This window comes from Salvelinus sp. IW2-2015, linkage group LG15 (assembly GCF_002910315.2).
Source record: "Salvelinus sp. IW2-2015 linkage group LG15, ASM291031v2, whole genome shotgun sequence".
Taxonomy (NCBI): Eukaryota; Metazoa; Chordata; class Actinopteri; order Salmoniformes; family Salmonidae; genus Salvelinus; species Salvelinus sp. IW2-2015.
This window is the reverse complement of record NC_036855.1, coordinates 6868192-6929310: the sequence shown is the minus strand read 5'-3', so window position 1 is coordinate 6929310 and position 61119 is coordinate 6868192. Positions and strand designations below refer to the sequence as shown.

Here is a 61119-nt window from a genome sequence, read left to right as displayed (position 1 = left end):
CTCAGCAAGGAAGAAGCCACTGCTCCAAAACCACCATAAAAAAAACAGACTACGGTTTGCAACTGCACATGGGAAAAAAGATCGTACTTTTTGGAGAAATGTCCTCTGGTCTGATGAAACAAAAATAGAACTGTTTGGCCATCATGACCATCGTTATGCTTGGAGGAAAAAGGGGGAGGCTTGCAAGCAGAAGAACAGCATCCCACCCGTGAAGCACGGGGGTGGCAGCATCATGTTGTGGGTGTGCTTTGCTGCAGGAGGGACTGGTGCACCTCACAAAATACATGGCATCATGAGAAAGGAAAATGATGTGGATATATTGAAGCAACATCTCAAGACATCAGTCAGGAAGTTAAAGCTTGGTCGCAAATGGGTGTTCCAAATGGACAATGACCCCAAGCATACTTCCAAAGTTGTGGCAAAATGGCTTAAGGACAACAAAGTCAAGGTATTAGAGTGGCCATCACAAAGCCCTGACCTCAACCCTATAGAAAATTTGTGGGCAGAACTGAAAAAGCGTGACTGACTCAGTTAAACCAGCTCTGTCAGGAGAATTGGGTCAAAATTCACCCAACGTATTGTGGAAGGCTACCCAAAACGTTTGACCCAAGTTCAACAATTTAAAGGCAATGCTACCAAATACTAATTGAGTGTATGTAAACTTCTGACCCACTGGGAATGTGATGAAAGAAATAAAATCTGAAATAAATTATTCTCTTTACTATTATTCTGACATTTCACATTCTTAAAATAAAGTGGTGATCCTAACTGACCTAAAACAGGGAATTTATACTGAGATTGAATGTCAGGAATTGTGAAAAACTGAGTTTAAATGTATTTGGCTAAGGTGTATGTAAAATTCCGACTTCAACTGTACCACCAGCCCAAAGCATTGCGACCATTTCCGTGTGTGTGTGTGTGTGTGTGTGCGTGCTGCCCCCAGGCCTTGGGGAGTGTCTGCTGTCCTTGGCCAGAGGCCTGATGGAGGACTATAGAGATGGAGGAGCCATAGACCTCATCCAACAGGCCATCCAGTACCTCTTCAGGTTAGACACTTCACTCAGCGTTCCCAGGAGCCCAGAGAGGCAGCTCATTTGAAAAGGATTACTGGAACTCACCATCGGCGATCAGAGAGAATTGGAATTAATTGGGTCCATAATAAAATTACACTGTGGTATCAAAGGGCACTTTGCTCATGAGAATGACTTGGGCTACCAGTATTACATTTGATAAATGCCTTGTTGCTTTCATGTAATGTGAGGACTTTAAACCTACATCGTTTCTCAAGTTGCTCATGAAACAAAAGTCAAGGGCCTCAACACATGATTTGTTTTTCACTATTAAAAATGATTTTCCACTGAAAATGTATACAAAAACACACTTGACTGTACTTAACATCCCCTTTGCCTGTGTCTGTCCACTCCCAGGGCTGTAGAGCTGCGGCCAGACCTGTCCTGTCTGTGGAAGTTACTGGGAGACGCCTGCACCTCAGTCAGCACTGTGGCCCCCAACAGGGCCCGCGTTGTGGTGCCAGGACCCCTGGCCGGGTTACAACCCCCAGACCAGGGCCACCTTCTCAACCAGGGACACACCCTCCGAGTGGGGGAGAGGTGAGGCGCCAACAGCGGCTAGTCACTAGTGTTCTGATAGAAGCCATGTGATTTGAATACACAGGACACCGCTATCTCAAGGCTAATGGATACTGGGTAGGAGGATCCCTCTCTGGTGTCATGATTTTTAGGTTTGGTCTGCACTGTAAGATGAATCAGGAATCATGTCTTTGTGTACAGATGCTATGGGCGTGCTCTGAAGCTGATGCCTGAGAGCTCCAGCCTGTGGTATGACCTGGGTCTCAACTACTACCACCAGGCCTGTCTGCCCCCCTGCCTTCAGGAGATGGAGCACAACACCCTGCTACTGCTGCTGGAGAAGGCCCTGCAGGTACAAAACTCACCTGGCTGGATGGATGGCAGGATGGGGCAGAACACTCAATTGTCTGGGGAGGAAGAGTTGAAAGAGATGTATTCAGCCCAATTCTTGGGAGTTAAACACCAACACGTTTCGTAGTTAACATACAATATCAATGTAATACACTCTTTCTCTTCTCCTCAGTGTGTGAAGAAGGCCATCATGTTGAACAGTAGTAACCATAGCTACTGGAATGCCCTGGGAGTGGTCGCCATGAGCAAAGGTAGAAAGATGTAGCCTGGGTACCAGTCTGTTTCTGCTATCATTACACTCCTTGGCACAAAACAATGTAGATGTTACTGTAATTGGCTGAACCCAAGTGTTTTACTTTTGTCTGGTTGATGGGAGCCTTCATTGGTGGTGGAGCTATGGGATGTTGCCATGTCTTTAGGTCTGTTTATAACATAAGAATGGCTGTTTACACTTCCTTTTCAGGACTTGAGAACTATGCCCTTGCCCAACACAGCTTCATTAAGTCAGTGCAAGTGGAACCCAATGTAAGTACAACACATCACACAGTATTGGGTACTCACTTTTCATTGAATCATCTCTTATGTCTTAGTCTGGGCACCAGTCTGTTTAGCTGCTATCATTCCACTCATTGCCACTCCTTGTCATGCTGAACAGACTGGCCTTTCTGCCATCTTCAAATATGAACATTCTATCATTAATGAGCTTGAGTAGAACAGAGGAATTGAGAAACGATCATCCAATCACAACGATTAGGCACATATTGCAACTCTATCACTTTTTTCCTCCACAGAACATGTTGGTATAGTTTTTTGTTTCTCCAGACCAGTCTGTCAAAAGCTGCTAGCTCTTGTCAAAATTCTCTTAAGTAAATACATCCTGCAATTCCGACCACAAAACGTCTCGGCTCTGATTTTAAGGCTCAATACAACAACTTTGTTAGAATTTTAATTATATCTTCCAGAGTCCAGATGTTGTCATGGAATTATTTGTTATGTTTAACAACCAATCAGCAACTCTGCCATAAATCGAGCTGCATATTGAACGTTGAGATTGCTGAAAGGCCAGTCTCTTTAAACATACTGGTCCCCAGTGCAGTTATGTGTGTCTTTTTAAAAATAAATGTCCTCCCAATCTAGAATGTTGTTGCTTGGACAAACCTGGGTGCTTTGTATCTGAAGAAAGCCAGTGTTGAGGTATGTGTCCTCTAGACCGTGTAAATTCCTATGTCTATGTTCTGTCTGTATTACTGTCAGGTTCATTGTATTAGGAATGTCTCATTTCTGGTAAATGAACTTGATTGTGATTCTATCTACTGATGTTTATTGAAAGCATCAACTTCCATAGTGTGTGTTATTTTATTATTCACTTCATTCCCCTGTTAGTTAACAATCCTGCTCCATTGCTTTCCCAGCTCTCCCATGAAGCCTTTAAGATCGCCCAGTCTTTGGAACCACTGTATGTCAACTGCTGGATTGGACAGGTATCTTGTGACATGCCTACAAGGCACCAGAGACCGTAACCATGCAAGCCAGTGTTGCTCAATGTTAAACAGACATGTTATACAGACATGTTATACAGACATGTTATACAGACATGTTATACAGACATGTTCTAACCTCCTATCCCTTTCTTTTTCTCCTCTTGTCGATCACTTTGCTCCCCATATCCCGTTTTCGACTTCTTTGTACCAGGCCCTTATTGCAGAGATGGTGGGCAGTTATGATACCATGGACCTGTTCAGACACACCACAGAGCTCAGTACACACGTATGCCAATTCATTCCTCCATTTAGGCTACTGTTGGTGGTCCTCAGCTGAGACCTATTGGAATGATGTTGTAGCATCTCATTGTCTGCTATTCTGTTATCCTGTCTTGTTTTATTCTCTCGCTCTTGTGCTCTCTACACTCTCTCTCCTTTCACTCTCAATCTGTTTCTCTCCCAACCCCCCCCCCCTCACACACACATACACACCTAGACGGAGGGGGTAAAGGGCTATGCTTACTGGGTTTGTGCCACTCTGCTGGATAAGAGTAACAGGGACTCTGAGCTCTATCGCTACAACATCGTCCAGATGAACGCGGTGTCTGCCGCTCAGGTGGCTTTGAGCAAGTACACAGGTGTGTGGTTGAGTCATCAATCAAGCTTTCTTACAATGGCCTTCTTATGCCATAATTGGCAAAACTTGAGATTGTTGTACCTTGTATCTTCAGTCTTTGATTGTCAAATTTAGAAATTAGCTAGCTCTAAGAGCCTAAAGGGAAATGGTTAATTTCTTTGTTTTGTCAGAGCGGATCCAGACAGACCCTGATGCCTTCGTCATGCTGGGTTTCCTCAACGAGCACCTGCAGCTGAAGAAACAGGCAGTGCTGGCTTACCAGAGGTGTGTCTGTCTGGAAATGGATTGTGTGTGTCTGTGTTAGTGCGCCTCTACTTGCTATTTAAATGCCAGGTTAAATAGAAAATGTATCTCTTCTTCCTCTTCTCCTCAGAGCTGTGGAGTTGCTGCAGGCGACGCCTTCCGTGGAGTTACTGGCCTTCTCCCTGGGAAGCTATGGCCGGGCCCTCTGGTACCACAACACTTTGTCCTCATACAGATGTTCCGAAATGATTGAAAGATCTCAAAAAACAGGTTTCGTAGTGTAAGTGTGGTGTTTCTACCCCTCAGCAACACAGGCCAATGGGAGGAGGCGGTGCACGTTTACTCTTCCACATCTCTAGAGGTGCTCCACGACTTGGCTGGCCTGGCGCTGGCCTTTATGCTGTCTCTTATACACATCTAGATGTGTATAAGAGACAGCTCCACGACTTGGCTGGCCTGGCGCTGGCCTACTGCAGAGCAGGACTCATCCCAGAGAGCATCAGTGGTGAGTGGCTCACTGCTCATTCAGTGTCGGGGGGGGGGGGGGGGGTGTATTTTTATATGTTTGGATGCCTTTCAACATTGCCCTGTCTCTTAGCCTATGAGAAGGCTCTGATGGTGGCCTCTACTGAGAAAGAGAAGGCCTACATTCTGACTTCTCTGGCTCTGCTGCAGCACAGACTGGGGAACATGGACTCTGCTAAAACACTGCTCTTCAAATGGTCAGTTCCTCCTGACGCACCACTGCTTCAACACTTCTCCCTTCACACACTGAATGAAGACCTAAATGACTAAACCTACGGTGTGTGTGTGTCTCTCTGTGTGTTTCTGTCTCTTTGCGTCTGTGTGTGGTGTCCGTAGCTCCATGCTGAAGGAACCTGTGCCAGAGTCTCTGCTGTGCCTGTGTGCTCTGGGGCTGGTCCATGGGGACAGCACCCTGGCCAGCGCGGCCCTCACTGAGCTGCTGAAGCAGGGCAGGGCCACTGGGGCTGCCGTGGAGCAACGCTGCCTGCTCACCTGCACCCTGCTGGCCCTGCAGGGCAACTACAGCGCTGTGCAGCGAGAGGCCTCCAGGGCCGTCCACAGGTACACCTCAACACCACTGGGTGTAGTCAATAGTCCAAAGGAAAACATTTTGCAACGAAAACTAGTTTCTTATTGGACCAAATACTAGGTAGGTCCAGGTAGTTACCTCCACGTTTCAGCCCGCTTGGATCCATTTGGTTCCTAGTGTATGCAACCCAAGTCTCAATATTGACCCCTAATCCCGGCCTGTACTACAGACCTATTCCATCCCCCTTCCCTTGAGTAGCATCAAGGTCCCTTTTCTTATACAGGACCAGTCAAGTTTGGACACACCTACTCATTCAAGGGTTTTTCTTTATTTTGACTATTTTCTACATTGAAATAACACATATGGAATCACGTAGTAACCATAAAAGTGTGAAACAAATCAAAATATATTTGAGATTCTTCAAAGTAGCCACCCTTTGCCTTGATGACAGCTTTGTGCACTCTTGGCATTCTCTCAACCAACTTCACCTGGAATGCTTTTCCAACAGTCTTGAAGCAGTTCCCACATATGCTGATCGCTTGTTGGCTGCTTTTCCTTAACTCTAAGGTCCAACTCATCCCAAACCATCTCAATTGGGTTGAGGTCGGGTGATTGTGGAGGCCAGGTCATCTGATGCAGCACTCCATCACTCTCCTTCTTAATCAAATAGCCCTTACACAGCCTGAAGGTGTGTTTTGGGTCATTGTCCTGTTAAAAAACAAATGATAGTCCCACTAAGTGCAAACCAGATGGGATGGCGTATTACTGCAGAATGCTGTGGTAGCCATGCTGGTTAAGTGTGCCTTGAATTCTAAATAAATCACAGACACTGTCACCAGCAAAGTACCATCACATCACCTCCTCCTCCATGCTTCACGGTGGGCACCACACATGCGGAGATCATCCGTTCACCTACTCTGCGTCTCACAAAGACACGGATGTTGGAACCAAAAATCTCAAATTTGGACTCATTAGACCAAAGGACAGATTTCCACCGGTCTAATGCCCATTGCTCGTGTTTCTTGGCCCTAGCAAGTCTCTTCTTATTATTGGTGTCCTTTAGTAGTGGTTTCTTTGCAGAAATGTCAAGTTCTGATTCACGCAGTCTCCTCTGAACAGTTGATGTTGAGATGTCTGTTACTTGAACTCTGTAACAGACACATGCTTGCCAAATAGGGCTATCTTCTGTATACCACCCCTAACTTGTCACAACACAACTGATTGGGTCAAACGCATTAAGAAGGAAAGAAATTCCACAAATTAACTTTGAACAAGGCACACCTGTTAATTGAAATGCATTCCAGGTGACTAACTCATGAAGCTGGTTGAGAGAATGCCAAGAGTGTGCAAAGCTGTCATGAAGGCAAAGGGTGGCTACTTTGAAGAATCTCAAATATAAAATATATTTTGATTTGTTTCACACTTTTATGGTTACTACGTGATTCCATATGTGTTATTTCATCGTTTTGATGTCTTCACTATTATTCTGCAATGTAGAAAATAGTAAAAATAAAGAAAAACCCTTGAATGAGTAGGTGTCTCCAAAATTTTGACTGGTCCTGTAGTTTAGGATTAAAGAAAGCGCTAGAATCTCTTCCATGTGAGTAGGGATGTAGATACAGATAGTAACACGCTTTCTTGTTGTGTTGGTGCAGTAACCCTGGCAACCCTTCCTTGTGGGCCCTGCTTTCCAGACTGGTGCCACAGTATTACCCCAGGAAGGCCAAGGTATGTCATCTATCTATCTCTATCTTTATCTGTCACTTTCACTCTATCACTCAGCTTGTGTTGTGTGTTCCAGGGAGGTGCAGTGGCAGGCCACGTGGCGTGTCTCTCCAGCATGACCCAAGGAAAGGTACGTGTGCACCCCTGTCCCCACGCCTCACCCCTACCCTTCGTCTCTACTTGACACCCCCCACATTTCACTAGTGATCTTCTAGGGAAGGTTTGGTCCCCTCCCTCTCACTGTGTCTATTTTGTCCCTGTGTGTGGGTGTGCTGCCTGCCACTACCTGTGTGTGGCTGCAGAGGGCACTGCTGTACAGTGGAGTGAACCAGCTGGCATGTGGCAGGCACTCTGGAGAAGATCGCAGCAGGAACGCTCTGAAGACCATGCAGAGGGCTGTGCTGCTCTGCCCCGGTAAGGCCATGATGATCACACACACACACACACACAGCCTTTTCCAACATTAACATCTACACACAAAGCCTCAATCCCTTTAAGACTGTATGGACACTGTGTATGGATTCCCTGATGTAACATGTTCCTCTCCCCGTCTGTCTGTCAGATGACCCGGCGGTGTGGGCGGGGCTAATGGCTGCTTGTCACACAGAGAACACAGCCTGCTCCCTCTCTGGCTCCACCCCTGGCAGACGAGGCTTGGAGCAGGTGCTCATGGCTGTGGTGTCAGAGAAAGGTAGGTCAGCACTGGTCTGAGGTGTGTGTGTGACTATGTGTACATGTGTAGCAAAGACATGTAGCATTATTTAAGTTTTGGATCGAAAGAAAGTATTTAAATGTGAGACTTTTTTTCCCTCGCTCCGTGTGTTTACCTTTTTCTTTAACCTTTTTCTCTGTGTGTGTGCAGTGCGGAATGTGGAGGAGGTGGACCAGCCTCTGGCCCAGGCTCTGGAGGGTTGGGTGCTGCAGCAGGCTGTGACAGGACTGACAAGTGGAGGCCAGCTAGAGCAGGCTGAGGCCCTCTGCTCTCAGGTACACACACCGTCAAAACCCTCACATACACACACACACACACACACACACACACACACACACACACACATGTGTTAAATACTGTTGAAGTAATATGTCTACAGGTTCTTCTGCCTCACCTAAAGCCCATTTTTGTGGGAAGCTGCTATAGACCACCAAGTGCTAACAGTCAGTTTCTGGATAATATGTGTGAAATGCTTGATAATGTATGTGATATCAACAGAGAAGTATATTTTCTGGGTGATTTTAAATATTGACTGGCACTCAAGCTACCCACTCAAGAAAAAACTGAAAACTGTAACCAGTGCCTACAACCTGGTTCAGGTTGTCAGTCAACCTACCAGGGTATTTACAAACAAATATAATAGCCATATCTAGGAAAACTACTGTTCCAAAGGCTGGGTCCAATATAATGTATAAGAGGTCATACAATAAGTTTTGTAGTGATTCATATGTTGTTGATGTAAAGAATATTTGCTGGTCTGTGGTGTGTAATGAGGAGCAACCAGACTCTGCACTTGACACATGATGAAACACATTATGAAATTGCTTATTCCAGTTACTAATAAGCATGCACCCATTTAAGAAAATGACTGTAAAAACTGTTGAATCACCTTGGATTGATGAGGAAGTGAAAAAGTATATGGTTGAGAGGGAGGAGGCAAAAGGTATGGCAATTAAGTCTGGCAGCCCAACTGATTGGCAAACGTTCTGCAAATTAGGAAAACATGTGACTAAACTAAATAAAAATAAACTATACTCTGAAACAAAGATGAATGATAGTAAAAATCTTTGGAGCACCTTAAATGAAATGTTGGGGGAAAAGCCAACTTTGCTCCATCATTCATTGAATCAGATGGCTCATTCATCACAAAGCCCACTGATATCGCCAACTACTTTAATGACTTTTTCAATGGCAAGATTAGCAAACTTAGGGATGACATGCCAGCAACAAACGCTGACACTACACATCCAAGTATATCAGACCAACTTATGAAAGACAAGAATTGTACTTTTTAATTCCGTAAAGTCAATGTGGAAGAGGTGAAAACATGATTGTTGTCTATCAACAATGACAAGCCACTGGGGTCTGACAATCTGGATGGAAAATTACTGAGGATAATAGCAGACGATATTGCCACTCCTATTTGCCACATCATCAATTTAATCCTACTAGAGAGCGTGTGCCCTCAGGCCTGGAGGGAAGCTAAAGTCATTCCGCTACCCAAGAATTGTAGAGCCCCCTTTTCTGGCTCAAATAGCTGACCAATCTGCCTGTTACCAACCCTTAGTAAACTTCTGGAAAAAATGGTGTTTGACCAGATACAATGCTATTTCACAGTAAACCAATTGACAAGACTTTCAGCATGCCTATAGAGAAGGACATTCAACAAGCACAGCACTTACACAAATGACTGATGATTGGCTGATAGAAATTGATGATCAAATGATTGTGGGGGCTGTCTTGTTAGACTTCAGTGTGGCTTTTGACATTATCGATCATAGTCTGTTGTTGAAAAAACGTATGTATTATGGCTATATTGTGGATAAAGAGTTACTTCTCTTACAGAACACAGAGGGTGTTCTTTAATGGAAGCCTCTCAGACATAATCCAGGTAGAATCAGGAATTCCCCAGGGTAGCGTTGAGTAAAGCCAGTGTGTCTATGTATGCAGATGACTCAACTCCAGCCACTTTAAAAATGGGAATTGATGGAAATTATGTAAAAATGTACCACTAGCCACTTTAAACAATGCCACTTAATATAATGTTTACATACCCTACATTACCCATCTCATATGTATATACTGTACTCTATATCATCTACTGCATCTTGCCATCTTTATGTAATACATGTACCACTAGCCACTTTAAACTATGCCACTTTATGTTTACATACCCTACAGTACTCATCTCATATGTATATACCGTACTCTATACCATCTACTGCATCTTGTCTATGCCGTTCTGTACCACCACTCATTCATATATCTTTATGTACATATTCTTTATCCCTTTACACTTGTGTGTGTATAAGGTAGTAGTTGTGGAATTGTTAGGTTAGATTACTTGTTGGTTATTACTGCATTGTCGGAACTAGAAGCACAAGCATTTCGCTACACTCGCATTAACATCTGCTAACCATGTGTATGTGACTAATAAAATTTGATTTGATTTGATTTATACACGTCAGCTACTACAGCGACTGCAACACTCAACAAAGAGCTGCAGTTAGTTTCAGAGTGGGTGGCAAGGATTAAGTTAGCCCTAAATATTTCTAAAACTAAAAGCATTGTATTTGGGACAAATCATTAACTTAATCCTAAACCTCAACTAAATCTTGCAATGAATAATGTGGAAATTGAGCAAGTTGAGATGACTAAACTGCTTGGAGTAACCCTGGATTGTAAACTGTCATGGTCAAAACATATTGATACAACAGTAGCTAAGATGGGGAGAAGTCTGTCCATAATAAAGTGTTACTCTGCCTTCTTAACAAGGCAGGTCCTACAGGCCCTGGTTTTGTCACACCTGGACTACTGTTCAGTCATGTGGTCAGGTGCCACAAATAAGGACTTAGGAAAATTGCAATTGGCTCAGAACAAGGCAGCACATCTCGCCCTTGGATGTACACAGAGAGCTAATATTAATAATATACATGTCAATCTCTCCTGGTGGAAAGTGGAGGAAAGATTGACTTCATCACTACTTGTATTTATGAGAGATATTAACATGTTGAATGCACCGAGCTGTCTGAACTACTGGCACACAGCTCGGACATCCATGCATACCCCAGAAACATGCCACAAGAGGTCTCTTCACAGTCCCCAAGTCCAGAACAGACTATGGGTAGTGCACAGTACCACATAGAGCCATGACTACATGGAACTCTATTCCACATCAAGTAACTGATGCAAGCAGTAAAATTAGATTTWAAAAAAAGATTAAAAAAACACCTTATGGAACAGCAGTACTGTGAAGCAACACAAACATAGGCGCACACACACACGATAACATATGCACTATACACACATGGAGTTAGTACTGTAGATATGTAGTAGTAGGGGCCTGAGAGCACACAGAGTGTTGTTAAATCTGTGAATGTATTGTAATGTTTTTTTAAATTGTATAAACTGCCTTCATTTTGCTGGACCCCAGGAAGAGTAGCTGTTGCCTTGGCAGGAACTAATGGGGATCAATAACAAATACAAATACACCCTGTACATGCAGCAGTCATACGTCCCCTATACGCTTGGCACTTCCAAACCACATCCGTCATACATCTCTCTGAGCTTTTGAGTCTAATTTGAAAGTGAAGGAGTTTTCATGTTTGATCTCCTGAAGGAGTTCCTCATCTCCTGCAAGTCGTTTGGAAATGCTCTTCATGGTCGACAATTCTGAAGTGTCATCCTCTAACCCCGTCTCTCCTCCCTCTCCCAGGTCCTGAGTGTGTCTCCTGAGCACCCCGCTGTAGTCCTGCTGTTGAGGCAGGTGCAGTGTGAACACCTCCTCCTGTCCAGTGCCGGTACTGCCCTGCCAGCTTCCGTCCTGGAGCAGCTCAGCAGTGCCGTCTTAGCCAATCACACCTCAGTGGCCGCCTGGCACGTGAGTCACACACACTGCTGACTGGAGGGGTTGAAGATATTGGCCTGGATGTCTGTAAAGTATTGTATGTTTTTGCGTTCTTCTTCCTTCCCTTGTCTCTCCCCTCCTCTCTCAGTGGCTGGCGGAGGTGTATCGTACCCAGGGTCTGCTGGTACAGGCAGTAATGGCCTACAGACAAAGCCTGCAGCTGGCCTCCCAGCTTGACCTTCACAGTGGGAAAATGGCATGTCTTCTGCGCCTAGCCCTGCTGGCCCTCAGCCCCTGCATGGTGAGTCTCCCTCTGGGACTAGCCCTACTGGGCATGGTGAGTCTCCGTCTGGGACTAGCCCTACTGGGCATGGTGAGTCTCCCTCTGGGACTAGCCCTACTGGGCATGGCGAGTCTCCCTCTGGGACTAGCCCTACTGGGCATGGCGAGTCTCCCTCTGGGACTAGCCCTACTTGGGCCATGCGAGTCTCCCTCTGGGACTACGCCTACTGGCATGGCGGGTCTTCCTCTGGGACTAGCCCTACTGGGCATGGCGAGTCCCCTCTGGGACTAGCCCTACTGGGCATGGCGAGTCTCCCTCTGGGACTAGCCCTACTGGGCATGGCGAGTCTCCCTCTGGGACTAGCCCTACTGGGCATGGCGAGTCTCCCTCTGGGACTAGCCCTACTGGCCTACTGAGCAGTACAATTATTTACACATCCATGACAAGTCAAGAATGCGGAGTTTGTTTGTATTCTAGTAAATTACACAAGTGATCCTTGACATGTGAACCCTTTTTCCTAAAAATGTCTGAAATGTGGTTAAACCAAGGTAGCCGGTGTATTGAATCAGTTGCTAACACAAAACACACTCGCACAGGGGCCCATCCCCCCAAATACAGAGACCAACAACAGAACACAAACAGACGGCAGGTTAGTGAGGAATGACACACACACAATGATGGAACAACTGATCAAAGCCAAGTGGAAATGCAAACAGCACCAAGGGTATTCATTGTCCCTTTCAACAGCCCCAGTGTATGTACAGCTCTAAAAGGGGAGGTTTGGGTTATGCATCAGGCCTGTGAACATAGCAGTGAGAAGTAGGGGTGCTGATGGTGCTGCAGCACCCCCTGAAAATATATATATTTTTAAAGGAAACAAATCTCCCACTAAAGTAGTTCAATGGGCCTTTACTAGGCCTGTATTAGTGGACCAATGTAGCAGTCTAGCGTAGGGAAGAAAAAAATAAACCAAACATCTTCCCGCGGCTGTGACTTTTTAAGAGGCACAGTGAACCTTGGTGAGAGAGGGGTATGAACGGTTCTCTTCCTGTGGGGTGGTAATTATCTGTCTCAGTACCTGCTGAGCCCAAATTAGATTGCAGACAAAGCCTTCCAGATTAGACAATTCCTTGATTAAACAGTGGAACATTGCATTGTCTTTTTCGTCAATGTAGTTACTGCTATAAAGCTTCAAGGGACATTCACCTTCTGCTCACCTATATGGAGGTATGAAATGTGTTTTTTTCTTTTTTTCTTGTGTGTTTCAGGCGAAAGTCCCTGGTGATGAATGGAAGGAGCTGGTTCTGGAGGCGACCACCGAGGCTCTGAAGCTGGGCCCCTCCCCTGTAGCCCTCCTTGTCCAGGCCCTACTACACTTCGCCACCAAGATGGCCGCCAGGTGGGAACCCCTGCTACACTCATCAGAGTGGCTGGCGATGTCCCAATTATCTCCTTCCTCCCAAAGTGTGGACTTATTCACTTCTTTACCAGTAGCTTCCATTCAAGTTAGGAATCAGGAATATGGTGAAAACTCCCACTAGCCAATGTCTCCACCAAGCCAATGCTTTTGGATTTATGGGAAGTAGTGAATGAGTGTACACTTCAGGATAAAGGAGATATTATTGGGATGTACCCATAATCTCCATTTCATATTCTCGCCCCTCGAACCATGACAGCAAATCTTCAATGAATGTGTTCAACAGTACAGTTGATATTCCCTGACAGCTTATTCTTGTGATACAACTTCATAACACATTCACAATAGTAAAAGCCCGTGCACATCTGCTGCAAACAACTCTCCTGTCGTCTGAGTCGGATTGCTCTGATTGTTGTTGTGGTCCAGGGAGACGAGGCGTCTGTTGGAGAGGCTGGTGTACTTCCCCTCCCAAGGTTACCCAGAGACGGTGGCGTGTGTGGCTCGCTGGTACCTCCTACGCCACCTGCATGCCAAAGACGACCTGGAGCTGATGGACGTGAGTACAGAAGGAACCAATTACAGCTAAAAGATTTCCAAGAAGTATACATGTGTGATTGGTTTAAAAAGACTAACGTAACAGTATTTCTGGTTAAAATGAGATCCCATATTTAATACAGGAGAAGGTAGWATATTTACTGTGTATTGATTGCTTGGTCTGTCGAAGCAGGGAGCACAGTTGAGGTCAGGTGTACTGTTTCAATAAGGAGCAGGCCAGCCAGGTGGGATGCACTGAGGTTGCAACAGTTAGCTAGAGACTGCCAATCAGGTAACAGAAGATCATTAGCCTAATGTCTCAGAGGATGAAGAGATGAGGTGGGTCAGGTAGTCAAAACACTAGTCTCTGAAGATTGTATCTTGAAACTTTTTGAACAGCGCGGCAGTGGTCATATCATGCATAGGGTGTGTTCGTATGCATGAGATGACCACTCTGTCCTGCTACGCTGTTCAAAGGGTATGCTGCATTTAGGTAGAAGGTAGTGGTACGCAGTGAATACATCCCTTAAAACATGTACCTGTCACAATGTTTAGTGTTCCTATTCAGCAGTTTTACTTTGTATGTCTTTAGACCCTGGTGGATGACGCCAAAGCCAGTGGAGACGGCAGACTGCTGGAGTTCCACACACGGCTCACCTCTTGCTGACTGCCCACCTCAGACTGACTACCAGGGGACAGCACATCTCCATCCACAGCCAGCTTCTCACTCTGCAAACAATGCATGACCTGAAGTCAACAATGTATCTCCTACATCTCCTTCACTGCTTGACTCTTGTGCTGTCTCTGTCTTTCACAATCATGTCAAACGTTTACAGTACTTATGGTATTTGTATGCAATAGATTAGTTTAGGCAATCAGTTCTTACTATGGGATATTGAGATTTGGGAATAACACCAACGGGAGGCGCTGAGGGTCAAAACACTAGCCTCTGAAAATGGTATCTTAACTTTTTGAGCAGCGCGGCAGGATGTAGAGGAGTGGTCATATCATGCATAAGTTATGTTGTCGCCTATGTATGATCATATGCATGAGATGACCACTCCTCTATATCCTGCCATGATGTTCAAAGGGTATTCTTTATGTAGGTAGAAGGGAAGCAAGGTAGTGGTAAGCAGTGAACACATTCCTGTCACAATGTTTTACTTCCAGGGTTTAACAGTTTAACTTCAAATCCTTAGAGGTGCATTCTGTAGCTTTAAATTCATTTCTCCAGTGGCAACTCACAGTACCAGGAACACATTCAGACAAAAAACAAATGGGTACATTTGGATGCACCAAAACCTACACCTTCAGATTCAGCACTTTTGACCATTCCAAAACATATGTATGGTCTCCCTACAGCTTCTGGTGAATGCTCACTAGTTAACCCATATTTAACTGATCAGTTACTAAATGCCTTGACTGACACTTGTGATATTGACAGACAAACAAGATAGTGTGTCAATTCTGTAGTTGGCTAATTAAGAATGTAAGCTTTGTCATCTTGTTATTGCACTATGCTGTTTATCATGTAGGAAAGTGCCTTCAGAGCATGAGCTATATTAACATATCTGSTTTTGGGTGTCGCCTTAAGACAGAAAAGATGTATCACTTAATAACATTTTTAATTTGCGCTCAAAGCCAACCCACTGGTGCGGAAGGCCACCCTTGATGTATATGCTCTAAGCCTGCCCATGAGTCAGGACTGAAGAGTAAAGAYGGTTGAAATCACATCACACGCCACTGGGTCTCAAACTCCTTAGATTCCAGTGTAGTTTGMACCGTGCATACTGAGGAAATTGAGTTTAAAACAAGGCGCTTTCTCCGAAACGCATCAACAATAAATATAATTGAAGGAAATTAAGCTGCCGTCCTGAACCTGCTTTTACTATTTTTTTGCTTCTTTATTTCATGTGAATGCTGTGTGCATTGCAACACAGCCAAATTATATCATGTAACCATTGCCATAGCTATATGTAAGAAAACGACAAACCCTATGAGGATTAAGTATTTTTACTTTGGAGCTCATGTATTTCATATGAAATGGATCAAATCAAACTTTATTTGCCACATGCGCCGAATACAACAAGTGTAGACTTTACCGTGAAATGCTTACTTACAAGCTCTTAACCAACAGTGCAGTTCAAGAAGAAGACAATATTACATAGTGAAAATATACATAGTGATACTGCAGTAATAAAAGGCCAATATACAGTACCAGTCAAGTTTGGACACACCTACTCATTGAAAGGTTTTTCTTTATTTGTACTATTTTCTACATTGTAGAATAATAGTGAAGACATCAGAACTATGAAATAACATATATGGAATCATGTAGTAACCAAAAAATTGTTATATATTTTACATTCTTCAAAGTAGCCACCCTTTGCCTTGATGACAGCTTTGTGCACTCTTGGCATTCTCTCAACCAGCTTCACCTGGAATGCTTTTCAAACAGTCTTGAAGGAGTTCCCACATATGCTGAGCACTTGTTGGCTGCGTTTCCTTCACTCTGTGGTCCAACTCATTCCAAACCATCTCAATTGGGTTGAGGTCGGGTGATTTGTGGAGGCCAGGTCATCTGATGCCATCACTCTCCTTGGTCAAATAGCCCTTACACAGCCTGGAGGTGTGTTTGGGGTTCATTGTCCTGTTGAAAATCAAATTCTAGTCCCACTAAGCGCAAACTATATGGGATGGATGGTGTATCGCTGCAGAATGCTGTGGTAGCCACGCTGGTTAAGTGTGCCTTGAATTCTAAATAAATCACTGACAGTGTCACCAGCAAAGCACCTCCATGTTTCACAGTGGGAACCACACATGCAGAGATCATCCGTTCACCTACTCTGCATCTCACAAAGACATGTCGGTTGGAACTAAAAATCTCAAATTTGGACTCATCAGACCAAAGGACAGATTTCCACCTGTCTCATGTCCATTGCTCGTGTTTCTTGGCCCAAGCAAGTCTCTTCTTATTATTGGTGTCCTTAAGTAGTGGTTTCTTTGCAGAAACTCAACCATGAAGGCCTGATTCACGCAGTCTCTGCACAGTTGATGTTGAGATGTCTGTTACTTGAACTCTGTGAAGCATTTATTTGGGCTGCAATTTCTGAGGCTGGTAACTCGAATGAACTTATCCTCAGTGGCAGAGGTATCTCTGGGTCTTCCTTTCCTGTGGCGGTCCTCATGAGAGCCAGTTTCATCATAGCGCTTGATGGATTTTGCGACTGCACTTGAAGAAACTTTGAATGTTCTTGACATTTTCCAGATTGACTGACCATCAAGTCTTGAAGTAATATAGACTTATAGGGGCTATGTTCTGTATACAGGGGTGGTACACAACTGATTGGCTGAAATGCATGAAGGAAAGCAATTCCACAAATTAATTTTTAACAAGGCACACCTGTTAATTGAAATGCATTTCAAACTCATCAAGCTGGTAGAGAGTATGCCAAGAATGTACAAAGCTGTCATCAAGGCAAAGGGTGGCTACTTTGAAGAATCTCGTAAAATTGATTTTGATTTAACACTCTTCACTATTATTCTGCAATGTAGAAAATAATAAAAAATAAAGAAAAACCCTGGAATGAGTAGGTGTGTCCAAACTTTTGACTGGTACTGTACAAGAACATGCTATGTATCTTCGTTGATCCCCTCTGGCACATCATTGTGCACCAAAATAGCACACCATAATCAGCCACATGCAACATAAGCCTACATGTGGAGATAAAAGGTTTGTTCAGGAGATACATTCTGGCCACATGATGTACAGCATATATTTTACAGGAGAAAAAAATATTAGGTCCCTGAGACACGTGTATGCAATAACACACCACCGAAGACTATTAGACCATGACACATCACTGCCCTATGAAAAATTCCCCCCGTCAGGCACTGGCAGAGCAGGTGTGTTTGGTCATGAGGGTGCAGATGTTCTGTCCGCAGCCCCAGCACGGGTGCAGCGTATGTGTGTGATCTGGTGTGGTTTTCCTCCTGCACAGGGTACACACACCCCCAGCCACCGCAACCTGCATGTCTCCACCCCTTCCAGTCCCAGGCCGCTTCTGTGAAACCAACTGCATTAGCTCAGCCATGATGGTGGGGTTGGGCGCCTTGGCGATGCTAGTGACCACGACACGCTGGGGGTCAAACACACAGTCCTCCTCCATGCCGCTGGGCACGGATTGCATGCCACAGTTGGGGGGAACCCACGCGGTGTCGTACCCTGCTGCGTTCCAGCTCTTCTGCATAGGGTGGTTGTCTTTGTCGATGCGTTTCACGCGGCCAGTGTTAACACGCAGCTGCAGCACCACGCGGTCGGAGGGGGGGGCTTTTAGCGGGTAGCGCGCTGCCTTTTGCTGGTTGCGGCTCACGTACACACCGGGGCCCAACATGCCATCAGGGGACTGGCGGAAGCCATTGGTGATGATGAGCCGAGCAGTCTGGACATTGGTGCCATGGTACATAGTGTAAGCATCCCCCTTTTGAGGCTCCTGCTCCGCCCCCAGTTCCAACACCAGGGAGTTGTCATCGTACACCACGTCCCAGCCAAAAAACGTCACCGACATCCTAGAATTAAATTAATTGGATAGTCAAAAAAATATATTCTACAGGGTGTATATGGGAGCCAAATAGTACTTCAAATGAATGAAACGGTTTAAAAGGATTTGAGTTGGCTGCTAAGTGTAGGCCTACTTCCTGGCATTGGTGTAAAGTGCTTTAAAGTGGCAATATGTAACTTTTTGGGCGACCCGACCAAATTCACATAGAAACGTGAGTTATAGATCTATCATTCTACTTGAAAGCAAGTTTGTTCTATGTGCGTTATTTCAATGCTTCCCATTCTTAAGTTTTGTTTTTGCATCTTTTACTTTCGGTTTAGGACACAAGCTTCAAACCGCTGAAAATATAATATTTTTGGTTTTGAAAAATATATTTCACAGCGGTTTAGATGGTACAATGATTCTCTACACTATACTAGCTTATTTTGTCACAAACTGAAATTAGGAGAACTATTACAGCAACCAGGAAATTGCGGAGTGATTTCTGCATAGTGCAACTTTAAGTAAAAATACTTTTAAGTACTACTTAAGTAGTTGTTTGGGGTATTTTTATGTAACTATTTACATTTTTGACAATATTTATTTTTACTCCACTACATTCCTAAAGAAAATAATGTTATTTTTACTCCATACATTTTTCCTGACACCCAAAAGTACTCGTTACACTTCAAATGATTCCTTACCAGGCTGGGAAAATGGTCCAATTTACGCACTTATCAAGACAATGTCCTAGTCATCTCTACTGCCTCTGATCTGTCACTCACTAAACACAAATGTTTTGTTTGTAAATTATGACTGAGTGTTGGAGTGTGCCCCTGGCTACCCATACATTTTTAAAACAAGAAAACCGTGCCGTCTGGTTTGTTTATTGTAAGGAATGCGAAATTATTTCTATGTTTACTTTTGATAATTAGATATATTTGAGCAATTACTTTTACTTTTGATACTTAAGTATATTTAAAACCAAATACTTTTAGACGTTTAATCAAGTAGTATTTCACTGGGTGACTTTCACTTTTACTTGAGTCCTTTTCTATTAGTGTCAATATGTAACTTTTTGAGCAACCGACCAAATKCACATACACATGTGAGTCATAGATCTATAATGTTACTTGAAAACAAGTCTAAAGTGGTCGCTCTGTTATTTCTATGCTTTCCGTTCTTAAGTTTCGTTTTTGGGTCTTTGTCTTTCGGTTTTGTACACCGGCTTCAAACAGCTGAAACAGCAATATTTTTGGTTATGGAAAATATATTTCACAGCGGTTTGGATGGTACAATGATTATCTACACTATACTAGCTTATTTTGTCACATAAACTGAAATTAGCCAAACTAGAGTTTTAGCAACCAGGAAATGGCGGAGCTAATTCCGCATAGTGCAACTGTAAGGTATCTTTACTATTACTCAAGTATGACAATTGGGTATTTTTTCCAACACTGCATCCTGATCTCATCATCCCTGTCTATCCCTACAGTGGACCCTAACAGATATAGCCTACTGTAGCCTACATTTAAATTACGCTAGAATGTCATATTTATAAAGTCATATTTCATTTATGTCTTATACATTATACACAGCTGCTAAACATGAAACTGTATGGACCACAGACAATGGCATAACCATAACAGACAGAAATAAAATAAATATTAGTTTAGGTTCAGCCAAGTCCTATCAAAAAGGTTTCCAAATTAGTATTACATGTATATTAGTGTTTTTCTTACCTTACCTGTACAGCAATGCGTCGGCCATGTGAATCGTTCGGTCTGAGCAATCCTTTCGCTTTCTGTATAACAAAATTGAAAGTAGCCTAAGCTAATGAAATTACACTACGTTCTAAAAACAGCGAAAACGGGAACGTGCCACAATAATAGAGCTAGACGGCGTACAGACCACAGAATTGGGCCTATATCTTAGAACTCGTAATGCATGCGATTCTCATAGAGAATTCCTCTAGAATTAATTATTGCAACAGTTGCAAATTCAACTCGGCAACTAACAACTTGGAGGACACTTTTGGGCTGCGTATCAATAGTGGAACTATTTCCTCCCCTCCTCACCTTAATATAAGGTTATATCAAATAGTGAATAAGGTGCTGGAGTATAATATAGCAAATTCAGGGGTAGCCCTGACCGGGACTCAAACCCGGTCCAGCGACTGTCATGCCAACACCTTAACCATTTATACCAAGAGGTCCAAGCCTCTTGATAAGGTTGTTACATGTTGGGTTAAAGTTGCTACATTACCATTACCCCCTTCCTTTGGGAGAGCGTGTCTCCATGCTTCTCTATACCAAGTCCATCACATGTACACAGCTCTCCGATAGCCCCATCCACCATCCCACTTCTGACACCAATGTAGCGAATTCAAGGGGTAGCATCAACCGTGACTTGAGCCACCCTGGTCCAGCGACTATCAAGGCAGCAACTTAACTGTTACGCCAAAAGGTCCAAMCCTCTTGACGAAGTCGCTAAAGATATTCTGGATAGGGAGAGTCAGTCCCTGCAACATGACATACAGCCTTCATAGACTTCTCTATAGGCTATGCTGGCTGCTGCTGTGTAGGACATTAAGAACCTTGTCAATTATGCCATGTCCTCCCCCCTACTTCCCCCTTCCAAAGACAGAGTGAAGGATTGAAGGGTCTGAAGAGCTAGCTTCACAGCTGTATAAAGCTGAGACTGGGGTGTGATTCATGGCTGGGTTTATTGCATTTTGTCAAGGGCTTCAGAATCCCTGCAGAGGGAAGGCCTTACCAGTTAGCACATTTGGTTCCTTAGAAGTTGTGGGAACGTACGTTTTTTGTTTCCCATTGGTTCTAGGAATGAAGCCATAAGTTTCCTGACCGTTAAAACTGAACGTTTTTTAGACATTCTGAGAATAGAAGTGAAAATTTCACCATTTCTGGGAACTATACCTTTTAGGTTGCAGTTAGGTTCGCAAATGTTTTTCTATGGTTCCCATAAAGTAATTATTTTGGTTTTATTAACGTTCTGAGAACGGAAGTTATAGGTTATATGAAGATAATTAAATAACGTTCTGAGAACGTTTCAATAATTCTGCTAGCTTAGGTTAACTGTTTTGAACTCCAAGCACAGATAGAACACATGGAATTTAATTTGTTTAGGTATTAATCATGCAAACACATGTATTTTTTATTGTGGCATGGCGTCAGTGAGATTCAAAACCATTGATCTTCTGCGCTCTATCCATGGAATTAGTACACTGTCCACCAGGATGGCCTTGTTTTTTTTTTTACTCATACAAAGCTGTTCATTTTAGTCTATTCAAACAGACCCCATTGCAAAGGAAACAAGCACTCATTAAGATCAGGTGTGGCCAAGTAGTGGGTTTGGCCAACACACCTGCACACAGTTAACAAGATAGAGGACAGAGGGAGTTTTGTTGAGCTGAGAACATTATGTATATGGTTTTAAATAACATTCTTAGAACGTTACAAATGTTTTCTTGTGTTTTTTTATGGAAAGTTTACTTAATGTGCTGACAACATGACAAATAAAACCACGAGGAAACCTGCAGAAAATGTTATTCTGAAGTAATGGAATTCCCACAGAAGAATGTTGTTTCTTAACGTGAACAATTTGAGAACATTGCTTTAAATAGAACCACGAGGAAACCTGTAGGAAACGTTATAGGAAGGTTGTATGCAAAATAACCATGAGACAATCACGCTCTCACCAAGCTCTAAGAAACATATATGGTTTTCAGAATGTTATGTGCTAGCTGGGTAGAGCAAGTGCCAGCTCCTTGGAGCAATGAGCTAGAAATCGGCATCAGGAAATTGGCATAAGGACCAAACCCAGGCAGAGGTTAATCTTTTTTATGGGATTTATAGTAAAGAAATGTATTTTAACTGTAATGTACGTTCATCCAAAATAAWTCCAGCATCTGAACAGTGCACTGTGCACCCRCCAACTTTCCTTCAATTCGCAAGTGGCTGAAACCCTCACTAGAGAATGCATCCGAGCGAGCGAAACAGCGCCCCTCTGTCTTACTATATGTAGCCCATGTATCTGATGCTGTCTGGCCAAAAAAGAGTATGACATGCCATAATAAAACCACCGCGGGCCGCCAGTTGGGGATCCCTGCCCGAGAGTCTATAGACCCAGGGCTGGGTTTCTACTAAGCTAAGATATGGAATTGTTTTAAGATGGTCATACAAGGACCATTTTGCTATTTGATTTTGAATTTAAGACCCCTGTAGGTAAAAAAATATATATAAATATTGAATTTGTCTGCTATTAGCCCATAGAAACGCATTGATTAACAGATTCATACATGGTAAAACAGATAGTCAAAAATGTAATCAAAAGTAAGCCTCCCACTCCTCTTTCTATTCTGGTTAGAGCCAGTTTGCGCTGTTTTGTGAAGGGAGTAGTACACAGCGTTGTACGAGATATTCAGTTTCTTGGCAATTTTTCACTTGGAATAGCCTTCATTTCTAAGAACAAGAATAGACGGACGAGTTTCAGAAGAAAGTTCTTTGTTTCTGGACATTTTGAGCCTGTAATCGAACCCACAAATGCTGATGCTCCAGATACTCAACTAGTCTAAAGAATGCCGTTTTATTGCTTCCTTAATCAGCACAAAAGTTTTCAGCTGTGCTAACATAATTGCAAAAGGGTTTTCTAATGATCAATTATCCTTTTAAAATGATACACTTGGATTAGCTAACACAACGTGCCATTGGAACACAGGAGTGATGGTTGCTGATATGGGCCTCTTTACGCCTATGTAGATATTCCATAAAAATCTGCCGTTTCCAGCTACAATAGTCGTTTCCAACATTAAGAATGTCTACACTGTATTTCTGATCAATTTTATGTTATTTTAATGTACAAAAAATATGCTTTTCTTTCAAAAACAAGGACATTTCTAGGTGACCCCAAACTTTTGAATGGTAGTGTATGTTTTTGTGAGAAGAACAATTTTCGAGACGTCTCCTGGTCTGACAAACACAGCAGTAGCTCAGCCACCTTCCACCGCAGATACGGAAGGCCGACATCGGCGGATGCGGTGGATTGAGACGCAGCACATGCAACAAAAAAACACCAGATATTTTTAGCTTAAACAGATGGATTTTGATGGGGATTTTTTATATATTTTTGAATTTCATATGCATCGAGGGAGCATGGCAGGGGGCCTCAAGCAGAGATGTATTTATTAAATGTTTATGCTCAGCTCATGAGGCCCCTTGATGATGTGAGCAGTAGCAGTGTGTGGGTAAAATCACTGGGGAAGCCGAGCCAAGCCAGTAAAAAAGCCTTATTACAACCTGTCTTGTGATAATTGCATTGTTTGCCCTATACCACATTTTTCATACGCCACCGTGATATACAATAAGGCAGAGACAGCAAAAAGACAACAGTCACACAGGCAGAATAAATTAAACTACACAAAACCAGAAAAGTTCACAAAGCCAATATTGCATGTAACAAACAGTTACATGACTTACAGCATGGTCCAGCAAGTTATTAATGTTTTCTACAGTTTACTAAACAACTACTGATTTAGAACCACAGAGTTACCGCAAGTCAGCACAAAGACAACAGGAGCACTGCCTCCACTATTCCAGCACCATTTAAGTTAAACATTTAAACATCATCAAATCAACTAGGCTATATATACTCAGTTTAATACACTGAAAACAAACTTAAAGATACCAAAAACAATTTAGTCCAATTAATGTTAATAAATATCATGTGGCTATCCATGGTACTGATTTCTGTGTGTGTGTGTGTGTGTGTGTGTGTGTATGTCATACAATACGCGTTTCGTTTTTGTTGTCATAGGCTACCTAGCTAAATTGCTTGCTAGCCTAACTTCCTCGCATGGGCAACAATGAACCAGCTAAGTTAGCTAGCTAGTTAATGTGAGCCTACTAGTCTACATCTAGGCTACATTGAACTTCAATCGTCTCAGGACAGTGGCACAACATATGAATTTATGGATAGATCAGAATCACCATCATAACCATCGGCTTGTACAGGGAATTAAGTCAAAACCACAAGTCCAAATCCCCATCTCTATCCATGGTTTAGGAAAGGGCCGATTTAGCAAGCTAGCTACTGCAGGACAACAACACAAGCAGACCAGAAACAGACACCTTTTTATGACAATGACGTTTTGCTGCACCAGGACAATCCACAGTTGAGCTCAGCTCAACGCTGATTGGCTAATTTTTTAAAATATTTTTTATCAAGGCATGCCAAATGCTTGCTGGCATCAATCAATCAAATGCTAGGGCGGCACAATGTCATACTCTTTTGGTCCAGACAGCATCAGATACATGGGCTACACATACTGAAACAGAGGGGTGCTGTTTCCCTCTCTCTGATGATTTCTCCGGTGAGATTCTTATGAAAACCCAGAGAGACGAAAGATAAATGATTTTATAATTGTTATTTTTTTATTGGTCAAATATTTGGAGAAGCCTGGGTTCCCTTGTCATCCATGAATACACACCACTGGATGTTAGGCCTGAGGCAGTTGCCTTTTCTGCCTAATGGTAAGTCTGCCACAGAGCCTACCATCAGCCTCCAACAACTCTGTGCTTGAAGGCTCTATGGAAGGGCCTGTTACATCTTCATTTGTTAATTAAGGTTCTGGGTGTCAAGGATTTTCAGCATTTCATGAGTGTGTTTTTCTAGCAGGCCCTGCACTTGGATGGGAGGAGGCACTCCAAGTGGGCTCTCTAGGGTAATTATTCCAGTGACCATCTCAGTAACAGCCTTTCACACACACTGTTTTGATTGGCCTGCATGCCAGCACTTCATTCAGCTGCACTCAGATACTGCCTCCTCAACAGAAATTCTTTACCAGGCGTTGTCCACTGGAGAGGAGAGAGACAGCCATCTGTCCACTGCATTCACACTAACCCAAAAGTTGGTTGCAGAGCAAAGTCCCCCAAAAAACGGGATCAGTGAAAGCTGTCACCTTGGATATGCAGAGTTAGCTTCCCACAAAGGCTTTCTGTGAGTAGTGGCACAATATTCTCAATGACTCAATATAGCTGCCTCAACGGTGCGATGTTATGTCTTAACCCATAGCTTCTCAAATACAGGATGCCTCAACGATGCGATGTTGTGTCTTAACCCATAGCTTCTCAAAAACAGAATGCCTCATTACTCTCATTGATTGTTTCCTCTAGACAAAGAGGCAATGAGGAAGCCTCTAGGGTGTGTGTGTTTGTATATATCTGTGTCTGTCTGTGTGCGTGCGTGTGTGTGAGTGAGTGGTTTGAAGGGGCTGGTCTGTGCAACAGGACGTGCTCAAGCTACCAATGATCCTCACCCTGGAAGTATTTTTCTAAGTCTCTGCCTCATTCATGACCTGTTCCCAGAGCCAGGCCATGGCGGAATAGACACAGATGGATTACCTGCTTGGGCCTGATCAAATATTTTTATTTGACTGACAGTGAAATGCTTACGGGCCCTTCCCAACAGAAATAATAAAATAGAAGGTTAACACGAGGAATACCGATAGCCAAGTTATGTACAATAAATACACAGAGAGCAACGATAACTTGTCTATATACACGGGGTACCAGTACCAAGTCAATGTGCAGCAGTATGAGATAAATAAAGGAACGATATGTACATATGGGTAGTGGTAAAGTGACAAGATCTTACCATTGTAAAAAAACAAGAGGGCTTAAACATAAAATAATGATCTTGCCTATTCACTTATAATGGCTTACATTTCCCATTTCCCAAGGAGAGAGCTACTGTATATCTTATATTGCTTGGACCAAGCCTCCTTGATGTAGGGGCTTTGACCTAGTGCCTTGATGGAGTTACCAACAGGTCAATGTTTTAGGTGGAATACAGTATGTATTACTGTTATATTATGTTGCGTAGAAAAGAGCATGATACTATTTGTAATTCTGCATCTGTGAACTAAACCTGTACCATTGATGGTACATCATTCATTCATGGTTTAGGTTACCGTCTCGAGTAGGGCATCTATCAGAATAGCTCAGTCCCTCTCACTGAGGGATGCTCAGCTGYTGCTGAGACAGACAGAAACCACAGAGGCATTCAATGAAATAACCTTCAGACAAAGCTCATACACCACATCGTAGTCCCCCTCACACTGTGGAGCCAGAGGATGTTACCTTCATCTGCCGATAAACAGTAKGATTCAGTTGTTTCTCTAAAGGATTGTAAAGGTTAGTGTCCGTGTTGTGTGTGTTAAGAGGAGTTACTGTAAGAGCACTAGACAAGGCCTGCTGGGCCTCCAGGAGCTGTGATGTGGCTGTGCAGGTCAGCTGTTTCTCTGGCCCTGGGCCTGCTCCATACACACACAAACACAAAGGATGAAAACATATTCAGCAACACTTGTGAGGCAAATTAGAGTCCAGACAGACAACTGCGACTTCAAACCCGGCCCCTGCGTGACCTGTGCATGTTGTTTGTGCTGTGTGCTCTGTATAGTGACCTGCATGTGTGCATGATTAGAATGGCATAATGTGTCAATTCGCCTGTGACCTCAGGCATTTTTTGAGTCAGTGTTGTTGTCATCTTGTGCTCTTGCCTTTGCTGTTGGTGACCCACTTTCCTCCAGTTTTCAATAATTTTTATGGCCGCTCTGGACCACTCCTCTAGAGTTAATGTGCCGCAATCCCAGTGATTTACTGCCCGGCTCTACTGCCCAGAGAGTAGGGCATGCAGGGACTAGTCTGGAAAACCTGAACCTTGACAAAACAGTGACTAGTGTCTGGTTCCAATGATGGACTCTTTTGGCACAGAGCAACTACGTCACTGACTACATCACTACTTAATGTTCCAAAAAAAGCTTATTACAAAAAGCTTATTTCTCTCAATTTTTGTGCACAAATTTCTTTACATCCCTGTTTGTGAGCATTTTATCTTTTGTCAAGATAATCCATCCCCCTGACAGGTGTGATATCAAGAAGCTGATTAAACAGCATGATCATTACACAGGTGCACCTTATGCTGGGGACAATAAAAGGCCACTAAAATGTGCAGTTTTGTCACACAACACAATGCCACAGATGTCTCAAGTTTTGAGGGAGCGTGCAATTAGCATGCTGACTACAAGAATGTCCACCAGAATTTATGTCTGTAATAAAGCCCTTTTGTGGGGAAAAACTCCTTCTGACTGGCTGGGCCTGGCTCCCAAGTGGTGGACTAGGCTAAAATCCCCTTTCACTGTTTGTCCAGCACAAAAATTCAGTTTTTACTGCAGTCCTCATCCCTATAATATACTTTATATATTCAGCAAGAGAAAACKTTGATTCCTTCAGTAAAGGAAGATAAAATGAAAGGGAGATACCTTCATGCATCTTCTTGTGACGTGCTTGGTCAGGTTGAGTGTGACCTACAAGCAGTCCGGTTGTTCAGAGTCTCTCATCTTGGTGTCCATCTCTCCCAATCTCTCTCCCAGGCCTGACTTGACCTCTGACACCTCCTGTTGGATCCTGATGATCTGCTGCACCATGGCGCTCACATCACCAGACAGCTTGGCAATGCTGGCAACACACCTGAGAGTGCTGGAATGAGACAGGAAAGACAGCTGTCTTTACCATTACAATTAGGAGCACTCCCACCTGGGGCCCATATATAAACGTTGCATATGCACAAAATAGGCCCCAAAATATCCGTGCTCCAGCTTTCAAGCAAAAGTTGGAATTTATAAAAACKGAACCTGACACGAGAATGTGCAGGAATATATGATGACACGCTTATTCATAACAAAAAAACAGGTAGCTAAATATAATAACAAGATGCAATCATTTTCTGTTAGTGTGAAGAGCGAAAATCGATTTACTTCATCTTTGCATTCTAAAATAATTTGTAATAGGCATCTATTTCCTATTATGTATTCCATGTCCATGATCGTTGCAGAATAAATTCCTCACCTTTTCTGACTGTGATGGTTTCATATTAGCAAAATAGCCTATAGGCCTACAACAAGTTAAGATAGGCTACCATTCATCCCATCTCTCAWTTAATTGGACCCACTTCACAGTAGTAAATGGATAAGCTAGTTCAAGTATTCAGCTCTATTTGGACCAATCCGAAAGCAGTATAACGGTAGAACAGACGGTTCACCGTTTCCATTGACGTTTGTAGGCTATTACATCTGAATACTGTAATGTCAAATTTCTCGAGTAGACAATATTTCATTTATAAACATAATACATACTGTATATCCATTCCTAACCTTTGCAGAATAAATTCCTCACCTTTTCTGGCCATGAATAGTTCAACTTCCTGAAGTAGCCATACAACAAATTACCATGCGCATCTGTCATTGTGCCTATTAGACATTATCATTTCAAGTTTTGGCATCCGAAAAGGAGCACAGTTTATAACATACAGTAGAATTGAACAGGTGAACAGACAGGTTATCTTTTGCATTGAAGTGTGTAGGCTACCACTGTAAGTAGTGGTGTAAAGTTCTTAATTCAAAATACTTTAAGTAGTTTTTTGGGGTATCTGTACTTGACTTTACTATTTATATTTTTGCCTACTTTTACTTCACTACATTCCTAAAGAAAATAATGTACTTTTTACTCCATACATTTTCCCTAACAACCACAAGTAGTCGTTACATTAAGGATGCTTAGCAGGACAGGAAAAAGGTTCAATTCACATACTTATCAAGAGAACATTCCTGGTCAAACCTACTGCCTCTGATCTGGCGGACTCACTAAACATGCTCTCAGGTGATATTTATTTACAACAACGTTTCGACCCTTAGGTCTTCATCAGGCATCCATATCCCAGGTGGGGGTGGAAGGTTCTATATATAGGGGCAGTACTCAGTGACATCACTTCCTGAAACAGGAGGTAAAAAATGTATAACATAGTTTCACAATATTAACATTCAATAATCAAAATATATGATCATACACAGGGAATGTGATCAATATTTACAGTAATATACATACACATATTCAATTAGGATTAAAAAAACACAATTTAGACATATTGAAACATATTGAAACTCCTCATTAAGGCCAAGAGGAGACAGTGTGTTGAGCCTGTGGATCCAGAAAGATTCCCTTTGAAGAAGTTCCCTCTCAATGTCCCCTCCTCTGCAGGACATCTTGACCATTTCTATTCCAATGTATCTCAGAGAACTGATAGGATGTCCAGCTGGCCTACAACTCCAGAACCTGCGGAAAGCACCTGGATGTGTGTATGTTCTTCATCTTTTGGACTCACTAAACACACATGCTTCATTTGCAAATGATGTCTGGCTGAAAAACAAGAAAATGGTGCAGTCTGGTTTGCTTAATATAAATCATTTGAACTGATTTATACTTTTACTTTTGATACTTAAGTATATTTTAACAATTACATTTACTTTGATACTTAAGTAAATTTACTCAAGTAATATTTTTACTCAAGTAATATTTTACTGGGTGACTTTTACTTGAGTAATTTTCAATTAAGATATCTTTACTTTTACTCAAGTATGACGATTGGGTACTTTCCACCACTGACTGTAAGTAGGTCTACTTTAGAGTAGACAATGTTTCAGAATTCGCAGGCAGTGAAGCATAGCCTATTTAGGTTTGGGAAAAAGTAAATGCAAAACATTACTGAATTCAAAYGATCTGTTTACAGGTCCACAACAATGTGCAATTGTTTTTGTCTTTCAGACACATTTAGATACAGCTAATGTCACTGCAAAAGAAAACGTTCTGCCAACCCCTCCATAGACATTTGATCCAATTCGCCATGCATTGCTCTTTCCTTTAGAAAACTGCCTCAGCCTAATTCCAATACTTCCAAAGTAAACAGAAAATAAGGGCATTATTGTTACCATAAAAAGTGAATGATGGGCGTTTTTCAGGCAGAGTTATAATGCTCGTTCACGCACACAGTTTCACAACAGGTCTGATTTATAATGACAAACATGCATATGTATGGTGTGCTCCATGTTTATAAATCTCAATATATTTGTGCGTGAGCAGTCTTTTCAGAAATGGCCCACGCAGATACAGTATTTACGTCCTCGATCACGCCTTGATCCCACCGACAGAGTCATTGTGCAAAATAGTACGCAGCATCATCTGGATATGTGTGCAACCAAAGTTCAACATTCACCTTCTGCTACCATTTCTGTCAAGCCGTCTACGCACACAGTTTGAAAAAGCAGAAAAGCAAAAGCAGCATTCCATTGGAAATGAATGTACTTCTGGTGTACCAAAATGTAAACTCTGTCGGTGTGATCGAGGCATCACACCAACAGTGTTATTGCATTTTGGTACACTAGAAGTACATTCATTTCCAATGGAATGCTGCTTTTGCCTTGCAGCATTGCATTGCAGAGGCAGTTGCARTGCGTTGTGTGTGGTGCATATATTGGATTCAACGAACATATGCGTCAAACTGTGTGCGTAGACGGCTTGACAGAAATGGTAGYAGAACGTGAATGTTGAACACATCCAGATGATGCTGCATACCATTTAGCTCTATGACACTGTAGGTGTGTCCGGGCGTTGGTGTTAAATTTACACAATGGTTATAAATGAGGCCCCTGGCCTGACTATCTCTGGCAACCATGCAGAAAGTTTCATGGAGTCAACAATTAGCCCATGTCAACTAACATTTTTTAGATTGCTAAATCTAGCCAGCTGTCTAAACATGTAGTAATCATGGTCGAATTGATTTTGTTAGTCACTCTCACTCAGATATCATGTTAACAATTGCTAACATTTCTCTCCACCCTATGGCAAAATGTGTAGAATTGCATGAAATGAGTTATACAATTTCAAGATTTTCTTTCCGCCCCATGGATAATGTGTAGAATTGCATGAATCTTGCTTATAACGGAAACATTTTTTCTACGCCCCATGGCAAAATGTGTAGAAATGCAGGAAAATATCTAACACTACAAATATTTCTGTCCACTTTAAAGAAAGAGAAGAATTCCGCTTAAGGCCGCCAAAAGGCTAGGGACAATCAGAATGAGTTCATATTTTTGTGGCCCTCACCCCATGGTTTAGACAGATTAGAATGTTATACAAGCAAGGCAATTATAGTTGCCTAAATAAATACACAGTTCATATGAATAACCCAAATGTGTATTCACCATGCATGAGATAATAATCAGCAATCCGGGGGAAAACACTCCACTAGGGATATGCAAATTCATTGAATTGTTCACATAATTCTTTATGACCACAAGGCACCTTTTGAACATTGATGTAAAGCTCTACCTTGAATGAACTCACACTAGCAGATTCTTTTCAGATCCCCGTAGTGTCTGCTGTATAGCTCTATGGTTATTTAATTGATATTGTCAAGCACTTTTAACAACACAAACAGTGCTTGAGCTAAATGTATTGTGTTATCACCTAGGTTTCCCACTGTGCTGGTTATGAAGCACTTTGTGGAGAGCCGCGATGAGAGGTTTAGGGATACTTTTTTACATTTTAAGATTTTTTAGGAAATGTGTGTCATAATGGCTATATTGCAATAAACAGTCATTATTAATCTATTTGAAATACATATATTTCTCAAATTTTCTTCCGACACGTGGTGTCACTTCTTTGCAGTGGTCATCCCTCAACCAACATCAGTGCAAGCGGATTTGTTGTGCTATCTGACATAATACAATTACATTTCTCTGTCATAATGTATATTGATGATAACTCATTTTCTCACCCCACTGATCTTACATTGTTGTTTACCTGGTACTCACTCTAAGTTGTATTTGTTTACAAGAACAGCAGATAGCCTACATGAGGTGGGATAGGCCTATTGCTAGAGATCATCATGCCTCACGACTACCCATTTACATKAACAATCACTCGTTGAACCATTCAAATGTGTCAAGCTGCACTCACTCCATATCACACGGTGGCGCCCTTGCAGATAAACTCAGGGAATATTGAGCATGACAGTATGCCAGTTTGATTAACTTTATCACCTCTCTTGTTCCATGTAGAGGAGTCAATTCCTGGTTCTGGCCTATTGCTTCTCTCGCTCTTTCTTACACACATACCAATTAGGTGATCATTTATAGTTTTAATTTCAGATAGTGTCATGCCAAATATTTGGTCAAAATAAAAAACCCATTGGTATTGAACTAATTTTGCAATGTCCGCTGTGTTCATGAGGGCATTATTCTGTTTTTACCTGTTGGAGCTATCTATTTCATACACACAACTCTGTTATTACAGTAAGCCAGTTCTTCTTCCGAGCAGCACGATTGGCAACCATTCCAGAACTCATTGATGTTTATTGAATGTCATAAACATGTCTGCTTACTTATGAGGAATAAGCCACCTGAGCTTCTCTCTGACTCATCTGAGAGAAGAGAGAGAGAGACGGAGAGACGGAGAGACGGAGAGACGGAGAGACGGAGAGACGGAGAGACGGAGAGACGGAGAGACGGAGAGACGGAGAGACGGAGAGACAGAGAGAACAGAGAGACAGAGAGGACAGAGAGACAAGAGGACAGAGAGACAGAGAGACAGAGAGACAGAGAGACAGAGAGACAGAGAGACAGAGAGAACAGAGAGAGAGAGAGAGAGAGAGAGAGAGAGAGAGCACTTCTAACACTCTTTTGTCTCTGACCTATGTATACTGTAGCTAAGAAAGTAATACTAAATGTATGTTGTGTAGCAAGCTGTTAGTAGCCCATGTGCCTCACCCCCTAATAAGTTTCCCCCTCATAACTTTGTGGTGCACATGTAGCCTATAGCCTGTTTTAGAGAAATGTCATCATTGAATATTGTAAGAGCTTTCATTGTCTGCTTATATGCCCTGTTTATTTATCCAACGGTTCTGACTTGGTGTACAGAGAAAATACTGTAAGAACGGCCCATTTTCTGAATTTTGTCATCTCCTCCTCATCCTCTGCACCAGATTTGCCAGTTCTTGCTGTGAGATGTTACCACACTTTTCCACCAAGGCACTTGCAAGTTCCCGGACATTTCTGGGGGGAATGGCCCTAGCCCTCACCCTCCGATCCAATAGCTTCCAGACGTGCTCAATGGGATTGAGATCGGGGCTCTTTGCTGGCCATGGTAGAACACTGACATTCCTGTCTTGCAGGAAATCCCGCACAGAACGAGCAGTATGGCTGGTGACATTGTCATGCTGGAGGGTCATGTCAGGATGAGCCTGCAGGAAGGGTACCACATGAGGGAGGAGGATGTCGTCCCTGTAACGCACAGCTTGGAGATTGCCTGCAATGACAACAAGCTCAGTCCGATGATGCTGTGACACACTGCCCCAGACCATGACGGACCCTCCACCTCCAAATCGATCCCGCTCCAGATTACAGGCCTCAGTGTAACGCTCATTCCTTCGACGATAAACGCGAATCCGACCATCACCCCTGGTGAGACAAAACCGCAACTCGTCAGTGAAGAGCACTTTTTGCCAGTCCTATCTGGCGACGTTGTTGCCGGTGATGTCTGGTGAGGACCTGACTTACAACAGGCCTACAAGCCCTCAGTCCAGCCTCTCTCAGCCTATTGCGGACAGTCTGAGCACTGATGGAGGGAATTAATGAACAACTCGGGCAGTTGTTGTTGCCATCCTGTACCTGTCCAGCAGGTGTGATGTTCGGATGTACCGATCCTGTGCAGGTGTTTTTACACATGGTCTGCCACTGCGAGGACGATCAGCTGTCCGTCCTGTCTCCCTTTAGCGCTGTCTTAGGCGTCTCACAGTACGGACATTGAAATGTATTGCCCTGGCCACATCTGCAGTCCTCATGACTCCTTGCAGCATGCCTAAGGCATGTTCACACAGATGAGCAGGGACCCTGGGCATCTTTCTTTTGGTGTTTTTCAGAGTCAGTAGAAAGCCCTCTTCAGTGTCCTAAGTTTTCATAACTGTGACCTTAATTGCCTCCCGTCTGTAAACTGTTAGTGTCTTTTAACGACCGTTCCACAGGTGCATGTTCATTAATTGTTTATGGTCCATTGAACAAGCATGGAAAACAGTGTTTACACCGTTTACAATGAAGATCTGTGAAGTTATTTGGATTTTTACGAATTATCTTTGAAAGACAGGGTCCTGAAAAGGGGACGTTTCTTTTTTTGCTGAGTTTATATACAAATAATTTGCTCAAATATAGATTTTGGCCTTTACTACTAAAGCCCATAGAAACGCATCGAATAACACATTGATAAATGTCAAAAAGGACAGTAAAAACATTTATCATAAGAAACAATCTGGCCCTTCTTTGGACACTGTGTTAACAAACCTCCAAACGAGCTTCAACGCCATACAACAGTCCTTCCTTGGCCTCCAAATGCTCTTAAATGCTAGTAAAACGAAATGCATGCTCTTCAACCGATCGCTGCCCGCACCCACCTGCCCGACTAGCATCACTACTCTGGACGGTTCTGACTTAGAATATGTGGACAACTATAAATACCTAGGTGTCTGGCTAGACTGTAAACTCTCATTCCAGACAGATCCACAGATGATGCTATCTCTATTGCACTCCACACTGCCCATTCTCACCTGTACAAAAGGAACACCTATGTGAGAATGCTATTCATTGACTACAACTCAGTGTTCAACACCATGGTGCCCTCAAAGCTCATCACTAAGCTAAGGACCCTGGGACTAAACACCTCCCTCTGTAACTGGATCCTGGACTTTCTGATGGGCCGCCACCAGGTGGTAAGGGTAGGTAACAACACATCCGCCACGTTGATCCTCAACACGGGGGCCCCTCAGTGGTGCGTGCTCAGCCCCCTYCTGTACTCCCTGTTCCCTCATAACTGCATGGCCAGGCACGACTCCAACACCATCATTAAGTTTGCAGATGACACAACAGTGGTAGGCCTGATCACTGACATCGATGAGACCGTGTGGTGCCAGGACAACAACCTCTCCTTCAACGTGATCAAGACAAAGGAGATGATTGTGGACTACAGGAAAATGAGGACTGAGCACGCCCCCATTCTCATCGACGGGGCTGTAGTGGAGCAGGTTGAGAACTTCAAGTTCCTTGATGTCCACATCTCCAACAAAGAATCATGGTCCAAACACACCAAGGCAGTCATGAAGAGGGCACGACAAAGCCTATTCCCCCTCAGGAGACTGAAAAGATTTGGCATGGGTCCTCAGATCCTCAAAAACGTATTCAGCTGCACCATCGAGAGCATCCTGACTGGTTGCATCACTGCCTGGTATGACAACTGCTTGGCCTCCGACCGCAAGGCACTACAGAGGGTAGTACGTACGGCCCAGTACATCACTGGAGACAAGCTTCCTGCCATCCATGACCTCTATACCAGGCAGTGTCAGAGGAAGGACCTAAAAATTGTCAAACACTCCAGCCACCCTAGTCATGGACTGTCCACTCTGCTATCTCACGGCAAGCAGTGCCTTGAGAGCCTACAKCTTCTACCCGCAAGCCATAAGACTCCTGAACAGCTAATCAAATGGCTACCCAGACTATTTGCATTGCCCCCCTCTTTTATGCTGCTGCTACTCTCTGTTTATTATCTATGCATAGTCACGTTAACTCTACCTACATGTACATATTACCTCAATTACCTCAACTAACCGGTGCCTCCGTACATTGACTCTGTACTGGTACCCCCTGTATATAGCCTCGCTATTGTTATTTTACTGCTGCTCTCTAATTATTTGTTTCTTTTATTTAAWTTTTTTTACTTATCTATTTTATACTTAACCTTTATTTTTATTAAAACTGCATTGTTGGTTAAGGGCTTGTAGGTAAGCATTTCACTGTACAACACCTGTTGTATTCGGCACATGTGATTTGATCATTTTTTCCCCTTGGACATTTAACCACGTTGTGTGATGCTCTTTACCTCTGCTTTCTCAACAAAACAAAAACAATAACAACGGCCATGGGGCGGACAGTGGCACTGTTTCCCCTACTGCAGACTCCATTTTTAAAGATGGTGGTTAATTTTCCAACGGGACAGAAGGAAAGACAGGGGGATTTCTCATTTGGGCAAAAGTCCGTCCTCTGTCTTCTTTCCTCCGTCCGCTCTCCTCCGTGACCCGGAAACCGATAAGTGGTTGAGTGGTCGAGGAGTGTGTCAATTCGTTAGTAGGCAAATGGAAGACGGTCCTTCCCTCCTCGATAGCCTCCTTTTGGTGAGGAAGCACAAGTGTATCTTATCTGAGTCCTTCATGGAAGAGTTTGAAAATCTGCCACACCACTTTTGAATGAGCTATTGTTTTCTCAAAGGAAAAAAGCATGCCAACATTTTAAAACGATATGCTACTTATCCTTTTCTCTATAAGATTTATACATTTGTTTTTATAACTTTATACATTTATTTTGGGATTCCACCCTTAATGTCATTTGCCTGATAACACGGAGTGGAAAAGAAGCTTCTCATTTCATACAAGCACATTTTCATCCACGTTCACTCTCCTCGCCACCGCTCCTCGATTAACTTTGACGGAGCAGAGGACGCAAAAGTTGAGCAAATCGAATCGAGAAAAGGCCAGTCTCTCTCCAAGCCCCTGCACCATCTATAGTCTGAGAAACAACCTTTACATGTGAGTTGAAGTTGTAGCAGAGTTTGGATTAAGTATTTAGGTTATTTTTCAAGTGTGTCAATTGTGATAGGGGTTGAAGGTGATGTGCTTCAGGTCCACTAAATTAACAAGCAGTTCATCAGATCATCGACCTGTGTCTCACCTCATATCCCCAATGTCCTCAGGTGATACTGAATTCCCTCACCAATAAATCTACTTCCTGGTCCTTGGCCTGTCCGTCATTTATTGGCAGTGAAATTGCACCAGATACAATATTCATCCTCGCAATCCCCATTTTAATGCCATCATCTAGGTGTAAAAGCAATGTGTGTGTGTGTAAAAGAGAGTGTGTAAGAAAGATAAGAGGGAATAAGACAGACAGACAGACAGACAGACAGACAGACAGACAGACAGACAGACAGACAGACAGACAGACAGACAGACAGACAGATATAGTGAGAGAGCGACCCTGTCTGACTTGATTTGTGTACATAGGCAAGAAGAGTGATATCCAGATCATACAGACACCAATGTTGAGACGAGGCGAGGCCAAGGGACAAGTGTTAATGAGGAATCTTACAGGAATTCAAATCAAATCAAATTGTATTAGTCACATGCGCCGAATACAACAGGTGTAGACTTTACCGTGAAATGCTTACTTACAAGCCCTTGACCAACAATGCAGTTCAAGAAATAGAGTTAAGAAAATATTTACTAAATAAACTTATGTAAAAAATATAATTAAAAATAACACAATAAAATAAAATACTGAGGTTATATACAGGGGGTACCGGTACCGGGTCAATGTGCGGGAGTACAGGTTGGTCAAGGTAATTTGTACATGTAGGTAGGAAAGTGACTATGCATAGATAATAAACAGCGAGTAGCAGCAGCGTTAAAAATGCAAATAGTCCAGTCAATGCAAATAGTCAAGGTAGCCATTTGATTAGCTGTTCAGCAGGCTTATGGCTTGGGGGTAGAAGCTGTTAAGAAGCCTTTTGGACCTAGACTTGATGCTCCGGTACCGCTTGCCGTGCGGTAGCAGAGAGAACAGTCTATGACTGGAGTGGCTGGAGTCTTTAAACAATTTTTAGGGCCTTCAGAAGACAAAAAGCAGATGCACCTCTGGCAAACATCTGCTTGCACCAGCGGATATTTATGGTAAACCTGAAGTAAAAAATGCTTAAATAATGTTAACAAAACCATTAGAAATGGATGGAAACATAAAGAGATTCATAGTATATTTCCACTGGGTATGCCTGTCGCACAACCAGCATTACTTACATGTTGTTAAATGAGTTGCAATATAAGTTGTAATATAAGTTGTAATATAAGTTGCCTACTGACAATTGAACTTAAAAGCATATTGAATCACATTCCACACAATATTGAGGTTTACTGTAAGGTGCCTGGCATCGTGGTTGGCGTTTCAGCACAGCTAAAGATACACAATGCAAGATTAGGGCAATCTTCCAACGAGAGCCAGCAGCTGTTCAATGTGATGATTCTGGAGCTCACCCAAAATGGTCATTTGAGTGCCTTTCTCTCAGACAGCAGAGAGGAAAGGATTAGGTAAGACATCAAAAGGCTTAATTTATTAGGCTGATATTCATTACACAAACCTCTTGCAAAATGCTAAACATTAATCTGTAGCATATCAGAAATCCCAGACCTAGGGCAACATCACTAATATGTTGCTAGGACATTGTTAATGTGGAAGRCAACCTGTCTGCCTAGGGAGACAAATCAATGGCATCAATTATGCAATGCAATCAGGACATGTAGATAATTTACACACACTGACATGGGTTGACCAGGTGGAGGCGCATCACAGCTTTTAATATGTTCAGTCTTCRTTACATGAAATTGATATTGRAAATACAAAAAAACGTGTAAATAGTAACAACCAAAGAATAACAAGTTATTAAAAGCCAWAGTATGTTTATTTGTTGTCAATTGTCTCCAATGTGGTTGTTCTGTCCAAGYAGCCTGTGTGAACTTCACAATTATTGCACGCGCAACGGCTTCCGCTCCATCATTTTACCGTTTGACAGCTACACACCACGTTTGTCAWGAAATTCACACTTCAKCTGCACATATTCAGGGAAGACGCGCTCCCGAAGAACAATACACACACCCTTTGTCAATGCGGCTCCTTGGCGCTGGAAATTGATCAGTAGAAGTACTGCTGTAGCCTATCATTAGCCAACGGTGACATTCACTAAGCTGCRCGCTCAGACTGGCAGGTTGCTGTACTAGTACTATGGAGGACAACCCTAAGGATGATAGCGCCGCGAAGGGACAGGAATCGATTTCATACCAACGAAGAATGTGGAAGAATTTCCAAGACAAAACCAAACCGTTTTTGAGCCCCAAACTGGGCTCTGGGCGTCGCAGTCCCGACAGTAAAAAGGAGACCGGGTTATGGATGTTTAAAAGGAAAAAGAAAGAGCTAGACCGTTTCTTTTCGTCCTCACAGCCYAATCTCTGCTGCTCTACCCCGACGCCTTTCCCGGCTGACCAGTCCCTCGATGGTACAGCGCCTGGGAGCAGCAGCACCGGGCAACCTCTGCATCAGCTACTGGGGGCTGATAGAGCGTCCGCGAGCAAGCCAGAGCTAACGGGACATGACAGCCCGAAGCTCATCGTCTCCCATTTAATCCTGTCCCATCAGAAGAGCTCCTCTCTCGGCTCTGCATGCTTCGAGAAGCTGGTAGTAGAATCTTCGGTCGTTGGAGAGGAGGAACAGTTGCGCAAAAACGCCAGTGATTCTGTGAGTAGGCTAACATGAATATAAACAGCGTGCCACACATCTCCAAAAGCGACCTTCAGGATATTTGTGAATAGACATTAATTTCCATTTTWATAAAATGGAAAAGGCAGTTAAAGTGTCAGTTTATGGATAATCACCATTGTTATTGTGCAATTTGAACTCAGCTTAAACACAATATACATGCTCCTAAAAAAGGTGGTTATTGTAGGCTAACAGCAGTGGCGCCTCAGAGGAGAAGGGGATCACCATCCTACTCAGTGAATTTCATAACTTTTTTAATGTTTCATAATTTGTATACTTTTTAGATAAAATAATGCTAAATATATTCACATGTCACCAAATAACTGATTAAAAAACACTGTTTTGCAATGAATGTCTACAGTAGCCTCAACATGACTCTMTGGGGTAGCACCACTGACTTCAATTCAAAATCTAGAAGGTTCATGGTTCTCACCCCCTTCCATAGACTTGCACAGTAAATGTGATGACTTCCGGAGGACGTCCTCCAACCTATCAGAGCTTTTGCAGCATGAACTGACATGTTGTCCACCCAATTAAAGAATCTGAGAATTAATCTAGTACTGAAAGCATAAGCTAAAGCTAGCTAGCTAGTRTTGCAGTGCATGAAATGTGGTGAGTAGTTGACTCAAAAAGAAAGTCAATAGTTGAACAGTTTTTAACAAATCAATTTCTTCAAAAAGTAAGGAAAAGCAGCAGAGTGAGCAAGAGATCTAGGTATATTTCATTGTATTTAAAAAAAGAACTTTCACTTACTTACCTAGCTAATTCAGCTAACTAATTTAGCTTACCCAAACACCTGGCTCAAACAGAGAGGAATGCTATTTATGTTAGCTAGCTGGCTAGCCAATACTGGAACTCTTCCAAGTCAAGGTAAGCTTCTGGTTGTATTAATTTATTGCCACTGGGGCCTGCCGGTGTAACTGCTAAACTGCTTGCTGTAAACTGTATTGCATGATTGTAGCGTGTTTACCAAACACATTAGTTCTAGTAGATATGTTGACTATGACGTTAGCTAATATGGTGATATTGACAACAATGTAGGCTGTGGTGAAAGGCAGACAGCTGTTGTGTTGTGCACTGAATTCCTCAAGCAAAAAGAAAAGGTGAGAGGAGGAGAGCGCGTAGATGCAAGTGGGAATTATACAACAAGCAAAGTGATCATGCTGTGCTATGAAAGTGAACTGTGTGTACGGGTGGTGAATAGCGGTGTATTCATTCTGCCGATTCTGTTGAAAAACGTTTCTTAAACAGAAGCAAACAGAACGAAACTGGGATAAATCCACCTGAATTTGTACAATAGAAACATTCGTTTGCAACTGTTGGACTAATAATTACACCCTAGATCAGCTAGATGCAGGCAAGAGTGTGTGAGATGGCATTGAATGTGCCACAGCCTTTCACCGTGATTATTCCAATTTATCTCTTGACCTGTGCGCCTGTTACAAACTTTCATTCGTAGACGAGGTTGTAGCAACATCATGATGGGTATATGCAAATTTTGAGTATCATGTAGTAGCCTAAACCTATCAGTGTTACATTGAGCTGGGTGAATGGAATATGAATGACAGTCAACCAATATGCTGTATAATTAAGGCTAATCTTAAACGGCACCGACCGCCACTGGTTCATTTCACACTTTACAGTTGCATCCCATGGTGAAACATCTGAAGCCATTCACTTTCAATGGAAGGAAAGCTAGATGCCAATAGTGTGCAACTGCAAACCGTAATTCGAGGCATTCCTGCATCTGCAGGACCACCCCCCTGTCGGGCACCCCATTGGTTCCTGCATAAAYGCCCTTGCTAGCTAGCGGGAGTGACATCGGTAGACTGGCAGGAGCGGGAAAACGGTGACTGACAGGCAGGACCGAAGGACACTGTCTACCGGTCGCCTCCCACTAGCACAGCAGGCTGGAGGCTGGGGCGACACCATGTGCTAGATAGCTGGCTAGTTAAGTTAACGACATCTTGTGCTAGCTAGCACACGGTGTCTCCCCCACTTTCTGCCTGCTGTGTAAGGGAGTAAACCATGCCTGACAGACAGAGGCAAAGGACACTGTCTACTGGTCGTCCCCGCCTCCCGCTAGCACAGCAGATAGGAGGCTAGGGCGACACCATGTACTAGCTAGCTTGCTAGTAAATGACACTGTGTTAGTCAGGTTGATAGTTAGTGACACTGTGTGCTAGCTAGCTTGATAGGTAGTTAGCACACGGTGTCGCCACCGCCTCCCGCCTGTTGTGTGCCGGAGTCCTCTTTAGGAGTAGCTGGCTAAGCTAGCACACAGTGTCCTACGCTCCCGCCTGCCGAACACCTGCTCTCGCTGTCTTTAACGGAACTGCGGGAAAACAGTGCCTGACAGGAATGCCGACATGCAGGAATGCCCCGAATTGTGGGCCTCAATTTCACCCTTTTCAGAGTTGTGGATTGGGCGGGGGACCTTTGAGCAATGTTTTATTTGAACAGGGCTGGACTAAAGTTGGGGAAAAGTGAACGAGTGACCAATCAAAGCTCACCATAGCTTCCAACCTCTTCTGGATTGTCTGACAATGGCTGTTGATACTTATCACTACCTAGCTTGATTGCTAGCTTGTTAGCACCCACGTGAGGGTGAGGCTAGGGGACTGCCGGTTGTATAGTGTGATGGCCGAGATCCTTTGAACATGTTAATTCGGATAGCCATGCTAGCTTCGCCCTCATGTCTGTGCTAGCAAGCAGGCTAGGTAGTGCTACGTATCAACAGCCAATCCAGTAGGGGTAGGAAACTATAGTGAGCTTCGATTGGTCAATTGCAACGCGACAAAAGTTCAGCTTTCCCCAACTTAAGTTCCGCTCTGTTCAAGCTCCCAATGGTCCCCGCCCTCTTCCCTTCAATGAAAAGGAATGGGCTCCATTGTTTCATCGCCCCCAATTCGTTCAAAGGATCTCTACTGTAAACGGCCGGTAAGGACAGGTAGACTAAATGCAAGTTTCAGCGACGTGATGCACAACCAGTCAGGTAACTTGCTTTGATGTCAGCGCCATCATGGTAGGCCTATTGTCAACTCTCAATTTTGTGGCTGTGAATGTTAGGCTACTTGTGGCAGAACATGAATTGCCTTTAATTCCCATCTCATTACTACACTTCCACAAAATCTAATGGGGCAATAAAGCTTTGTCTTGGGAGGGTCCTATGCCTACATTTTATAGGAACTTTTTGAACCCTGCTGTAGACAAGGTCCATTCAGCCAAGAGTAGACTCCCACCTCTCCCCAGTGTTTCTGGCTTTAGCCTCGACAGAACAGTAGACTTGTTGTATACAACTCAGTCTGACATCCAGGTGCTTGTGTAAGCGATTTGGCATACATACTAGCTGAAGTGCACTTTTCCCCTGTGCAAGGACCCATTTAATCTTTGAGACACACTGCATTCAGGTGACAGGGTGAAGGGTACTTCAAGAAAAAGGATCTGAATTTACATTTTAGTCATTTAGTAGACACTCTTATCCAGAGCGACTTCTACACTATAGCTATCAGATGGCACTGCCATCAGCCATTGAGGAAGTGCTTCCTTTGAAGCTTCAAAGTTGCAAAGGAAATGGAGGGGGGTAATCATTTTTTACATTTGTTTTATTTAACCTTTATTTAAATAGGCAGGTCAGTTAAGAACAAATTCTTATTTACAATGACGGCTTACCCCGGCCAAACCCAGACGACGCTGGGCCAATTGTGCGCCGCCCTATGGGCCTCCCAATCACAGCCGGATGTGATGCAGCCTGGATTCGAACCAGGGACTACAGTGACACCTCTTGTACTGAGATGCAGGGCCTTAATGATACCATACAACGAATAATAGATTGATAATTGCTTTCCATAAATATACATATATTTCATATGAATATAATCCATGGTTTTCTTATAATCGTAGAAACAACTGTCATTAACCACCCATGGACTATTTCATAATAATAGACTGTTCCACCCTGACAGAGTTGTATTGCAATGCTTCACGCGATATGATTGAAAACATTACTTTCATTGAAATTAAGCTGCTTACAACGAGGCGCTTTCAGAGCAGGGGCAGAGAAAAGAAAATTAAAGAAAAAATATTTAATTTAAACAGAAATATTATATAACGCATTTATTTAGTAGAAATACAGGTGCTGCTGATAATACTGCCATCGTCGTCGAGACAGAGGACATATGTGTAGGCCATGTATGCTTAGATGGCGCTGCAGTGGAAGGCAGCCGTTTTAGGGGCTCATGACAAATTCTGATATATATATTTTTTTTTTACACTGATCGTAACTTTTTGATACATAACGCGTCATTTTCTATGCTCGGACTGGACACGCCTACCTGTGACGTTTTTCCCCCTTTTTCTCGCGATTTAAACCCCCCTGTGAAAACAAAAGTAGGGTATCCTATTCAAGAGTACCAATACAACATTACACGATACGTGCATATTTAGTGATATAAAGACGGCATAACTTCATGTGACATGTGACCAAATGTACAGTTAAATCTCTTAAATGATTAACTCGCGACGACAGGCTCTTACCAGCTTCTCACTCGTCAGAGTCATCACATCAAAAATCTCTCTCCATTTTGATCATGAAGGCAAATATTTGTTTATTTAGTTGCCATGACATCCATACCTACGAAAGCCAACGAGGATCAAATGAAGAAATTAGGTTTCCTGCTGGTAGACGGAGATCCGTTGGCGAAATAAGAAAATGCGTTTTTCAACTGGCGGATTTGGAATCATATGCAGACATTGCGATGCGATTCAAGATCAATAAATGTTGTTGACATATTAAACAGGCGCTGTTAAGGTTCAAAATAGTATGTTCCCCCCTAAACCACTTTGGACACCACATTAAAATGTTCTGGACACTGGCTCTGAACTCTCATTTTGCCACTGAATCATTAATTAAGAACTACAGATGTATCACGTAGATCAAGTGTTACTTGCATGTGAAAATGCCATGGGATGCATTTGCTCCATTGTTAACTTTTTTGTTATTAGCCCAGTCTTTGAGGGTATTTTATAAATGATACTGAACAAAAATATAAACACAACATGCAACAATTTCATCGATTTGACTGAGTTACATTTCATCTTAAGAAATCATTCAATTGAAATAAATTTATTAGGCCCTAATCTCTGTATTTTACATGACTGGGCAGGGGTGCAGCCAAGGGTGGGCCTGGGAGAGGGCATAGGCCAGAGTCTGCATCATAATGTCAGTATTACGTATTGGTGGTTCAGTCTGTGCTAGTTTAAAAAATATATTATTCCTTTACCCCTCTTGCATGTCTCAGAGTGCATTTTGGTTTCTCCCTACAATTTTACCACTGACCTGCACAACTCTCTAGGGTATTCTGACTTGCCCATATGAGGAAGCTGAACCAGGACACTAAACTAAATGTTATGACAGGCGCAATAAAACATTAAAATAAAAAAAATTTAAACTCCACAAACCCCGCTGGCTTGCCAACTTCAACATGCCATCAAGCAGCTTCCTCCATTCCTGAAGAGGTTGGCTTTAAGCATCCTCGTCAATACCTACTCAAACCCCGCTGCCTTGCCAACTTTAAATCTGGTTTCAAATCTGGTTTCAGCTACATGGAACTATCTCGCTATAGTTATTATACTTAAAATAAATGAAACATATTGACCCATATTAACTTTGTTTTACATTTGAGTTTTTTACAGCTATTTTGTTACATACAGTATACACTGAGTATACCAAACATTTGGAACACCTTCCTAATATTGAGTTGCACCCCACCCTTTGCCCTCAGAACAGGCTCATGTTGACTCCAATGCTTCCCACAGTTGTATCAAGTTGGATGGATGTCTTTTGGGTTGTGGACCACACACGGGAAACTGTTCAGCGTGAAAAACCTAGCAGCGTTGCAGTTCTTGACACAACTGGTGCGCCTGGCATCTACTACCATACCTTGTTCAAAGACACTTAAATCTGAATAACACACATACACAATCCATATCTCAATTGTCTAAAGGCTTAGTTATCCTTCTTTAACCTGTCTCCTCCCCTTCATCTACACTGCTTGAAGTGGATTTAACAAATGTCATCAATAAGGGATCATAACTTTCACTGGATTCACCTGGTCAGTCTGTCATGGAAAGAGCAGGTGTTCTTAATGTTTTGTATGCTCAGTATACATTATTCATATATTTTGCAAACATAGTATTTTTATATACAGTATTAAATGACATAAATATAGTTTGATATAAACATTGCACATTAAAAGGTACTCATGTATACATGATGTATGTAGTTTTCGGTCATAACTATTAGAGATGATCTTTTAATCCCAGCCCTCAGTTATATGTCCATCCCACCTATCTCTGTAGACCACCCTCTCTTGATTTCCATGTGCCATATACATTTTTCAAATGTGCTGTGATGTCTTACATGAGTTCTGGACCTTTCTAATCTCATAGTACCCAAAGATTGTAAATGAAAGATTAATATTTTTGCCAATTGTATTATTATATTGTTAATTGACTGACTGTGGCTTTTCAAATCTCCCAACAGTGATATTTGTAGGGTTAGGTTTTGGCTGAATATTGGGATTTTTCAGCCTCTATTAAACCTTTTTTTCCCTCATATCTCTCAGAACATTAAATTCTTTAAAGACTAAATAGAACATTGTGGGCCTCTGGCCTTGTTGTGCAGGGACCCAAAATGCTGATGCAGCTGTGTGTGTATGTGCGTGCGCGTGCACGTGTGCGTGCGGTCTGCAACATTTCAATTTTTAAAAAATGATTCTCCGAGCTCAGGATTGAGCCAACACTTTCTAAATGAAATGAGAATTTATTGGAAAAAACAAGCCACAGCATTAAACACTCATCATTTCACAATGTCATTTGGAGAGAGAGCGGTGGTGATTCACTTCAAGTTCTGAGAGTCACAATGTATTACATTGTGAGGGCAAAAAAAGGGTGACATTTTCAGTAACTACACAGTGTATATTCTCCATTGGATTTTAGAAGTCTGGGTGTACATGACATAGAAGACACAGTTGAGTGTCATCATCTTTACAGGTCTATGAAGGGCTCATTATGATATTGTGTTCTGTTTGTATAATGAACATCTGCTAGGTGTGTAATTAAAATTTATAATTCCTACGAGTCCCAATTCTTTGCGTATCTTTGCACACCTCACAAATGCATTCAGAGGCATGAAAAATGTGTGAGTGTGTGTGTGTGTATGTGTGTCAACTAGGCTGAATGGTTTGTTGATGTAGCAGAAAATTGCTCTACTGGTGTCCACTTGATGAATGACCAGTCCCAGACACATACTGAGCACTGCAGTCACTACAACCAGTCACTTCAGTCATGGGGTGAAAGCTGTCCCAGAGATGTGTTGGTCCCCATCTGATGTTCTCAGTTCAGAGGATATCTGTACACAGCTGTCTCCATCCTCTTTGTCTCTGAGCTCAGGTTGAAGCCCTGAAGCTCTTCTGTCTGGCAGGATTATATCCTTTAATCTCGCTCACTCTCACACTTTCTTACTCTCTATCTCTGTCTCCATCCTCTCTGTCCCTGAGCTCAGTCTTCATTCTGGGAGGATTAAATGCATACATCAAGTGTTGTCTAAGTATGTATAGAAATGAAATTAGTAAAATTGATTCAATAAGGAAAGAAAAGAAAAACATAACACAATGAAACATAACAAAAACACTAACAACCGCAAAGTCTATCCCATCTCTGTGTGTGTCACAGGGTGACAAATGGAGCTGCCAGCTTAGCAGTTGCTTCTCCTCTCCAAGCAGGATGGGGAGTTTATCCACATCAGGGATCTGTCTAAAGTTTGGTATATCATTTTCTATATCTGCATACTATGTTTCCCTTATGTTGTCATATTTTGGGCAGGAACACAGGAAGTGCATCTCAGTTTCTAGCTCCTGTAAATCACAATAMCTCCATATTCTCTGATATCTTGGGAGCCAAGATTTAAGGTGTCTGCCTCTTTCAATTTCCAGACTGTGGTCGCTGAGTCAGTATTCTGAGAGGGTTTTTCTTCTTTTTACGTCTTGGAGGCTTAGATATTCTGCCAATGATAACGATCAAGTTTAGTTTTAAAATACACCTAAAATACTTTTGATAAATTCTAACAGAAATTTTCCAATGGGGACTTTTTTCCATTTGCTGAAGTCAGGGTCAGAGATGGGTCCACATACTTTGCTACCATACAGTAGTATTGAGGTCAGAAGGACARAATTATAGGGATATTTGTATTACTGAATTTGTATTTGATAGCGTAACACACTCTTCTGGTTTTTCCACGCAGTGCCTTTGTAGCCAGGCTGTAACTCCCAGATTAGTTTATCTCCAGGCCAGGTCATTATAGCTGGTATTGTGCTTTAGTGTAGTTCCACTGTTGGTAACTGGTAGTGGTTTCCCTGCGATCTGACTTTCTTCTTTAAAGATCATGATTGAAGTATTTTCTAAATGTACTGTTAGTGCTCATCTTTGTTCTTGTTGTGTTCCTTTTGATTTTTAGATTCATGAGAGTGTGGAGGAAGTAAATGTGATCTGAGGTGCGATGTTTAGGGAGGAAGACAAATTGACATTTATTCAGGGAATTGTGTTTCTTTGGGAAGGAAAGTATTCTGGTATTCATGATGCTGTTAAATATTTTCCCCCAGATTACTGCACACTCTGTAGTTATTGGGGTCAAATTTGTTTCCTTTTTTGTAAATGGGTGTAATAAACCTTCATTCCACATCTACAGGGAAACATCCAGTTACCAGTATGAAGTTAATAAATCATGTAAGCAGTTGCGTCCACCAGTTTAGGGCTGCTCAGTTTCACCATTTCATTACTGATGTTGTCTGGTCTGCATTCCTTCTTTAATTTTAAAGTTTGGATTTTATCTTCAATTTCATTCATTGTGATTGAGAAGTCTAGAGGATTCTGGTTGAGCTTAATGTTTCTTTCTCTCTCTCACAATCCTCACTCACTCACTCACTCACTCACTCACTCACTCACTCACTCACTCACTCACTCACTCAACTCACTCACTCACTCACTCACTCACTCCTTCACTCACTCACTCCTTCACTCACTCACTCCTTCACTCACTCCTTCACTCACTCACTGCCCCAGCCTGTTCATCAGTCACCCTGCCTCTGTTTCCAGCTGATATGGGCCATTTGAAATATTTATCAGTCAAGGGGGAGGAAGGCCTTCCTGTATACAGGACACACCACAGTCACACACCTTATTATAAACCTATAGTAAGCTGCATTTGGAATGGTCCCCCTGTGGTTGACTGAATTTGTTCTATCCTGGACTAAAGTGGACATAAGAGCCTGTACAGTTTTTGCTTGCAACACTAGCAACTCACTCTCCACAACTTTGTCATCAAACACATCATTCACATACTCACGCTTTGTTGGTGACATCTTTCAGGGATGTCACCATTCACCTCACAGACAAACAGTTATTTACAAGGGCTGTCATACTGACTGGTTTCTGTACTGGGAAAATGGGTGAACAGTGGCTGATATGCATGGGCCTTTGAGAGAGCAGCGCCTGGCTCGATCCAAATGGGAGTTCCCAGAGATCGCAGTTAGTTACATTAAGAGTCATGACTGACAGCCTCAGTACCCTGGGGACCCTCTCTGCTGCTAGTCAGTGAATGACTGATGTTTAGAGCCTGAAAGTCTCTGGGCACCATGAGTCAGAGAGAAACACATTTGTGCAAGTTTGGGCGACAAATGCTCAAGAAATGGAGGCGTGTAGCTCTCATGTCTGATAGATTGCAGTATTCCCTTCTCTCTTCCTGACTCCCGCCTCCTCCCAGGTGTGCTCAATGTCTGGTGAAGGATACTGAGGGTAACGAAGGATAGCTTGTCCCTGATTCAGAGGGGTTGGGTTAAATGTGGAAGACACATGTCAGTTGAATACATTCAGTTGTATAACTGACTAGGTATCCCCTTTCCCTTCCTTTCCCATTTGAGCCTTTCCCTTCTGTCTGACTGAGCATGTCAGGCCAACTTCAGACAGTTTAAGCCGACAGTATCAACAGTACTCACTGTGTTACCAACACATCCCAACATCCTAGTGTGCACCTCGTCCGCTTCTCAGATGTCTCCTCTGCTCTGATCGCAATCTGTGTGTCCGAATGAATTTACGACAAGGAAGAAAGGGAGGATGTTCTGCTCTGAGGACACATGGAAATCCCTCTGAAAAACAACCAAGAACAGGGAGAACAAGCAGAGTGGTGTGAGGAGAGAGCGAACACCACTGCGTTACATTGCTTCACGGGGTCAACCATTGTTCCTGTACCCAAGAATGCAAAGGTAACTGAACTAAATGACTATTGTGGAGAAGGTGGAAAGTTTCAAGTTCCTCGGCGTACACATCACTGACAAACTGAAATGGTACACACACACAGAGAGTGTTCTTCAGCTTCTTCAACCTCAGGAGGCTGAATAAATGTGGCTTGTCACCTAAAACCCTCACAAACTTTTACAGATGCACAATTGAGAGCATCCTGTCAGGCTGTATCACCACCTGGTATGGCAACTGCACCACGCACAACCGCAGGGCTCTCAAGAGAGGGTGGTGCAGTCTGCCAATGCATCACCGGGGGCAAAATACCTGCCCTCCAGGACACCTACAGCACCCGACGTCATAGGAAGGCCAAAAAGATCATGACGGATGACAATCACTCGAGCCACTGCCTTTTCCTGTCGCTATCATCCAGAAGGCGAGTTCAGCTGCATCAAAGCTGGGACTGAGCAACTGAAAACAGCTTCTATCTGACATTGCTCGTCCATATATTTATATATTCTTAATTCCATTCCTTTACTTAGACTGTGTGTATTGGGTGTATGTTGTGAAATTGTTAAGCCCATAATTGTTAGATATTACTGCACTGTCGGAGCTAGAAACACAAGCATTTCGCTACACCCGCAATAACATCTGCTAAACACGTGTATGTGACCAATAATATTTTATTTTATTTGAGTCTTTGTTCTCTTCATTTTGCCCCTTCTCTCAGGACAGAGACTAGCGTGTTAAACCACACTACGACTGAGGAGCAGTGGTGACTGGTTGCACTTTAAATGGGGATGACAGGCTCATAGTCATAAACTCAGCAAAGAAATAAACGTCCTCTCTGTCAACTGCGTTTATTTTCAGCAAACTTAATATGTGTAAATATTTGTATGAACATGGTGATGACGGAGAGGAGAGATGACTAGAAACGATAAGGTTGACCATTTTATGTGTGAATTAATTGTCGGAGTAGAAGACCTTGTGCATTACAGGTAAAATTACAACTCAATGTTTATATCCCAGGACAAATTAGCTAGCAACAGCAAGCTAGCTAAATCGGACAAATTAGCTAGCAAGTGCAAGCTAGCTAGCTAAATTGCCATAAATGTGTAATGCTTTTCAACCTGTCCCCAAATTTAATAAAATTGGTTCAGAGTTTGTTTCGATATTTTAACCTGCATGTCGTGATCGTGTGATCGGACAAAATACATTTATGCACGATGGCGCACGATGGCACACCCACGCAGCTGGTTTGGGTTCTGTGTGAGCCTGCAGGAAGGGTACCACATGAGGGAGGAGGGTGTCTTCCCTGTAACGCACAGCGTTGAGATTGCCTGCAATGACAACAAGCTCAGTCCTATGATGCTGTGACACACCACCCCAGACCATGACGGACCCTCCACCTCCAAATCGATCCCGCTCCAGAGTACAGGCCTCATTCCTTCGACGATAAACGCAAATCCGAACATCACCCCTGGTGAGACAAAACCGCGACTCGTCAGTGAAGAGCACTTTTTGCCAGTCCTGTCTGGCCCAGCGACGATGGGTTTGTGCCCATAAGCGACGTTGTTGCCGGTGATATCTGGTGAGGACCTGTCTTACAACAGGCCTACAAGTCATCAGTCAAGCCTTTCTCAGCCTATTGCGGACAGTCTGAGCACTGATGGAAGGATTGTGCGTTCCTTGTGTAACTCGGGCAGTTGTTGTTGCCATCCTGTACCTGGTGTGATGTTCGGATGTACCAATCCTGTGCAGGTGTTGTTACACGTGGTCTGCCGCTGCAAGGACGATCAGCTGTCCATCCTGTCTCCCTGTAGCACTGTCTTAGGTGTCTCACAGTACGGACATTGTAATTTATTGCCCTGGCCACATCTGCAGTCCTCATGCCTCCTTGCAGCATGCCTAATGCACGTTCACGCAGATGAGCAGGGACCCTGGGCATCTTTCTTTTGGTGTTTTTCAGAGTCAGTAGAAAGGCCTCTTTAGTGGCCTATGTTTTCGTAACTGTGATCTTAATTGCCTACCGTCTGTAAGCTGTTAGTGTCTTTTAACGACCGTTCCACAGGTGCATGTTCATTAATTGTTTATGGTCCATTGAACAAGCATGGAAAACAGTGTTTACACCGTTTACAATGAAGATCTGTGAAGTTATTTGGATTTTTACGAATTATCTTTGAAAGACAGGGTCCTGAAAAAGGGACGTTTCTTTTTTTTGCTGATTTTAGTTTTCCATTTGTTTGATACCATTCCATTCGGTCCATTCCAGCCATTGTTATGAGCCGTCCTCCCTTCACCAGCCTACTCTGCTCAGGAGTCCTCTACAGTTCTCATCATGAGCAGCACAATTAGAGATGATGACTCACATTTTACTGTCAGATCTTAGAGCACTGCACTGATTCCCTCTGACATACATAGCAGTAATGCACACTAAGGCTTACTAATGTTGTCTTCTCTTCATCTGTTGTATTCAGTTTKCCCTGGAGTGTTTTTCTTCATCCACAGACACACAGACACACACCCCGCCCCTGCCCTCCATGCTCACACAAACAAACCTTTTTCTGTCTGTCTCTCTGTATGAGGGTTTTCTCCAGCCCAGGGTTGATCCGGTCTCAGTTTCTGTTTGTTTGACTGTGTGTGTGTGCGTGCATGTGTGTGTTTAGATTATATATTTTTTGTCTTCCAAAGAGGAAATTAATTTCCACATATACTCGTACATATACATAAAGACCAACAACAAACCCATACACCCATTCGTAATGTTTACAATACCAAAACCAAACTTCCCAGGACTGAAGATAAAACAACTTCCCTACACCCTAGAYAGCAGATAAAACAACTTCCCTACACCCGGGACAGCAGATAAAACAACTTCCCTACACCCTGGACAGCAGATAAAACAACTTCCCTACACCCTGGACAGCAGATAAAACAACTTCCCTACACCCGGGACAGCAGATGAAACAACTTCCCTACACCCTGGACAGCAGATAAAACAACTTCCCGACTAAGACACAACATAAGCAGTGGGATATATAGCCCATTAGCTGATGAGGTTGTTTATGGCTGTGGAGATGAAGCTCCACAGGTTTTTGGATATAAATAGGAACTTTATCGAACAAAACATATATGTATTGTGTAACATGAAGTCCTATGAGTGGACCTATTGGGGCATTAAGAAAATTGGAGTGGGTCTAGTAGGGTGGAGGTGATATGATCCTTGACTAGTCTCTCAAAGCACTTCATATGATGAAAGTGAGTGCTACGGGGCAATAGTCGTTTAGCTCAGTTACCTTAGCTTTCTTGGGAACAGGAACAATGGTGGCCCTCTTGAAGCATGTGGGAACAGCAGACTGGAACAGCAGCTGGTCTGCGCATGCTCTAAAGACGCGGCTAGGAATGYCGTCTGGGCCTGCAGCTTTGGGTTAACACGTTTAAATGTTTTACTCACGTTGGATGCGGTGAAGGAGAGCCCGCAGGTTCTGGTAGCCGGCTGTGTCAGTGGCACTGTATTGTCCTCAAAGCAAGCAAAGAAGTTGTTTAGTTTGTCTGGGAGCAAGACGACGGGGCTGGTTTTCTTTTTGTAATCCGTGATTGACTGTAGACCCTGCCACATATGTCTCGTGTTTGAGCCGTTGAATTGCGACCCTACTCTACTCTGTACTGATGCTTAGCTTGTTTGATTGCCTTGCGGAGGGAATAGCTACACTGATTGTATTTGGTCATGTTTACCGTCGCCTTGCCATGATTAAATGCAGTTTTTCACGCTTTCAGTTTTGCACGAATGCTGCCATCAATCCACGGTTTCAGGTTGGGGAAGGTTTTAATAGTCACCATGGGTACAACATCACCGATGCACTTGCTAATAAACTCGCTCACCGAATCAGCGTATACATCAATGTTGTTGTCTGAGGCTATCCGGAACATATCCCAGTCCACGCGATTGAAGAAATCTTGAAGCGTTGAATCAGCGTGGTTATTTGAGTTTATATTTTCTTGAAGGACAAATTTAATTTTTTTGTAAAAGTGTCCGTTTGATAGCTACTCTACCCAAAAATCCAAAGGAAAAGTTGAAGATAACCCTCTTACTGTTTCTTTATAGTTTTGGGGAGTTTGCCAGTGTTGGGTTCCAAAATACTGGTGAATCTATCCATCTTGGCAGAGCAGAAATAGGTAGTTATTTTACCTCATCAAGTTAATAAAATGTCCCTATTTTTCAGTCCCGTTTGAAAGGTTGACAAGCTAAAATAGTATTTTGTTTTATAGTCTCTTACAAACTCAACACACCGCTCCAAACTCAACGCTCCAAAACCTCTCCACTTTAAATTTAACAGCCACAGGATAGGAAAATAGCAGACATCAGAAGCCATTTCCATGGATGAAACCAGACAACATGGACATGGGAACAAGACACTGGTGGGCAGTAAACATTCAGCAGACAAACCGGCAGCAGAACCTTTACTTTTCCCAAGTGACAATCCAACAAAATCCATTTGCAGATCAATGAAGACAGCTCCACTCACCAGATGAGTATTGAATGCAGTTGCAAATGAGGCCCAAAGAGGAAGCATGCATATAGTACATTGTTTGCTTTCAATATGATCATAGTCTCAGTATGAATGATGATCATGAGACGCTTTCTCTGCCAGTCTGGAGTGACCATATCTGTTTGTGTGTTTTACCTCGTTGGAAAAGCCTGTTTGACATTACCAGAATTAGATAAAACCAGGAATTCAAATTCCGGATATAGAAGCATAGTTTGTATTTCAATGGCCAGGTGTTGCAGATTGAGTGTCTGCTTGGGTGCATCTGTAATTGTACAACAGCGTGTTCTGTGGGATGTTTTGTTCGCACCTGGGACACTGCCCCTGTCTCTCTGTTTGCCTGTCTCTCTGTTTGTCTGCTATGGAACTTTTGTCTACTACAGCACAGCTGTACATTTGTGTGGTCATGTCTCCTTTTGTGAATGTGCTTATACTAATACCCTTGCAGAACTATCTTGCTTTCTCTCTCTCTCTGTGTCTGTTCCCATTGATTGAATTCATTTGAGTATTGTCATATTTTTGTGGGAGAAAGGGTTTATTGAATGCCCTGTGGTGCAGCCGCCCCGGTTTCGACCGTGCACTTTACAGCGCCCCTGGAGAGAGGTCTTCAGTCTTTATCAGTGTCTTTCATCTCCAGGGCAACTGCCACAGATAATGACCTAAAAAGCCACAGTATTGATCCCACTGTGAGTTACGAACCGCTGGATTTCTTGGCCAGTCATTGTTCTATTAATTAAAAAGGGATATCATTTAATTGACCTRTCAGTCCACCTGTTTCTCAATGGTGTTCTATTTCAAAGTGTCTACCAGAGAAAGCACTTGCATGTAGACTAAAGTAAAGGGTAGAGCACCCGTCATTAGGATTAGGCTATAGGGTTTACCCACACTACTGTCTCAATGGTTTAAATCTCACTTATGACCAGGTCAAGTGGTGAACAACATAAAAAGAGGGGGTATATTGTTACCCTACACAGTCGCAACTGATTGGTCATGGTATCAGTCTAGTTTATCCAGTGTGTCCCTCCTTATCCTTACTCCAATATGACAATTCCTCACCACCTCTCCTTTCCCAGGCTGTATGCAAAGTGGCAAACTGAAGAGGAGAGATTAATATGAGAGACAGGCAGTTGGTGGGACCAGGGATGTGTATATACCCTGGATGACTGGCAGGGGGTGCTGTATTGAAGCCCCCTTKCAGCCATCTTGGTAATCCTCCTCAATGGTAAAAAATAMTTTGGAAGCTATAGAAATACATTTATTAATGTCTACATKAGTTTTTGAGAAGTGTATTCTATTACAGACACCTTAAAGCATACTTTTAAAATATATTATGTGAGCTAAACATAAAACATTTCAAATGTATTAATTTTTTCCTTAAAGTATAATTGTTTTGAGTACTAGTGTTACTGTCCCCACTACAACAAAAAATACTTAAGTACATGTAATTTTGTCCTTAACATTTAATATAAACACTGTAGAATTCCATGAATTCCTATGGAAGACTGCTCTTACTGGGGAGTGCCAATATGGCAGACCGGTGGCTTCAAAGCCTCTCAATGGCCAAAACATAGCATGGACAATCTAGGGTTTAAATACATAATTGGGTGGGACAGCAGCGGTTCCATAAATCACGTGTGGGTTAATTAAGACAACTATAGTGTTATTAAAGGCCTATGTAGAACAGAAGCATTGCTGGTTCCGCTTGGAGACAACTTCAATATCATTGTGACTAGCATGAATCAGACAGAGGCTAGCCCAGGACAAGGTTAGCCCTACTAGCAGCACCACACAGAGGGCTAGCCCAGGACAGGGTTAGCACTACTAGTAGTAGCAGCACAGAGGGCTAGCCGAGGACAGGGTTAGCACTACTAGCAGTAGCAGSACAGAGGGCTAGCCGAGGACAGGGTTAGCACTACTAGCAGTAGCAGCACAGATAGCATATGGTAGCAACGTGTAGAATTGTAGGAAATTAGCTTTAAAACATTTTCTCTCAGCCTCATGGGAAAATGTGACCAAAAGCATGAGATGAGCTATAAAACACCAACAAAAATTCCTGCCTCATGACAAAGTGTCGAAAGTGTAGAATAGCATTCTAAAACTGCAACTCTTTCTCTCTGCACCATGGCAAAATATGGTAGTCTGGCCCTGATCGTAGCTGTGCCTTCTCAGGAATTATAATGTCAGGGATGTAGTCCACTAGTGTATCAAAGCCTACATAGTGCGTGGTAACRTGGACACAATTTAAATAAGCCAAGGTGTTTGAGATATGTCTTGTGTTCCTAGAATGGCAACTGCATGAATTATGGTTGTTTTGTCTGGCTGGGCTGGGTGGACTAGATCCCTTGTAGAACACTGTCACAGAGAAAACGGTTGTTTATARCCTACCCCAGGAGTCGTTCTGTCTTTCTCCATGAGCAAGCCCCAGCCCTTCACAGCCTGCATCTTCTGCTACATCATCTTCTCTCATCACTATTCTGTGATTTGTGGCTCTACAGCTCTCTGCAACGACCTTTTGTTATTGGCTACCTACTGTGGTTTTGTTTGTGTGTGTTTCCACTTCTCTTGGGCCGGTGGATTCAATTTGTTTCTGTTTATACCAATCAAAGTAAAACAGCAAACAGTGTAGGGGGGGTTAACAAAACCCCTGTAGCATTACAAGCTATACCAACACATTATTGGCTATGTAGTGAGAGTAGGGAACACAATTCACCTGGATTCATTCTCTTTTAAGCAACACATTTCTAATGAACCATTATCCCTCTGTTCTCTACCTAATCATCTGGGTGACTGTTCTTCCACTGTACAGTTTAAATTACCGTCCTCTCTCTCTCCGTCTTTCTGATCCTCTGTATCCTCAGCTCYGCTGGGACAACTCAAACAGTGGAGGAAGAGAACCTGCAATTAGACCTGTTTTACTGAGCAGAGAGAGAGAGAGTGCAAGAGAGAGACGTATGAGAAGTAGGTTTGTTATGTGTGTCGTGACTACTGAACCAGTCAGAAAGCCTGCGGAGTGATTTAACAGGACAGAGATATATTYCTTCATTATTTTCCAAGCGGTTTTGACCTATGCTCTGCTGGTTTTCTTGTTGCACTTGCGAGGCCAATTTTACCAGGAAACCTCAACATTGGTCATGTAAAGGTTTGCATGATAGCACGCCACCTTTTTCTAACATGCTCAGTGCGAGGACGGTTAAACCTGCCCTCGAGTGTCTTGTAGACAGGGAAGGACAGCTCATAATAATGGCTGGAATGAAGTGAATGGATTGGTATCAACCACATGGAAACCACATGTTTGATACCATTCAATGTATTCCGTTCCAGCCATTACTATGAGTCCATCCTCCCCAATGAAGATGCAGGTAGCCTAGTGGTTAGAGAGGCACGTGGTTGGTGTATCGGACTATTAACTGAAAGGTTGCAAGATCAATCCCTGAGCTGGCAAGGTAAAAATCTGTCGTTCTGCCCSTGAACAATGCAGTTAACCTACTGTTCCTAGGCCGTCATTGAAAATAAGAATTTGTTCTTAATAGATTTGCCTAGTTAAATAAAGGTAAAAAAAAACAACTGCCTGTGCTTGCAGATGGCATTTTTTCAGATGCAGGATTGTAGAGCTCTGTAGTGGATTGTGTGGATGTGCCAGTGCTATGTCATCTAAGAACACATCACTGTAAACTTCAACACAATCTACAACACACAGTTCAGATGGAGCCATTTGGTCTATTAGGTCGTAGCTGTCACCTTGTATTGCTGCACGCCACACACTGTTTGAATTGATTTACTTCACTGTGTGAATCAAATGGGAAGTCATTGTAGCATATGATCCCTTTATTTTAGTATGAGAAATCAACACCCTGTACATGGTAACTGTAGTGACAATGTAGCGCCACTGTTTCTAACCGTAGCATGTGTGTGGTGAGTGGGACCCTGCATGGGGRCCTTGTTGTTGAAGGTGTCAGTGGGTGAGAATGGATTTGGCGCCACCTGCTGGTATCAAGGTGGAGATGTCTTGCCAGGTAAGGGAATATGGTGTAATTGCAGACCTCAATTCGGGGTGTTTCTTGATGTGGGTGTTCCCTGATATCAGAAAACACCCATTGATACGTGCCATTGGTCAGTTCCAATGTTATGAGACTGATGGTTTCTCGACACAGATTATTTTTTTACAAATCAGGTTAGGATAATCAACCTGGCAGGTTAGGCGAATTAGTGTAGCAGGTTTGCAAAATTATATTAAGGTTAGGAAAAGGGTTAGGGTTAGGCTTAGCTACACTGGAGAAACCCATTGATGGCTGTCCGTGGCTATTTCTTTCACGTCAGGGACAGAAACAGTTGTTGACAACTGTAGGGGTGTTTTCTGATATCGGGCTTTTCTTGATATCAAGTTCCACCCTTGATTATTGCCATGTGGCCGTTTCTTTCACCACGGACCAATGGTGACGTGAACGAAACGGCCACGGACTAATGGCGAGCATCAATGGGTGTAACTTGATATCAAGAAACGCCCAATATTAGAAAATAACCCTAATTACAGTCTGCAATTACACCCTTCTCAGGTGAGGAGAGGATGTGGCTGACAGTAGGTTGAGAATGACAATCAGACATTGATAATCAAGCTTTACATCAATTTTAAATTTTTTACCTTTAACTAGGCAAGTCAGTTTAAGATTTTTTATTTATTTTCAATGACAGCCTAGGAACATTGGGTTAACTGCCTGTTCAGAACGACAGATTTGTACCTTGTCAGCTCGGGGAATTGAACTTGCAACCTTTCGGTTACTAGTCCAACGCTCTAACCACTAGGCTACCCTGCTGCCCCAAAAMTTATTTCACAGTTTAGACACTGATAGTTCTATGAAAAGAAAGGAAGTTGACATATACAGTAAGCAATGCCTCATGGATTTGAAGAATACTTGGTAATAGTAGAAACCTGTAACCTACAAGGTTCCGTGGTTCTCTGAGAGGTGTATAGGCTGTGGGCTCCATCCTGGCCACTCCCTAACCACACCCATAGTCACTTCCTGGGGCACGTTCAGCAGGACACAACATTTTGGAACGTTCAGATAGAAATAAGTTATTTAGAACAAACATGCCTCCCCGACATGTAGAACAAGGAATCATGTTTGCTCTATAGATGGCATTTCTATCTGCAATGTTCGACAACGTTTGGCAACTAGACTTTGCCCTTGTTTGAGTGACTGCACGTTTTGGTCAGAAATGTTTGGTAACTAAGTTACTGTTTAGGGTTTAAAAGCCTAGTCATCTCACATCATACGAGTGATAACTTTCTCAAAGACTTCTAAAGAACATTGTATTGTTTATGAAGTTTCCTTTTGTGGACTATTGACTTCCAAGAACTAATGTGTGGAAGGCTATTTTTGAAGGCCTACTTGTATGTTTAGTCTTTCTCCTCTGTGGACTATTTTTCCTTTGGGTAATTTCACAGACTAACTGAACTGGTAAAGACAATGCTTATTTCATTAAAAACCGCTGGATTAATAGAATGTTGTCTTGTTATTTGGAATTCTTACTGGACATTTACTTGAATTGGAGGACAAAAACATTGTTTCTTAACTTAGAGGACTTTTGATTTTGTATTTTGATTTGTGATCAAAGAATGAGTCTGTACATTTTCAAGAATGTTGGTTTATTCTGTATGCCAGTTGATTTGTAAATATTMATTCTTTACATGACAGTGGTCGCACCCTTCTATTTAATTGGCTGCGTTGGCTTCAGTGTGAACTGACTGTAATACACCTTTACGTATCACTGTAATACGCAGGGTTGGGGAGTAACGGATTACATGTAATGATTAACGGATTACATGTAATCCGTTACATGTAAGGGATTACAAAAAAACGGTAACTGTAATATTCAAGAAGTTTAAGCTGCCTATCAAGCATTGTTTAAACCAGTGGACAGACAGTGAAAAATGCTCTCTCGCAACAGCTGCATAGTGCGAATCCAAGCCTATGGAATAAAAGTGGGGCTTTTATTGCTCAATCTAATTCATGCTGATAAAAAATCCATAGGCCTAATGAACACATGCTCAAACTTGTACACTTTTGATAGACTTAAAGGGGCAGTCTGTAGTTGCTGCATTTATTTTTTGATTTATACATTATATATACAGTACCAGTCAAAAGTTTGGACACCTACTCATTCCAGAGTTTTTCTTATTTTTTACTATTTTCTACATTGTAGAATAATAGTGAAGACATCAATAACACAAAAGGAATCAAGTAGTAACCAAAAAAGTGTTAACAAAATATATTTTAGATTTCCGATTCTTCAAAGTAGCCACCCTTTGCCTTGATGACAGCTTTGCACACTCTTAGCAAAGCATGCCATTCCATGAGCACAGCATTTGTTTTTCAACTCGAATCAATGAGCCCAATCAGTCCTCCATGACAACAAAATTGTAAACAACAGAGTAGGACTGGCTAATAAGTCCTTAGTTTTSGGGTCATGCTCAGGTAAAACAATTTGGCTAATCTATACTTCCATATTTCCAAGTCCTATTCTTGAAGATCAAGGGGTATAACATTTATTGGAATGACT

General features: G+C 42.7%; 3 protein-coding genes across 6 annotated transcripts in view; 2 read left to right on the top strand and 1 right to left on the bottom strand.

Moving 5' to 3' along the window:
• skic3 (SKI3 subunit of superkiller complex) overlaps positions 1–15737 on the top strand; it is a 31765-nt gene extending 16028 nt beyond the window's left edge. For all 3 annotated transcript variants that reach the window (XM_070446900.1, XM_070446901.1, XM_070446902.1), the window contains 25 exons: positions 944–1046; positions 1428–1610; positions 1791–1941; positions 2113–2191; positions 2404–2465; positions 3078–3134; positions 3353–3421; positions 3633–3707; positions 3918–4059; positions 4229–4322; positions 4432–4509; positions 4608–4694; positions 4769–4806; positions 4900–5023; positions 5163–5387; positions 7011–7083; positions 7157–7210; positions 7383–7494; positions 7643–7771; positions 7943–8067; positions 11508–11672; positions 11788–11940; positions 13191–13321; positions 13766–13895; positions 14466–15737. In XM_070446900.1, coding sequence (XP_070303001.1) covers positions 944–1046; positions 1428–1610; positions 1791–1941; positions 2113–2191; positions 2404–2465; positions 3078–3134; positions 3353–3421; positions 3633–3707; positions 3918–4059; positions 4229–4322; positions 4432–4509; positions 4608–4694; positions 4769–4806; positions 4900–5023; positions 5163–5387; positions 7011–7083; positions 7157–7210; positions 7383–7494; positions 7643–7771; positions 7943–8067; positions 11508–11672; positions 11788–11940; positions 13191–13321; positions 13766–13895; positions 14466–14540 — 2714 coding nt within the window. In that variant the 3' untranslated portion in view covers positions 14541–15737. The remainder of the gene's footprint in view (positions 1–943; positions 1047–1427; positions 1611–1790; positions 1942–2112; positions 2192–2403; positions 2466–3077; positions 3135–3352; positions 3422–3632; positions 3708–3917; positions 4060–4228; positions 4323–4431; positions 4510–4607; positions 4695–4768; positions 4807–4899; positions 5024–5162; positions 5388–7010; positions 7084–7156; positions 7211–7382; positions 7495–7642; positions 7772–7942; positions 8068–11507; positions 11673–11787; positions 11941–13190; positions 13322–13765; positions 13896–14465) is intronic.
• Positions 15738–15870: 133 nt separating this feature from the next.
• Positions 15871–20429, bottom strand: gig2p (grass carp reovirus (GCRV)-induced gene 2p). Of its 2 annotated transcripts, none has more exons than XM_024003447.2 (2): positions 20157–20429; positions 15871–18442 (listed from the first exon to the last, which is right to left on the bottom strand). In XM_024003447.2, exon 2 carries the CDS (start codon positions 18439–18441, stop codon positions 17761–17763), a length of 681 nt encoding a protein of 226 aa, XP_023859215.1. In that variant the 5' UTR covers position 18442; positions 20157–20429; the 3' UTR covers positions 15871–17760. The 2 variants fall into 2 exon arrangements, with proteins under 2 accessions (XP_023859215.1, XP_023859213.1); XM_024003445.2 differs by having other exon boundaries at positions 20162–20429.
• An 18576-nt stretch (positions 20430–39005) lies between these two features.
• On the top strand, positions 39006–39972 carry LOC111975114 (multiple C2 and transmembrane domain-containing protein 1). Its single transcript, XM_024003294.2, has one exon. It carries the CDS (start codon positions 39191–39193, stop codon positions 39716–39718), a length of 528 nt encoding a protein of 175 aa, XP_023859062.1. The 5' UTR covers positions 39006–39190; the 3' UTR covers positions 39719–39972.
• The last annotated feature ends 21147 nt before the right edge of the window (positions 39973–61119 follow it).

Bases quoted from the DNA above. Each gene is read 5' to 3' on its own strand.
- gig2p (XM_024003445.2), bottom strand. From the start codon at position 20,184: ATGGCCGACGCATTGCTGTACAG. The intron at 18,443-20,161 runs GTAAGGTAAGAA...ATTTAATTCTAG, and splicing joins GCCGACGCATTGCTGTACAG to GATGTCGGTGACGTTTTTTG.